Genomic DNA, 72089 nt, shown 5'->3' with positions numbered 1-72089 from the left:
TGCTTGTTTGTGCAACATCGGTTCTGCAAACATCCAGTACACCCGCCAGACACTTTTAGCCATCGGTGACCAACATCAGGTATCTGTTTCGAGTGACTTTCTCTTCATGCATAATATCCCAGATGACATAGTGAGACCGCCGGGCTCTCCATGGATTGTTGTCGGGTCTAGGAGGCGGCGCAGACGGAGGAGGGAGAGAAAGCAGAAGCGGGACCACAGGTCCAGTGCTATGCTAAGGCTAAGAAAACAACCACACAAGCCACCTCTACCGAGCCTGTATCTCTCCAATGCCAGATCCCTGGTGCATAAAACGGATGATCTGGAATTACAACTCACTGGAAATTGCTATGTTCGGGACTGCTGTGTTTTAATTATCACAGAAACCTGGCTTCATCTGGAAATACCCGATGCTAGCTTGCAGCTAGCAGGCCGCACTCTGCTCCGCTAGGATAGGAATGAGAACTCCGGTAAGAGTAGAGGGGGAGGGCTCTGTATTTATGTGCATGATAATTGGTGTAACAACGGAACAATTATAGATAAACACTGTTCCCCGGACCTCGAGTACATGTCTGTAAGATGCCGGCCTTTTTTTCTACTGAGAGAGCTAACTGTAGTGATTGTCACAGCTGTGTATATTCCACCTGATGCCAGTGTAAACACAGCACTCTCTCTCCTGCTGAACACCGTTAACAAACAAGGAGCAGGCCCACTCTGACAGTGTTCACATAATCGCAGGAGACTTTAATAAGGCCAACTTGAAGACTGTACTGCCGAAGTTTTACCAATATGTTAAGTGTTCTACTAGAGGGGAGAACACTCTGGATCATGTTTACTCCAACATCAAGCACGCGTACAGAGCCATACCCTTCCCCCACCTCGGCCAGTCAGACCATCTTTCCCTCCTGCTGTCCCCAACCTACACCCCCCTCAGATGCAAAGCCAGGCCCACCACAAGGACCATCACAACCTGGCCTGACAACGCACTCTCCAAACTACAGGACTGCTTTAATTGGACAGATTGGGACTTATTTGAACACCAGGAGCTGGAGACATTCACAGGATCAGTACTGGACTTTATCAAGTTCTGTATCGGAAATGTGACAGTGAATAAAAACATCCGGGTCTTCCCAAACCAGAAACCCTGGATGACCAGCCAGGTCCGCTCACTCCTCAGGGCTCGTGATGCTGCCTTCAGGTCAGATGACAGAGCTCTGTACAGTGCCGCTCGAGCTGATCTGAAAAGAGAAATTTAAAAAGCCAAGGCGGACCATACAGTCCCACCTATCCAGCAACAACATACGGGAGGTGTGGCAGGGCATACAAGACATCACGAACTTCAGGGACTGTGATGCGTCAACAGGAGACTGGAGTGTGCCGCTGGCAGAGGAGGTAAATTGCTTATTTGCTCGCTTTGAAACATCTCAGCAGCACTCATCTGCTCCAGCCCTGCCCCCACCACCACACAGTTCGTACATCACCCCATTCACTGTACAGGAGCATGATGTCAGATGGGTGCTCCTGGCAGTGAACCCCAAGAAAGCTGCCGGCCCAGATGGAGTACCTGGTAAGGTGCTCAGAGCATGTGCCCACCAGCTCACCCCTACCTTCACCAGGATCTTTAACCTCTCCCTGGCTCAGGCAGTCATCCCGCCCTGCCTAAAATCAGCTACAATAATCCCGGTGCCGAAGAAGTCTCCTGTCACCAGCCTGAATGACTACCGTCCTGTGGCCCTCACTCCGGTAATCATGAAGTGCTTCAAGAGACTAGTTCTTTAGCACATCAAGGACCACCTTCCCCCAGACTTCGACCCCTACCAGTTCGCATATCGTGTGAACAGATCCACAGAGGACGCCATCGCCGTAGCTCTACATTCTGTACTGAACCACCTGGAGCAGCAGCAGAGCTACGTCCACATACTCTTTGTGGATTACAGTTCTGCTTTCAACACAATAATCCCGGACATCCTTATCAGTAAACTGGACACTCTCGGCCTCCCCCTCTCACATGTGCCTGGATAAAGGACTTTCTAACTAACCGGCCCCAGACTGTGAGACTTGGCCTCCACTTCTCCTCCACCCGTACGTTGAGCACCGGCTCTCCAAAGGGCTGTGTGCTGAGCCCCCTCCTGTACACCCACGACTGTACACCCACGACTGTAGTCCGACCCACAACAACAACCTTATCGTCAAGTTTGCTGACGACACCACAGTGGTCGGACTCATCTCAAAGGGAGACAAGGCAGCCTACAGAGAGGAGGTCCTGAAGTTGGCAGCCTGGTGTTCAGAAAATAACCTCGCTCTGAACACCAAGAAAACCAAAGAGCTCATTGTTGACTTCAGGAAGCACAGCACTGACCTAGCCCCCCTCTACATCAACAACATGTATGTGGAGAGGGTCCACACCTTCCGGTTTCTCGGCGTCCTCATCTCCACCGACATCTTCTGGTCAGCAAACATTACAGCAGTCATTAAGAAGGCTCAGCAGCGGCTACACTTCCTGAGAGTCCTCAGGAAGTACAACCTAAACTCCAACCTGCTGCTGACCTTCTACCGCTCATCCATCGAGAGCCTGCTGACGTACTGTATTACAGTATGGTATGGCAGCTGCACTGCTGTAGACAGGGAGAGGCTCCAGAGGGTAGTTAAGGCAGCACAGAAGATCATTGGCTGCCCTCTCCCCTCCCTGATGGACATTTACACCTCCCGCTGCCTTAGCAGAGCTAAGAATATTATCAAGGACAGCTCCCACCATGGCTTTGATCTGTTCAACCTGTTGCCCTCAGGTTGAACAGATCAAAATGCTCTAACTTTATAGTATATTTATTTTACTATTTTACTATTTACTAATTTATAATCTGCAGTACTTTATAAGGTGACTCTCTCTATGCAATACTTTTATAATGTGCAATACCTCACTCCATAATGTGAAAAGCAACACATTCACTTCAGGACTGTGTACCTTACACACAACACATACACCTCAGGACTGTGCACCTTACACACAGCACATACACCTCAAGACTGTGCACCTTACACACAACACATTCATCTCAGGACTGTGCACCTTACACACAGCACATACACCTCAAGTCTGTGCACCTTACCTTACCTTGCAATACTTCATAATGTGTAATATTTTATCTTATAATGTGACTCTCTCATGCAATAATTTATAATGTGACTGTCTCTGTGCAATACTTTATATGTGCAATACGTCACTCCATAATGTGTAACACAACACATGCACCTCAGACTGTGCACCTTACCCCCCTTACCCCCTTCCTCTCTCTCTCTCTCTCTCTCTCCACGCTGTTTGCACTGTTATTGGAGATGCTTTAATCTCATTGTACATCAAGGGCGCAGATGGCACTGGGGACGGGGGGGGGGGACATGTCCCCCCCATATTTATAGTGACCCCTATCTGTCCCCCCCACCCACCGTCCCTACATAAGGCACCAAACATAGGTAGAAAAAGTGAGGATTAATGTTCCGTTAGTTAGGCTAACTTACACTGCAGCACAAAGTTGAAATGGCAGCAGCAGTAGCCTTGTCAGTGATCAATCCACATTACACCGATTCAAGAAGGGGAAAGGCTGGAGCAGATCCTTGCAGAGTTGGGAAAGCAAGGTGTTCAATTTTCCATGTAATTCTCAGTTAATAACACTGCACAGTTCATCCATTTGATAGCAACGGTGTTTCAGCTACGACTAATGGTGCGTTCAGTTGTACTCGTAAGTTGGAAGTTTGAAGTCGGAAAAGCATTGAAATCCAGTATCTACCAACATAAACGTTGGGGTTTTCGTTTCATTTCATTAACTGTCCATTTTTTTCGAATTCCATGTTCCATGATGTCCCAGTTTTTAAACTGGGAAGTGGCGGAGAGATGTTTTTAGGACCTATTGACAGTCCCCCCCAAGATTTCACGGGCCTTTTTTGTGATTGTTGCGGGCTAAAATGTCTGATGTTGCGGGGGGGGGTTCCAAAAAATTGCGATGAAAGTTGCGGTGTTTTTTAGGTTTTTGTTGCGATTACATTGCGGGAGGAAGTGAAAGTTGCGAGAAATTGCTGCGATTTTCTCTTTTTGTGATTAAAATTGAGTGATATGTTAAATACTAAGTTATTACTGAAAACTATTGATTAAAAAACAAAGACACTGAGAAATGGTCCTATAAACAACTTTACCAATATAAAAGATTACCAGGACTACAAAAATGCAGAAAAATAGGCTTTACTTATCCAAATGCACCTGTTGGTTCAAAAGTTAAAGTGCAGAGAACCTCACAGCACAACATGAAGTTACCTTCAAATATAATATAAATGCCTCAGCTTTCATGTAAGAAAAAAAAATATTAATACTAGTACTGTGTGCAGGCAGTCTCTCCTGAAGACTAAATTAAACAATAATTATAAACTAATAAAATAAATGGCTCAGGCTTCATAGAAGAAAAAAAACAATTTGAACAGAATCTCACAGTATGATGCTGAAGCTGCCTAAACAATGGAAAATAAAATACCATTTTGGCAAAAATGTTGGCATCCATGAATTTCTTGTATTAAGTAAAAAAATAATGTAAAGCGCACACAATGTTGCCAGATACTGCTGACGTTTTCCAGCCCAAAATATGTTCAAAACCTGCCAAATGCACTCAAAACTGCCCATTTGGGAGGTAAACCGCCCAATCTGGCAACACTGCTCGCTAGTTTGTCGACGTCACCTCAAGACGACGCCAACGATTGGTCAAATTTGCGGGAAAGTTGCGGTGATTGGATATAATTGCAACACCACCCTGAATTCGCGGGGATTGGTTGAATTTGCGTTGAAGTTGCAAATCGCAACATCACGAAATCCTGGAGGGTCTGATTGAATCTGCTTCTAGATGGTATATTTGTTTGGCTGCAGAGGGAAATTTGTTTTCTATCTATTTTGTTTATTGGAAAAAAAACTTTTTATTTTTATTTGTGTGAATCTGTTGTTCAAGTGTTTATACTTCTGTTTTCATACACATTTTCTGTTTCTAATCATTTACATGAAGGCACGAGTGTGAATCATTTCAATTTTTTGTTATTAATTTTTGGACATTCCCTTTTTGTTAGAAGTTACAGTTAAAGTTTCTGTGATGAGATTCTTCATCCTGCTGAGATCAGCAAATGTTTGAATAAAACATGCAGAAGACATGAAGTTTTGGAGCGTGATTAACATATCAGACAAATAACAATTTGATCATGTATGGCTAGTGTTGACCAGGTAGGCCTTTGTCTACCAATGTTCATTCAGTTAGAAAACTTACAATTAATTCTAATGTATATTGAAGCTTCAGTACATACATACATGGAATCATTTGCTGACAGCTCAGTCCCCCCCAGTTCAAAAATCCTATCTGCGCCCCTGTTGTACATGTGTATAGTGACAATAAAGGCATTCTATTCTATTCTATTCTATTCTATTACTATAGTTGTGGAATTGTCCACCTCTCGACCAGGAGACTGAGTTCTACTCAGGTCAGGTCATTTTGATCCTTATCAAAATGGTACCTACTACCATCTGGTAAGGCGCCACAATACAGATGCGAGAAGGGAGTCAAACTCTCGCAGTTACCAGAAAACTGGCCCCCACTGCAACCCTGCCTGTATAACAGGCGAGAGGCCGAGGGCTAATTAAATGGAAATCGGTGCTGCTCAATGTGCCTCAAGGGCCTGGTTAGTACTGGGACAGGAGACTGCCTGGGAAGATCAGGTCCTGGCATGGGAAGGGACTTGAACAGTTGTGGAATAGGACTATTTACTGTATTTGTATTATTTACTATTTACTGTTTGATGGTCTCAAATGCATCAAAAAGGCAAGAAATTCCACTAATTAACTTTGACAAGGCATCTTCACCGTTAAACTTACATGTGTTACATTTGTTAGGGCTTATATTTGTTAGGATTGACTCCTTGAAGCGATTTCATACAAAAAAAAAATCAGTATATAACTTTACAATTACATTATTCTAGACAAATGTAGTGCCGTTGTGTATGAAAATGTAGAAATTGTGAACACCAGTGAAAACTATTCATTCCATTATTTAAATGAATTTATGTGTTATATAAAGTACAGGGTCCCTCCTGGAAATGTGTTATTAATTTGTCAGTGATTGAGGTATATTTTAATCATAAAATATAGCATAATATAATGAAATGGAGTCAAGGTAATGTTTTTGCAGTAGTTATTTAAATAAAGAAGGTATTTCAGTCTAGCTGAGTGGAACAATGGTTTTTGTGCTAACCTGTGGTTTAGATAGACGTGTTGTGTTTCAGAACGTCTTTACAGGATGTGGTGAGAATCAGGGTGGAAGCTACAGGAAAGAATAAAGACCAAGTGATTTGGCACTTTTATTATTCTACTGTCAACTTTTAAATGTGGAGAGATGACTCTGCTTGTTTTGGTATTGTTTTCACTCAAGCCATTCATATGCTGATCAGTTACATTGATCAGACCGGACACTGTATGTGTGTTAAGTGTGTTAAGTTGTGGAAATAAACTTGTGTGTAATAACTGTAGATTTGTAAAAGCATTTATTTGCAATTCCATGCTGTACATGCTATACCTGCTCTGTGTGTGTGTGTGTGTGTGTGTGTATACAGCAGGGGTGTCAAACCTGATCCATAAAGGGCCATGTGGCTGCAGGTTTTCATTCCAGCCATGCAGCAGCACCCTGATTTGGCTTATTCAATCAACTGACACACCCACCCTTTAATCAAGGGTGGGTGTGGCTGCAAGTATTTGACTGTGTGAAGACAGTTCAGTTGATTGAATGAGCCAAGTCAGGTGTGCTGCTGCATGGCTGGAATGAAAACCTGCAGCCACAAGGCCCTTTATGGATCAGGTTTGACACCCCTGGTATACAGTATATTGGTCTGTCCAAGACTCTGATACTGCATTTCAAATGGCAAATATTATACATTTATAATAAAAAAAAATTATCAAAATAATTGTGCTTGCAACAAAAAGAAGAAAAAACTTATGGTGTAATGTTGGCTATGGACTACAAATATGAGTAAGAAGTTCAGAAAATTATTTTCAGGACTTGTATATTATATTTATTTGCTTAAACAATGAACATGAACCACTACGGCGTTGGAAGTGTAAATTTACTGGGTTTCAAGTCACTTGTAGATGTATATACAGTGGTAAATAAATAAATAAATAAATAAATAAATCCACGGTCATGTGGTTATGGATTCGAACTTTAAGCCTTTTCAGAAAAATGATTATTATTTTATAATAAGTATAACTACTTAACAACAGCAGGCCTTTCTTTATATCTTTAAATAATACAATAAAAATTGTAATATTGTATATTTAAAGCACATTTTACACCACTAAGTGAGTTTACTCATGCCTATTGCAATATTCATTATACATACAGTATAAACAATAATAAAGGCCATCTGCTGTTGCACTCCATACAATATACCATAATCCATTATCACATCTTACCTGTCATTCAGTTTTCTGTTCTTTATTCTGCACTGATCCCATCACTCTGGCAGCTCCAGTCAGTTATGAGCGCTGTGCTGTCACCTCACCAATCAGGAAACTTATAAGCGCACATATGAAGTGTCCTTGGTTTTTCACACCCACTAACAGACAGAACTTATTTTACTGAAGCCCCGTTAAACTTTTTCAAATGAATTAAACATTCGAAGAAGCACCCTGTAAAAGCAAAGGCGCTGAAATGGACACAGGTTGTTTGGTTAGAAGATGGGAGTCTGTGTTGCCTCATATGTCTCCCGCCCAAAAGGGCCCAAAGCAAAAGTTTGGGCACCCTGCATGGTTAGTACCTAGTAACACCCCCTTTGGCAAGTATCACAGCTTGTAAACACTTTTTGTAGCCAGCTAATAATCTTTCAGTTGTTACCTGGGGGATTTTCACACATTCGTCCTTGCAAAAGGCTTCCAGTTCGACAAGTTTCTTGGGCTGTCTTGCATGCACTGCTCTTTTGAGATCTATCTACAGATTTTCAATGATGTTTAGGTCAGGGGACTGTGAGGGCCAGGGCAAAACCTTCAGCTTGTGCCTCTTGAGGTATTCCATTGTAGATTTTGAGGTGTGTTTTGAATCTTATTGTAGGACCCATCTAGCCTGGCTAACGCGACTTCAAAGCTCTCCGAGCTATTGGTCTGGCCAAGATATTAAGCCCAACCGTTTCCCAGAGCCCGTGGTTGACCCGCCTCCCTGAAATGCCTCAGTTTGCTACTGGTCGAAGCCAGAAAGGGCTGTGACAAAGCTTAAACCAATCACATCACTCCTCTGACGTATGCGACGTGACGGGGCTAACTGGTAGATTAAACTCTTACCGAAGCCGGTCGGGAGCAAGGCGAAAACGTCCTTCCTTTCAATAAATACCTCCATGGCTGCTCTTTGCTCCATTTTCAATGAGAACTTCCCGTTGAATGCTTTCAATACAGCATCTATGCGTAATAGATGCGGAAGCGTGAATGAAGCGCTTCCAGCATAGATTCTGTAAACAATCTATGGCTTTCGGTCGCAGTTCTACTACGTCAGTGCCTTGAACACGCCTCTACCCAGGGCCATTGGAGATGCTCAAAGTTGATTGGTTCCCGATTTTTCGGGAGCTTGGAAGAGCTGTAGATAGCTTGCCTGGCCAGACTAAGCTCGCAACAGGCCCTCGTGTTGCGTCATGCTTAGGATGGGCGGGCCCAGGCTAGGACCCATCCTCTTTTTAACTTCAACTTTTTTACAGATGGTGTGATGTTTGCTTCCAGAATTTGCTGGTATTTATTTGAATCCTCCTTCAACCAGTGAAATGTGCCCTGTGCCACTGGCTGCAACACAACCCCAAAGCATGATCGATCCACACCCATGCTTCAGAGTTGGAGAGGTGTTCTTTTCCTGGAATTTGGCACCCTTTTTTCTCCAAACATACCTTTGCACATTGTGGCCAAAAAGTTCTATTTTGATTTCATCAGTCCAAAGGACTTGTTTCCAAAATGTATCAGGCTTATTTATATGTTCATTTGCAAACTTCAGACGCTGAATTTTGTGGCTAGGATGCAGGAAAGATTTTCTTCTGATGACTCTTCCATGAAGGTCATATTTGTTCAGGTGTCGCTGCATAGTAGAACAGTGCACCACCACTCCAGGGTCTGCTAAATCTTTCTGAAGGTCTTTTGCAGTCAAACAGGGTTTTTTATTTGCCTTTCTAGCAATCCAATGAGCAGTTCTTTCAGAAAGTTTTCTTCATCTTCCAGACCTCACCTTGATCTCCACTGTTTCTGTTAACTGCCATTTCTTAATAACATTACAATCTGAAGAAACAGCTACCTGAAAACACTTTACTACATTCTTGTAGCCTTCTCCTGCTTTGTGAGCATCAATTATTTTGTTATTCAGAATGCGACGGAGTTGCTTAGAGGAGCCCATGGCTGTTGATTTTAGGGACAAGTTTGAGGAGTCAGAGAATGTATACAGCTTTGAAATCTGCATCATCTGACCTTTCCTAACGAAGAATTTGAACAAGCCACAGCTCAATAAGCTAATTAAGGTCTGGAACCTTGGTAAAAGTTACCTGAGAACTCAAATGTATTGGGGTGCCCAAACTTTCGCATGGTGTTCCTTTTCTTTTTTCACTCTCCAATTGTACAAAACAAAAATAATACACAAATCTTGCAGAAGACACTGAAAAGAAATGTGTCGTCTTTACCTTTATGCCTTTTGGTGATCAGTTCATCTTCTGCTCACTGAACTATTCACAGTAACAGACATTTTCAGTAAGGGTGCCCAAACTTTTGCATGCCACTGTATATGTGAAACTCGGGCCCACTCCACCCCTCCAGCCTTTCAATCTCTTCTTTTGCTTCTGTAGCAAAAAGACACAATGATGACTCCTTCATTCAGATGTTTTAGGAGAAAAATGTAAAACTTGCACTCCAACCCAGTTTTTGGCATTAGAAATAGGTAGAGTTCTGTTATAGGTGTGTTTGTGAAATGGTAAATTCTTTTGATAAATATGCGGTTCTGTTTGGGCTTCACTTTTTGAGTTGTGCTGCTATTGTCGGTTTGTTTATTAAATTTGAGTCATTAAAAACACTGTCTGATTAAAAGTGTGTGTGTGTGTGTGTGTGTGTGTGTGTGTGTGTGTGTGTGTGTGTGTGGGAGTATGAGGTATTATGTAAGCTTTAGTGCAGGAATAGAGTTAATGAGACAGTGGGATGGCAGAATAAAGCAGACACTCAAATAGGTTTCCATGACCAAACTGTATAAGAAATATTTATTTCTTGCACCAGAAGATTATTTTATACTTTGTGTTATTTTTAGCAATTATATTTGAGGAGAAATGGACAATCCTTATATGAGATAAATACTAAGAGGATAAACATTGTTATTATTATTATCATCATCCATCCATCCATTATCCGTAACCGCTTATACTGTTCAGGGTTGCAGGCAAGCTGGAGCCTACCCCAGCTGACTATGGGTGAGAGGCAGGGTACACCCTGGACAAGTTGCCAGGTCATCACAGGGCTGACACATAGGCCAAGTTTACATTATACCGTATCTGTCTCGTTTTCTTCGCGGATGCACTGTCCGTTTACATTAAACCGCCTGGAAACGCCGGGAAACGGGAATCCGCCAGGGTCCACGTATTCAATCTAGATCGTGTCTGGTCCGGTGCTGTGTAAACATTGAGAATACGCGGATACGCTGTGCTGAGCTCTAGCTGGCGTCGTCATTGGACAACGTCACTGTGACATCCACCTTCCTGATTCGCTGGCGTTGGTCATGTGACGCGACTGCTGAAAAACGGCGCGGACTTCCGCCTTGTATCACCTTTCATTAAAGAGTATAAAAGTATGAAAATACTGCAAATACTGATGCAAATACTGCCCATTGTGTAGTTATGATTGTCTTTAGGCTTGCCATCCTTCCACTTGCAAGTGGTAAGTGATATGCGCTGGGATCACACACACAGCGGCTCAGTCCCGAATCGTGGCTCGTGCACTTCACTCGCGCGCTCTGTGAGCTGCACAGGGCCGGAGTGCGCACCCTCCAGAGGGCACTCGCTGTTCAGGGCGGAGTGATTTGGAGCGCAGGATGCCTGCGGAGCCGAGCGTATCCATGTATTGGTGTTGCTGTGTGCACGCGAATCATGTATTGGTGTTGCTGTGTGCACACTAATCGTTTTAAAAACGTTAATCTGATGATCCGCTGATACGGTCTAATGTAAACCCCACCATAGAGACAAACAACCATTCACACTCACATTCACACCTACGGTCAATTTAGGGCCATCAATTAGCCTAACCTGCATGTCTTTGGACTGTGGGGGAAACCAGACACAGGGAGAACATGCAAACTCCACACAGAAAGGCCCTTGTCAGCCACTGAGCTCAAACCCAGAACCTTTTTGCTGTGAGGCGGCAGTGCTAACCACTACACCACTGTGCCACCTCAGATCTTAGCAACGTCCCATAAAATATTTAGTAAAATGAAATTCTGTCCACGTTCCAGTTTACCCCTCTAAATATTAAATTGCCTTAATTTAATTCTGTTCCATGCAAAAGAACAAAATTATTCCATATATATTGTTATTCACCTATAGTCATCTAAATAAAACGTTTAACATATCACAAGTTGGGGGATTGCGCAGCATGGTGGTGCAGTGATTAGAACTTTCACTTCATAGCAAAAAGGATTTGGGTTCAAACCCGGGGCCTTTCTGTGTGGAATTTGTATGTTCTCACTGTGTCTGTGTGGGTTTCCTCCAGGTGCTCTGGTTTCCTCTCACAGTCCAAAGACATGAGGATTACATTAATTGGCTACTCTAAATTGGTCTTCGCAAACCACTTTGTGCCTGCCGAAATGAAATTTGTCCAAAGTATGACCAGTGCTGAAGAAATGCAGCCATTTCACCACTTGCTCCTTCAAAGTAATATCCTATACAGGCCTCAACAATAACTTTTGACACCTTTTGCCCTGCAGGGTAAATGCCCTCAAAAAATTTTTGCCCCCCTTGAATTTCCTTTTGCCCTAAAATTTTGCGGTATTTCGGCAAGTTTTCAAGTACACGGTTCAAGGCAATACTGATATGTTTTCTAGGGGTATAATTGCGTTATTTAGACAAAAGTGCATGTTTTTTAAAAGGCTGTTGACTTTTCTGTCAATGCACCCCGCTTACTAGGGCCTGGTTTGGGAGATGACTTTGGAGGAGGTTCATCTTGGGGTGGCTTGGATTTTGATTTCATATAATTGAATATTGACACCTGCTTTGACATCTCAACACTGAAAAAAAATGATGATGATGATGATGATGATGATGATGATACTAATTTCCATCCATCAATCCACCCATTCCCTCCCCTGCCATCATCCCTCCCTCATTATCCCTCCCTCATTATCCCTCCCTCCTCCCATCATCCCTCCATCCATTATTCCCCTGTAATTTGAGCAGTCTGACTTTTCTCCCTTCTTCTTGTACAGGGTGATGATGACCGCATAGCGCAGTTCATGGAGGAGTTTGCCCTACTCCCAACAGGAGGTGAGGAAGGAGTGGAGGCTAGAGTGGAGAGATGGCCCTCCATACTTCCAGATCTCTGGTGGGATGCCATCTAACCCAGCTGCCTTTCCTGTCTTCAACTGCTCTATGGCCTTCACTATCTCTTTCAGTGTGGGTGGTACGTCTAGCTCTACTTTGGTGGGTTGCTGGGGGATGCAGTCAATTGCTGATGCCTGGACTGTGCGATTGGCGCTGAAGAGGTCCTTGTAATGCTTGGACCAGCAGTTCAGAATGGATTTCCTGTTTGTGAGGAGAGAACTGCCATCTGCGCTGCGTAGTGGGCTCTGGACTTGATAAGTGGGGCCATAGACTGCCTTCAGTGATTCATAAAATCCCTTGTAGTCCCCCATGTCAGCACACTGCTGAGTCTTCTCTGCAAGGGTTGTCCACCACTTGTTCTTGATCTCACGAAGGGTGCGCTGGAGATTGCCGCATGAGAGATGGAAGGCTGCCTTCCTCGACGGACAGGTTGGCTGAGCTAGATGGGCTTGGTGAGCTGACCTCTTTGCCAGTAATTCCTGGATCTCTTGGTTATTTTCATTGAACCAGTCCTGCTTCTTTCTGGAGGTGTAACCAAGTGTTTCTTTGGAAACTTGTAGGATGGAGGTCTTCAGATGTTCCCAAAGTTACTCAGGGTCTGTGTCCTCCAGACAGCTACCTTCTTCAAGCTTGGTCTGCAAGCATGTCTGGAAGTTTGTTTTCACTTCAGTTGACTGGTGGAAGCAGACTTTGAGTTTTTTCTGGGGTACATTCCTTTTCCTTGGCTTTGGCTTAAATTGTAGGTTCAGCCTGCATCGAACTAGACAGTGGTCTATGTGGCACTCAGCACCGGGCATCACTCTGGTCTGTAAGACATCTTTCTGGTTTCGCTGACACACCAGGAGGTAGTCTATGAGGTGCCAGTGTCTGGAACGAGGATGCATCCATGTTGTTTTGAGACTGTTCTTTTGCTGGAAGATGGTGTTGGTGATGACAAGCTGCTGCTCTGCACAGAACTCCAGCAGGAGACAACCATTGTCATTGCAGTTCCCAACACCATGTTTGCCTAGCACTCTCTTCCAGGATTCTGTATCTCAGCCTATACGGGCATTGAAGTCACCAAGAATGATGATTTTCTCATCTGCAGGCACCTGCAGCAGGATGCTGCGCAGATCAGAATAGAACTTGTCCTTGTCTGCTGAGTCTGCTTGGAGGGTCAGAGCGTAAATGCTGATTAATGAGATGTTGATGTTACCTTGGAGAGGGACTTAGACTTAGACAAAACTTTATTTATCCCCGAAGGGCAATTAGAAGGGCAAAGAGCGGTACATTAAAAGAGCAAGAAAATAAAATCACAAAAAGAATAAAATCACAAAAATGGGTGGGAAAAAACAGCGTATTATGTACAATGTACAATGGCAGGCCTGTTGCCAGTAACAAAGTAAAAAAAAAAGCAGCAGATAAAATATGGCAAATAAATAAAATGACGCGTGGATAAAATTAGAATGACAATATGATTAGAGGCGCATGGAGATGATGCGGTCTGAGTGACCTCTGGGCAGATCAGTTAGTTTGGAGGCAATGGAGTCTCTGATCATGAAACCAATGCCTGAAAGGCATTTCTCTGTCTGTGTTTTGCCAGACCAGTACAGGGTGTAACCAGCGCCATGTTCCTTCAGGCTACCTTCTTCGGCAAAACGGATTTTACTGACTGCAGCGATGTCGATGTCGAGCCGTTTAAGTTCATGTGCAACAAGAGCGGATCTGCATTCTGGGCATTTGTTGTCGGCTGTGTCTAGCATGGTTCGGATATTCCAGCATGCAAGTTTCAATCCCACTTTTATCGGTGAGTGAGGGACACCTTTTAACTGTTGTTGTTTGACCGCATTTGAAGATGCCCGTTGACCACGGTAAGCCAACTGGGTTTGAGAGAGATGATCTTTGGTTAGGCTACCTTTTCTAGGCCCCTCCCTGTGTGGGGCAAGCAGTGCTGTCCCTGAAAAGGGATGCTTGGTCATTCAAGGGTGCTGTTGGGAGACGTTTTCATCCCCAGTTCAACGTCAGACAACCCCTGACCCATGAGCCGCCTGCATGCAGGATTGGGACTGTGGCTTCCGGTGGCATCTTCCACCTGCTGTTTCGCACCTTTCCCATCACTACAGGGGTTGAAAGCGTTGGTGAAGGTGAGAGTGACGTGATTTGTTTTGGACTTCATTCCTTCAGGCCTGAGCAATGGAGCTTTAAGGTGGAGTGCAGTGTGCGCAGTACTGGCCCCACCCTTTACACCCGGGTTTGTCTGACATGGTCCAGCAAGCTGGGATGATGACATTGAGGTCCATGGGTCATAGGTTTTACAGAGTTTCCTTCTCCTTGCTGTCATCACCTTTGTGTCCATTGGGCTGATCTAGCAGCCTCCTCCGCACACTCAGCTGAAGCCAGTCTTCACTATTTTACCCATAGCTGGGGGTCTGTTCGTGGGCATCAGGGCATGTCCACACACCAGTGGGCCTGGCATGCCGCACGTCTGGGGGCAGACCACCTCCAAGTCCCCTGCAGTTTAGCCTGAGGCCACAAGGTGCTCAGTATCCATGTGTCGCCATGAGGAGGCACTGCATAGGGCTTGCTCACTGAAAGGCTATGTACTGGCAGGAGAGACTTATGCACTCGGCTCTCTTTTTGCAGGGCTAGCCAGCGGTAGGGGCTGAAAGCGGAAGGCAACAAGCACACATCACACCCGCACACCACATTAGACGCATCAGTGAACCATCTGACACACAATATTGAACCTAGGACAATATTAAACCTGTACACCAAATTTCATCAAAATCTGTTCACTACTTTTTGAGTTACGTTGGGAACAGACAAAAAAAAATATCCCAGATCTGCATACGTATCTCAATTTGCATCAAAATCTAATCAATTGTTACTTGACCCAGGGCGCACCTATCCTCAAAAAATTATCAAAATTTGTTCACTACTTTTTTGTGTTATGTTGGGAACAAACAAACAAATGGAGGCGAAAACATAACCTCCTCCAAGAAAGTTGACAGAAGTAATACTGTAAAAATGTTCAAAATTGTAATCATGGCAAAATTGCTGTGGTATGAGAGGAATAAAACACAATGTGGTGTGCTGTTACAGAGACCCAGTCAAGGACAGGCATAGGGTTATGACAACCCAAGCATTTTTGCTCTTTGAGACTTGTACATTTCTGGGTTTCCCAGAAGCCTCTTAACACTAAGATCATCTTAACTAGGAGAGAGAGTGTTCATTGTGATGCTCGCTCTACTATTTAACGATGATCTTTGTGCTACGATGCTTTTGGGAAACCCACCCCAGATCATTAACATTTGTTGTATTTGGAAACAATATATAAAGCCATTCCCACAATTTGATGTTGGCCTGCTCGGAGTTAGTTAGTGAGCTGAAGATATTAAAACTAAAGAGTTGATCAAGCGAGCAATCTCATTTAAAAAAAATTGCTGATGTTAGTGAATGCTAAAACCAAGATAGTAATGTGTTCAAATTTTACTGAGTGCCAAATTTCAGTGGAAGTTTTTTTAACAGGTTTCATAATAGAATGCCTTTATTGTCACTGCACAAATATACAACGAAATTTAGTTCATCATAGGAGAGCAAATCCGCTGCATACATGTGCGCCGCCGCTCTTGGGCACTTCAGCCCAAGGCCGTCCCATGTTAACCTAACTGCATGTCTTTGGACTGTGAGGGAAACCTGAGCACCTGGAGGAAACCCACGCAGACACGGGGAGAACATGCAAACTCCAGACAGAAAGGCACCCATCAGCCACTGGGCTCAAACCCAGAACCTTCCTGCTGTGAGGTGACAGTGCTAACCACTACACCACCGTGCCGCTATAAACAGGAAGGATGCAAAGTATATGTGATGTACTTGTTTTAGCTTGCTGTGGTGCCTTTTGCCCAAACGAATAAAGCAAATCTATTTAAACACACTAGTTGTTTTTAAAAGTAACACATAATTAGTTAACTTGATACACAGATGTGCTTAAAAAAACGACTGTGTTGTTTTTAGACATCTGTTTGAGAATGTTGGATTACGCTGAAGAAACTGCCATCTTGGAACACGAAATAAATTTCTCTGTAAAATTTAACAACTGTGGGTTTGTTATGTTAAATGCTGTCTGTGTGTCACGAGTGTGAGTGTGTACTGTTGTTGTTATTGTTGCTGCTTTGCACTGTACAACATCCAATTTATTACACAAGGGGGAGACAAAACTCCAGACTGAAGGAGAATTTCAGTGACTGGATGCTGAGATCATCCTGGTATTTGTGTATCCTGTTCACAAACTGTCATGGAGATTGATCAGGTTTCATTACAGTACATTACAGGCCGATGCGCTTATCCAGAGCAATGTACAACATACATAGAACAGCCTGGGGAGCAGTTGGGGGTTAGGTGCCTTGCTCATGGGCACTTCAGCCATTCCTGCTGGTCCAGGGAATTGAACCAGTAACCTTTTGGTCCCAAAGCTGCCTCTCGAACCATTGTAGGCTACACTCTGACCAAAACTCTTGTGTTTATTGATTAGGTCCAGTGTGGCTATTTTAGATGTACACTCAATGCACCTGTACAGGCTTGTCTAACAATCTTCTTCAGTGCTCTGCCTGATGGCAGGCAAGTCCATCAGAGCTTCTAGGGAATAATAATAATAATAATAATAATAATCTCATCTCATTATCTGTAGCCGCTTTATCCTTCTACAGGGTCGCAGGCAAGCTGGAGCCTATCCCAGCTGACTACGGGCGAAAGGCGGGGTACACCCTGGACAAGTCGCCAGGTCATCACAGGGCTGACACATAGACACAGACAACCATTCACACTCACACCTACGGTCAATTTAGAGTCACCAGTTAACCTAACCTGCATGTCTTTGGACTGTGGGGGAAACCGGAGCACCCAGAGGAAACCCACGCGGACACGGAGAGAACATGCAAACTCCACACAGAAAGGCCCTCGCCGGCCCCGGGGCTCGAACCCAGGACCTTCTTGCTGTGAGGCAACAGCGCTAACCACTACACCACCGTGCCGCCTAATAATAATATAAAATTTATTTAGTGCCTATACAAATATGCTCTAAGCACTTTACAATCACAAACTAGTAAATAATAATTCAATAACTAATTAAAAGACTTAAAAAAAAACTATAGATTAAAAGCAAGCCTTAAAAAAATGCGTCTTAAGTCTGGCTTTGAAAACATTAATGTTCTCGGAAATACGCACATGGTCAGGCAATTTATTCCAAAGAAATGGAGCATGTGAAGAAAAAGACCTAAAACCAGAATTGTTCAGTCTGTAGGAGACTGGGACAAGCCGGACAGAAGAAGAAGAGGAACGTAAGTTTCTACTAGGTTTATACACTGTCAAAAGTTCTTGTAGGTAGGAAGGCACATGACCATTCAGACCATTAAAAGTAAGTAGATTAATCTTGAACAAAATTCTAAATTCAACTGGCAGCCAGTGCAGCTCCTGTAAGACAGGCGTTATATGATCGTATTTGCCTTTCATGTAAATAACCCGGGCTGCAGCGTTCTGGACAGTCTGAAGTTTCTTGACTAAACATTTAGGAAAAAGCAGAGCATTACAGCTATCTATCTTAGAGCACACAAAAGCATGAACTAAAATCTTGGTAGTCTCTAAAGATAAGTGCTGTCTTATTTTAGTAACATTCCTTAGCTGGTAGAAGGCAGATTTAACAACAGAATTGATGTAATTAGATTAGATTAGATTAGATTAGATTAGATTAGATTAGATTAGATTCACTTTATTCATCCCACATCGGGGAAATTCACGTGTTACAGTAGCAAGAAAATGTCAAACAGATAACAAATAAAACTGAAATAAAAATTAGACAAACGAAGCATTAAATACAAAGGGCTATTTGCATTATCTACCGTGAAAAAGTATAGAAAAATTGCCTTATTGAGAGGCTCGGAAAAATTATTAGTTGTTACAGTAGTAGTTTCCCGTTGCCTTCTACTGGATTATTATTGGGGTTTTCTCCTCTCAACCATTCACACACATGGACAATTTAGAATAGCCAGTTAACCTAACCGCATGTCTTTGGACTGTGGGGGAAACCCACACAGACACAGGGAGAACATGCAAACTCCACACAGAAAGCCCCCCCATCATCAGCTCGAACACAAAACCACTGGACTCAAACCCAGAACCTTATTGCTGTTAGGCGACAGTGCTAACCACTGCACCGCCGTGCTGCCCACTTGTCCAACAATACAGACGTGCATTCTCAAATTTATTAGGAAATTTGAGAAAGGAACCTCACATCTAAACCGTTATAGAATGGACAGGGGTGGGTTTCCCAAAAGCCTCTTAATGCTAATAACATCTTAACTAGAAGAGAGAGCATTCATTGTGCTGCTCGCTCTACTATTTAACAATGATCTTTGTGCTACGATGCTTTTGGGAAACTCAGGCCAGATCATGATAGATAGATAGATAGATAGATAGATAGATAGATAGATAGATAGATAGATGCTTGAAAGTTTGTGAACCCTTTAGAATTTTCTATATTTCTGCATAAATATGACCTAAAACATCATCAGATTTTCACACAAGTCCTAAAAGTAGATAAATAGAACCCAGTTAAACAAATGAGACAAAAATATTATACTTGGTCATTTATTTATTGAGGAAAATGAGCCAATTTTACATATCTGTGAGTGGCAAAAGTATGTGAACCTCTAGGATTAGTAGTTAATTTGAAGGTGAAATTAGAGTCAGGTGTTTTCAATCAATGGGATGACAATCAGGTGTGAGTGGGCACCCTGTTTTATTTAAAGAACAGGGATCTATCAAAGTCTGATCTTCAGAACACATGTTTGTGGAAGTGTATCATGGCACGAACAAAGGAGTTTTCTGAGGACCTCAGAAATTGCGTTGTTGATGCTCATCAGGCTGGAAAAGGTTACAAAACCATCTCTAAAGAGTTTGGACTCCACCAATCCACAGTCAGACAGATTGTGTATAAATGGAGGAAATTCAAGACCATTGTTACCCTCCCCAGGAGTGGTCGACTAACAAAGATCACTCCAAGAGCAAGGCGTGTAATAGTCGGCAAGGTCCCAAAGGACCCCAGGGTAACTTCTAAGCAACTGAAGGCCCCTCTCACATTGGCTAATGTTAATGTTCATAAGTCCACCATCAGGAGAACACTGAAGAACAATGGTGTGCATGGCAGGGTTGCAAGGAGAAAGCCACTGCTCTCCAAAAAGAATATTGCTGCTCATCTGTAGTTTGCTAAAGATCATGTGAACAAGCCAGAAGGCTATTGGAAAAATGTTTTATAGACGGATGGGACCAAAATAGAACTTTTTGGTTTCAATGAGAAGCGTTATGTTTGGAGAAAGGAAAACACTGCATTCCAGCATAAAAACTTTATCCCATCTATGAAACATGGTGGTGGTAGTATCATGGTTTGGGCCTGTTTTGCTGCATCTGGGCCAGGATGGCTTGCCATCATTGATGGAACAATGAATTCTGAATTATACCAGCGAATTCTAAAGGAAAATGTCAGAACATCTGTCCATGAACTGAATCCCAACAGAAGGTGGGTCATGCAGCAAGACAACGACCCTCACCACACAAGTCGTTCTACCAAAGAATGGTTAAAGAAGAATAAAGTTAATGTTTTGGAATGGCCAAGTCAAAGTCCTGACCTTAATCCAATCGAGATGTTGTGGAAGCGACCAATTCATGTCAAGAAACCCACCAACATCCCAGAGTTGAAGCTGTTCTGTACGGACGAATGGGCTAAAATTCCTCCAAGCCGTTGTGCAGGACTGATCAACACTTACTGGAAACGTTTAGTTGCAATTATTGCTGCACAAGGGGGTCACACCAGATACTGAAAGCAAAGGTTTACATACTTTTACCACTCACACATATGTAATATTGGATCATTTTCCTGAGTAAATAAATGACCAAGTATAAGAAAGAAATAAAGCACAACTTTATTCATCACACACTTGTGAAATTTCCTCTCTGCATTTAACCCCTCTGAAGCAGCAAACACACACATGCACAATGAGCACACACACATACCCAGAGCAGTGGGCAGCCATGCTAACAGCACTCGGGGAGCAGTTGGGAGTTAGGTGCCTCGCTCAAGGGCACCTCAACCCAAGGCCGTCCCATATTAACCTAACCTGCATGTCTTTGGATTGTGGGGGAAACCAGAGCACCCGGAGGAAACCCACACAGACAACATGCAAACTCAACACAGAAAGACCCTTGCTGGCTACTGGGTTCAAACCCAGAACCTTCTTGCTGTGAGGTGACCGTGCTAACCACTACACCACCGTGCCGCCCATAATATATGTTTGGTCTTATTTGTTTAACTGGGTTCTTTTTATCTATTTTTAGGACTCGGGTGAAAACCTGATAATGCTTTAGGTCATATGGTGGTGTAGTGGTTAGCACGGTCGCCTCACAGCAAGAGGGTTCCGGGTTCGCGGCCGGCGAGGGCCTTTCTGTGTTCTCCCCGTGTCTGTGGGGGTTTCCTCCGGGTGCTCCGGTTTTCCCCCACAGTCCAAAGACATGCAGCTAGGTTAACGTGGGGCGGCTTTGGGCTGAAGTGCCCTTGAGCAAGATACCTAACCCCTGGGTGCTGTAGTGTGGCTGCCCACCGCCCCAGATGGTTTAAATGCAAAGGTTGAATTTCACTGTGCTTGAAGTGTGCACACTCACAGAAATATTTAACCCTAACTTTTAAGATTTATGTAATTTTATTAAATGACAAATTCCCATTCACTTTTTTTTTTAGATAATTTTAACACAAACCCAGCAAATAAACCTTACATGATTCATATTCATTAGTGTAATAAAGATGATATATTTTGAATGCATAATCCTCGGATTTACGTATTTAATATTAATAAAGTATATTGTTTGAATTGCATAATACAATTCAAACAATATGCTTTATGCATTTTAAATAACTACTCTCATTATTATTCATTTAGAGTAGTTATACTTTATTAATATTAAATACGTAAACCTGAGGATTATGCATTCAAAATATATAATCTTTATTACACTAATGAATATGAATCATGTAAGGTTTATTTGGTAGGTTTGTGTTAAAATTATCTAAAAAAAAGTGAATGGGAATTTGTCATTTAATAAAATTACATAAATCTTAAAAGTTAAGTCATTAAATCAAATGACTTAAAAAAAAAGTGCACAAGTATCTGCGTCAGACATTTCGTCAGAAAGTCCACAGGGGGAGTGGGCGTGGCGACAAGGGCTGAGATACAAATCTCTTCCTACTTCCTATATATGTGCACTATTCTTATTAGGAAACATTGGTTGGCACAGACAGCCTACTTAGTGCACTATGTGGCTAACAAGCAGCCATTTTGTATTCAGTCAGGGTTAAAGGCATTGGCTGATTGATCGGTACGGCAGGCAGGATGGGTCAGTCTCTGTGCGCGTTGTCATACTCGACAGCGCCTTCAGTCAAGCGGAACGGAAACGTTGCCCGAGTTGCGGGTGGAACATTACAAGTTTGCGGAATTGCGTGTTTAGAAAGCAGGAGCCACCGGTTGGACGACAATCCGATGAAAAATAAGCAATCATACCGGCGCCACGCGTTTGAAGTCGTAGATGTAGTGTTGGAGGAGCGCCGAGAGAGAGACGGACAGAGGAAGTCGTACGACGGTGCTCGAGACTCGGAAACGGATCGGACCGGCGCTCGCGGTGACGCACGCGCTTCCGCCGCTCGCTCCGAAGGAGTTTCGAAGGACGGACCCAGTGTCGCCTTCGATGCGGACCGGTTCGGTGTGCTCGAGTGGGCTGATCTTAACGATTCACGATGTGACCAGCGAGCAGCTACAGAGAAGAAGAAGAAGGAGGAGGAGACGCCTGAGTGGAGCAGCTCACCGCCGAGGAGCATGGAGGAACCCCGAGACCGAGACATCAATCTGACTGCTCTGGGATTCGATGGCGCAACAGCACTCAGGCTGTTCACACCGATCCACTCTTCCTTTAAAAAAGAAAACAAATCAGCTCCAGAGCCGCACAACAGGCTTCTTGTTCCAACTCCACCAACTGGAGAGCTTTCTGCACTGCGTCCTGATTTTACGCACAGAACCAAGGACGCCCCTGTGTCTCCTGAAGAAGAGTACGTGCACGGACAGGGTTTCATCGGGTACCACGGTTTCCCAGGGACGATCCCGAGACTGATCGTGACCCATGACTCGAGTCCCAGCCACGCCGAGGACGCAGAGGTCGCAGAGTTCCCGCTGCGCTTCGGCGCTTTGTCTCTGGACGTGCAGCCCGGTCACGAGTCTCCGTACTCGGACAGCGGCTGTGGGGGCTCCCCGATCCCCCGCGTGTCCCTGCGCAAGCTGTCCAGCTCGTCCTCGGCTGGGCTCTCATCCGCGTCCTCATTCGAGGAGTCAGAGGATGACATCACCGCGAGTGACGTCGAACCCGCCGGCTTGTTCCCGAGCACGCGCGTCCCGTGCGGCAGTCCAGAAGAGCTGTCCCGGGTGAGTGAGTGCGCGCGCGCGCCTTTTTCCGGGTGTAATTACCGTCATGCTGCTTATCATCACATGAGTCACGAGAGCATTATAACCTCATTTCACCATAGGGTGACCATTTCCATAACACCAAAAAGGAGGACATTATTTGGACGGGGGGTCTGGGGGCCCTCCCCCAGAAAATGTTGTATTTCTTAGATGCAATTTCCTGCATTCTAATCAATTTTAGGGTGAATAATGGCAAATCCCATCTGATTCATAGCCCTCAAATTTTTATCTAAACCACAGTGGCAAGATTGAGAATGGATTATCTCATCTCATCTCATTATCTCTAGCCGCTTTATCCTTCTACAGGGTCGCAGGCAAGCTGGAGCCTATCCCAGCTGACTACGGGCGAAAGGCGGGGTACACCCTGGACAAGTCGCCAGGTCATCACAGGGCTGACACATAGACACAGACAACCATTCACACTCACATTCACACCTACGGTCAATTTAGAGTCACCAGTTAACCTAACCTGCATGTCTTTGGACTGTGGGGGAAACCGGAGCACCCGGAGGAAACCCACGCGGACACGGGGAGAACATGCAAACTCCGCACAGAAAGGCCCTCGCCGGCCACGGGGCTCGAACCCGGACCTTCCTGCTGTGAGGCAACAGCGCTAACCACTACACCACCATGCCGCCCGCACAGTATTTATATTTATTAAAAACATTGTGGAGTTAACAAACCACTGAAATTAAACTTAAGGTGCTGAGTACCAAAAAGCACAACATTTGTAGATTCTCAAAGAACAAACAGGCAACATAACCAGCAACATTATAAAACGTTTTAAAGCATTCATAGTATTTATTATAATTCATGTATTAGCTCTTAATTGGCTAGAACACCATATTTGTATTTATTAAAAACATTGTGGAGTAACAAACCACTGAAATTAAACTTAAGGTAGATATAGTAGATGTGCATTTGCACTGTCATCCATATCCTAACAAGTTAAGTTGTGAGCAGCTGGTCTACCGGACAGACTCGTGCTTCCAAGTCCCAGCCAGGGCCAGGGGGGCAGGGCACTAGGCACGCGCCAGGAAGATCATCAAAGCATAGAGCGCAACGCGTTCTAGAACACAACGCCTCGTGGTGCGGAGTTCGCATTGCATGCCAAAAAACATCGAGCCATAGATTCTTTATTGTAGATTACTAGTGTGCAGCACAGATCTGCAGTTTCCCTACAAAACGTTATTCTAGAACTCTGCTCTTCCAGTCTGGCAAGTCGATATTATATAATTCCGCTCATTGTCTCTAAAAGGAGGACAAATGTGCGTCCGGCTTGATGCTGCGCCGGACGCCGGACAAGACATTGAAAAGACGGACGGTCCGGCCTAAAGCCGGACGTCTGGCCACCCTATTTCACCACCCCACATTTTTCTCATCTCATTATCTCTAGCTGCTTTATCCTTCTACAGGGTCGCAGGCAAGCTGGAGTCTATCCCAGCTGACTACGGGCGAAAGGCGGGGTACACCCTGGACAAGTCGCCAGGTCATCACAGGGCTGACACATAGACACAGACAACCATTCACACTCACGTTCACACCTACGGTCAATTTAGAGTCACCAGTTAACCTAACCTGCATGTCTTTGGACTGTGGGGGAAACCGGAGCACCCGGAGGAAACCAACACGGACAACATGCAAACTCCGCACAGAAAGGCCCTCGCCGGCCCCGGGGCTCGAACCCAGGACCTTCTTGCTGTGAGGCGACAGCGCTAACCACTACACCACTATGCCGCCCTGGTTACAAAATTAAAATTACAATTTACAGGAGTCTGATTAAAAGGGAAAAAAATCATTTAAAACAGTTACAAATCAGGGACGCCGTCTCAAGTGCTCTCAGTCTGGAGTTAAAATCGCTCAATGGAATAAGTTCTTTTATTTTTAGGTCCTTTTGCAGCTTATTCCAGGTGGTGGGGGCAGAGAAAACAAAAGCTCTTTTTCCCTGCTCTGTGCGGACGGATGGGACAGAGAGCAGCAAATGATCATTGGCGCGCAGGCCATAAGAGTCAAGGTTCCTCAGTGTGATTAGGTTACTGATGTAGGGTGGCAGTAGTCCAAGTATTGCCTTGTATATAAAGGTATACATACCAGTGAGTCAGCTTCCTGGTAGACAGTGACGGCCATCCGACTCAGGAATATAGTTCGCAGTGATGGGTCAAGGCCCTACAATTAGTGATGAACTTCAGGGCAGCGTGATACACAGAGTCAGTCTTACTCAGGCATTGAGCTGAAGCGTTCATGTACAACAAGTCTCCATAGTCTAAAATAGATAAACAGGTTGCAGCGACAAGGCGCTTCTTAACATCAAAAGAAAAACAAAATTTATTTCTAAATAAAAAACCCAGCTTCAGTTTAAGTTTCTTAACAAGATTTTTCAGTAAAACATAATTGGTGGGGGGGATCACACAAGATTAGATTAGATAGAACTTTATTGATCCCTTTGTCCGGGTTCCCTCAGGGAAATTAAGATTCCAGCAGCATCATTACAGGATAAACAGAGAATAGAAATTAGAGAAAAAACATCTAGATACATTAAATTAAGCATTTACATATACAAATATAAAAAGAATGGGGAAAAGAGGAAGGGGCCAGCAGGAGAGATATTGCACATTATATTGCACATTGTCCAGTATTGCTTATTGTCAGGCTAGTCTACTGTTCCTTCCCGTCCTCTGTCCTCCCTCCCAGAGAGGAGTTGTACAGTCTGATGGCATGAGGGACAAAATTCTACATTTGCTGTATTTTCTTCATAGGTCCAACAGATTCTGATTTTTTTAGTTTTAATACTGTACTTCGTTCCCTTGTTCCTGGGGTGGGCCCTTATCTTTGAACAGGTTCCTTGATTCAGTAATAACTTTGCTGTCAGATGTGTCTTCAGATGTTCCTCTTCGTTTTCATACACCGTCAGAAATAAGTGTACAGTAGGAGTCTACTGTATTTCTGTTCCCAAAGACACAACCTACGCCTCATGTACCCCCTTAGGGCTCATTATTGGTTTGTCCCTGAGCACGCACGTCCCGGGTGAGTGAGTGCGTGTGCCTTTTCCGGGTGTAATTACAATCATGCTGCTTATCATCACATGAATCACGGGGAAGCACGAGCGCTTTATTTATTTCTTTATTTATTTATATACTGTACTTCCTTCCCTTGTTCCTGGGGTGGGCCCTTATCTTCTGAACAAGTTCCTTGATTCACTAATAACTTTGCTGTCAGATGTGTCTTCAGATGTTCCTCTTCGTTTTCATACACCGTCAGAAATAAGTGTACAGTAGGAGTCTATTTCTGTTCACAAAGGTACAACCTACGCCTCATGTACCCCCTTAGGGCTCATTATTGGTTTGTCCCCGAGCACGCACGTCCCGTTCGGCTGTCCCGGGTGAGTGAGTAAGTGAGTGAGTGCGCCTTTTCCGGGTGTAATTGCAATCATGCTGCTTATCATCACATGAATCACGAGCGCATTATAACCTCATTTCACCACCCCACATAATTGGGAGGGGGTTTTACAAAATTCCACATTTGCTGTATTTTCTTCATAGATGCAACAGATTCTGATTTTTTTTTTTTAAATACTGTACTTCCTTCCCTTGTTCCTGGGGTGGGCCCTTATCTTCTGAACAAGTTCCTTGATTCACTAATAACTTTGCTGTCATATGTGTCTTCAAATGTTCTTCTTCATTTTCATACACCGTCAGAAATAAGGGTACAGTAGGAGTCTATTTCTGTTCCCAAAGGCACAACCTACACCTCATGTACCCCCTTAGGGCTCATTATTGGTCCTCAAGGTAACAGTGTGCCTTTGTTTGGCCACAACTGGACATTATGTTAATGACATTTAGTAGACGCTCTTATCCAGAGCGATGTCCGGCATACCAAGCCCGACCTGGGGAGCAGTTGGGGGTTCAGTGCCTTGCTCCAGGGCACTTCAGCCATTCCTGCTGAATCCATCCATCCATGCATTATCTCTAGCCGCTTTATCCTGTTCTACAGGGTCGCAGGCAAGCTGGAGCCTATCCCAGCTGACTATGGGCGAAAGGCGGGGTACACCCTGGACAAGTCGCCAGGTCATCACAGGGCTGACACATAGACACAGACAACCATTCACACTCACATTCACACCTACGGTCAATTTAGAGTCACCAGTTAACCTAACCTGCATGTCTTTGGACTGTGGGGGAAACCGGAGCACCCGGAGGAAACCCACGCGGACACGGGGAGAACATGCAAACTCCGCACAGAAAGGCCCTCGCCGGCCACGGGGCTCGAACCCGGACCTTCTTGCTGTGAGGCGACAGCGCTAACCACTACACCACCGTGCCGCCAGAAGATGTAAATGATCGCATTAATTTTTACAAAGGTTGTGTATTCAGGTGGCGTTATGGCATTACTGTCTCGTGTCTCCAGGCTGTTGATCCTGAACTCCACTATCCGCTTGGGATTCCTTCAGGTTCTCCACACACACACACCCCCCGTTAACCTCCTATTAACATACTAGTAGGTGGATGGGGTATGTTAAATTCCCCTTAAGTGTGTGTGTGCATGATGCTTTAGATAAACTGAGCATCGATGTAGGTGGATTTTCACCTCAGCATTCCTGGGGTAGACTGAATCATCACACCCATAATCAGTATCAAGTCATTTGTGAAGATGAAGCCAAAATAACACATGGCTTATCCGTCTTACTTCAAAGATTTAACAAAACAGTTTAATTAGTCACAATATACGGAAGTTGAATCGTAATATGTTTGTTTATATAGTGTGTCTGTGTCATCCCTTCATCATCAGTAGATGAAATACATGGCACTCCTAATTGCTGTGTCTCTGCGGGCTGACACTCATGCCCAGCATGCGTGCGCGCACACACACACAGAGTGTAATCTGTCTGTCAACAGGCTGAGGAGTTGATTAGCCAATGCAGAATCCCTAACTGTACACACGGGCTGATTCAGAGCACAATAACCATTAGCATAAAAACACACAGCAGCCTTCACTTTGCTGTTTTGTGGCCAGATGGGAGAGATATTGTGGGATTCATTGGCCTTGTACTTCCCACTTGTGTGCATACAGAAACTGAGGCTTTGTTATGACTGCTGCTTAGAAAGAGGGAGTTTCATTTTCCTAAAAATACCCTTTTGTAGTAAATGTTTCCAGTCAAGCATTGCAAGGCAAAGGCCTTTTCAAGGCAAGGCCTTTTAGGCAGTTTAAACTGTTCTAAACAGTCGGGCTGTAACCCAATGCCACAGTCTGTATCTGTTAAATGCTCCAAATATCTGTACTCGGATTTGTACTGGAAGTCGGTGTGGCTGTACGCGCTTTGCTACAGCTCCTGAATTTCTGCAGTTCTTCAACCTCAGCTACATCACACAGGTCCATTTTTGGTCTCGACCAGACATCTTGTGGATCTTTCTGGAAAGCCTTCTGTCTAATGTGATGGAGTAAACTGGATTAAGCTGTAGATAAATAAAAGCTATCTAAATAAAGGTTTAATTTTTGTGAGTATTGGACCAGTTTGTATAGAAATATCATTGTAGAAGTAGGGTTCTGCTTTGGAGTTCAGGAAGGCAGTGTTTAGGTTGGGGGGGGGAGAGACATAGTGCCTCTGATTCATATCTGTTTATTGTGATTTATTTATTTTCCACATTCAGTTACATCAAAACTCCAAGAACTGCAGTGCACACTTTTGGCACTTGATGCAATACAGGGCTCGACATTAACGGTAGTCCGACTGTCCGGGACAACCAAACGTTTAGTCCAGACAAGTCAAATCCACATCTGCATCAACTTGTCTGACGGGATAAGTTGGATATTTGTTGAAAATCACCATTTTTATAGTAATTATTCAAGAGTTAGATCAATAACGTTCCAACAAAACTAGCTCAATCCCCTCCGTGATCCAGCCGTGCTATTGTTTACGAAATTCCGGGGAAGCCGAGTACAGCAGGTGTGTGTGTGTGTGTGTGTGTGTGTGTAAAAATAACCATGTTGTAATATCTAATTATAGACTTTGAATTTCTTGAAATCTGAGAAATGGTGATCAAATACCTCCATAAAATAAATATCTGTGGTGAATCTTCATTTCATTCAGACATTTCATTGTATTTTTCTTTTGTACGGTCCACGTTAACCATCGCATGTCGTAAAATATTTCGCAGGAATTTTACGACAGTGCTGAACTCACTTACGGTTTGTTTTCATTCACAACGTGATTCGGTCACCCTTATCACGTCCGACTTGTTTTCTTTGAGTTTTGTTTCTTTAAATTAATTTTATACTTCAGGTTTTACTGGATTAGTCAAGATTTAACTTTATTTCCTTCAGAAGCTTTGAATTTGGTTGAGTGACTTTTAAAACTGCAGATCAGGTTATGGGTTAGAACAACACACACACACACACACACACACACACACACACACACACACACACACACACACACACCGTAATGGCGTATTCGATAGTTTTTGTTTATTGTTGCAATTAAAGTTTGAGTTTTATTGAAAAATTATAAATCATTAAAGCATAATGATGATCATGACTATACCTGCTTTTTGATAAACTTTGTTAATCACTTTCATTTCATTAAACAAGTAAATACATAGTAATAAAAGGTTCTGGTCAAGACAAGTGAAAACTCTTGCTGTTTGTCTGACTGGAAAAGTGGATTAAAAGTGAGTGTCGAACCCTGTGATGATCTTGAAATGGGAATGGAATGCTACATTCAGCTGAATTATGAGTGACTCATGGCCGAAACACCAAACTGGTGACTCTTGGAACATTTCCAAGTTCTGGGCTGAGTGACAAATGGGAAAATGTCAGCTGACTCTTGAGAAATATGACATTTACGGGCAGGAGCTGAGAAGCGCGATAAAGAAGGATCTCTTTGGGAATTACAAGCTGTCTTTATAACTATGCAGTTCGGTCGTTTTGGGGTCGAAGGTCAGGGATTAGTCTCTCCCAAACAGATAGCATGCAGGGCCGGGCGTGGGTGTGCTGTGTTTACAGTGTGAGGAGTGTAATCGTAGCTCTCCCAGCTATCTCTTCACTATGAACACACGGCTGTGTTTTCTGTATCGGTCGCTGCTTCGCGTTTATTTCCAAGGCACGTGGAAGTTAAATCTGTACTGTAGAGGAAATGTAATGCTGTTCCTTTAGAGCGGAATGACTGACATGTTGTCGGTGCTGTGATTTGATTGACAGGTGATCGCTGAATGAGGGTGGTGTGTTGGATTGCCTTCGTAAGGCCATAAATGCTGGTGTTCAAGATTTACAGTGCCATAAAATGAAATGACCACAGCACTGTAATTCGGAGTGACATGTCAATCTGTGCTGATATGGTTCTAATTTTAATTATACAATAATTCAGAAATGTGGTATTTCTGAAATATATAATGGTTTGTGTGTGGGTTTTTTTTTTCTAGGTTATTACCTGTTTTTCATGTTAGTCAGTAACTTTTTCCTTCCTTCTGTGATCAACTTTCCTAAAACTCAGCAGAAGAACATGCAAATGAAACTGATGTGCGAAAACTTGAATGGTATGTAACTTTTTTTTTTTTCTTTTAGAGAGATGTGCTTAGCTATTGTTGAGCTGCGTACATACAGAAGGGAGGAGAAACAGTGCATATAGGCAAACGAGATGTTCAGACCTGACTTTAAAACTTACAAAAAGCTCTCTCACGTTCACATTTTCTGAAATGTGATCTTTATACTACTGTCAAACACCAGGTCTGATCTCTCTGGCCTGCCTGTTTACAGTCCTGTTCCTGCATGAGCTCAGATTTTCCTTTAGTGTGAAAAGCCGTCATATGCACACACAGTTCCTGTCCTCAGTAACTGGGTGATATTTCTGATCTGTACATAATGAGCAATAACAAAACGTGTTCCGTTTGCAAGGCGATTCATCAGAGATTAATTAGCAAACTAGAATCACCAAACTGATTTGTCTCTGAGGCAGCTCGTCACCAGATACATGACTTTTCTCATTTCCTGGAGCTTTTCAGTACAATTCCATAGCTATACGTATCAGGTATGTCAGGCTACGTTCACACTGCAGGCTGAAGTGACTCAAATCCGATCTTTTCGCCCATATGTGACCTGTATCCGATCTTTTATTGACAATATGAACGACACAGATCCGATTTTTTCAAATCCGACCCAGGCCGTTTGGATATGTGGTCCTAATTCCGATTCCTATCCGCTCTTTTCATATGCGACTTCAGTCTGAACCGCCAGGTCGCATTCATCCGACTTACACGTCATCAACAAGCCACAAACGTCACTATTCTGCGCTGAAGTAGGCGGCAGGTCTCTCAAAAAAAGTTACAACAACATGGCGCATAATCACGGGCGCAGATAGAGGGTGGGACTCGTCCCACCCAGATTTAAATTCACCTCGTTCGGTCCCCCCCACTTATAGGGAGGAAAAAACATCTATGCTGTCTTTCTTTGCATAAGGCAAACCTCACGGAAAAATCAAAAGACTAATTACTGTTCAGTTTATTGAGGTGCACCCACAACAAGTTTGACAGGCATATCGGGGTTGGGGTTGGTTTGCTGGCAGCTTTGTCCCCCCCAGTTTTTTGTCCCCCCCAGTTCAAAAAACGTATCTGCGCCCCTGCGCATGACATCAATGCGAGGGACGCTTCGGGCTGTGAAGGTTCTGAATCTTCTCAATGGAAGGACGCAGAGGTTAGGGAGCTGATTTCCATTTGGGGGGATGCAGCTATTCAAGCTAGATTGGATGGGTCATACCGCAACCGGGCGGTTTTACTTCCGTAAACACTGGCCATGCTCACTGCGTGTGACGTCGTCGTATCCTGCAATGCGCATCCGGAACACTTTTAGGTCGCTTTTCGTTCATACTGAGGATCACATACAAGTCGCATATATTTGTTAATGTGAACGACCTCACAAAATCGGATTTCACAAAAAAATCGGAATTGAGCATTAAGCCTTGCAGTGTGAACGTAGCGTAATAGAGCTCGAGCCACTTTTGAACGTGGCTTAGGCTTGATTTCAAAAGAACAGATTTTTAGTGCTGGAAATAATCAGATCTTTATTACATTTATGTTAAAAATGTAGGCAGAAGCCATGGTCTAATGGTTAGAGAAGCAGCTTTGGGACCGGAAGGTGGCTGGTTCGATTCCCTGGACCAGCAGGAATGGCTGAAGTGCCCTTGAGCAAGGCACTTGACCCCCAACTGTTCCCCAGGATGCTCTGGGTATGTTGTACGTCGTTGTGGATAAGAGCGTCTGCTAAATGGCATTAATGTAATGTGTGTTTAAAAAAAAAATCATGCCACTTAAGTTCTGTCATCTAACAGTGGCATCAAAATCTGATTGAGGGACAATACTGCTTTGTTGAAATATAATATTATCATGGATGTGATGCAGATAATGTAAATGCTGCTAAAATTAGGGTAATTTCAATATCAGGCACCAATATATCTATTTTTTATTTTATTTTTTTAATACACACCGTCTGAGTTTTGTTTGAATTTTTATTAATTTTTTGCAAACTTGAATTGCCCTTTTGTAATTGAATGGTTAAATTATGTTATGAATTCTTGATACTGATTGATCAGAAGGTGTTGAGCTCCTGTTCTAGAAACTTAACAATCGGAAATCACAGGTTTATATTAATGGGTTTAATACATTAGCACTTCTTCTCTTGCTTTTATGGTGGACTTGCTACATAAAGATTAAAAAAAAAAACTCGTGAAATTGATGAGGCGTTTTCTCTCAGGAAGTGTTTGGTTTGTTTGTTTATTCTGCCTTTTTTTTTTTGGAAGGAGCCTCTAGTGTCAGTGTTTTGTACCGGTCAGAGGTCAAGCTGTCCATTTACATTTGCAGACATGAAGTTTCTTGGTAATATGACAAGCTTCGTCTTATCAACTTGAAGAAAGAGAGGAAGGTGAATTACCACTGCTATAAACCGGATAACAGGAACCAGTTTGTTTTGCGGATATTACAAAATTGTAATTGGCAAGTTGCTGTGGTACAAGAAGAATAAAGTGCAACAGGGCATGCTGTTATAGGAAAATAATCAACTTTCAGGTGATAAATTACTAGTAACCCTGTCGTTATGTGATTTACACTCACCGGCCACTTTAATAGAAACTTGTTCTTGATTCTAAGATTCCTGTTCTTGGCTGGAGGAGTGGAACCCAATGTGCTCTTCTGTTCTGCTGTTGCATGCTGAGATGCTTTTCTGCTCACCATGGTTGTAAAGAGTGATTATATGAGTTGCTATATCCTTCCTGGCACTAAAGCTCGAACCAATCTGGCCATTTTCCTCTGACCTCTCTCATCAACAAGGCGTTTGTTTCCATCCACAGAACAGTCGCTCGCTCGCTCGCTCGCTCAATCAATGTTTTGTTTCTTGCACCATTCTCTCTGTGTAAAGTCTACAGACTGTTGTTTGGGTGCAAAAACCCCAGGAGGTCAGCAGTTTCTGAAATACTCAAACCAACACCCATGCCACAGTGAAAGAAAGTCACACTTTGAGATCATGTTTTTATTCCCCCATTCTGATGTTTTAAAGTGAACATTAACCGAAGCGCTTGATTTTTTTATTTTTTATTTTTTAATCTGCATGATTTGATGCATCGTGCTGCTGTCAATGGATTGGCTGATTAGAGAACTGCATCAAACAGCAGGTGGATGGGTCTTCCTAATAAAGTGGCTGGTTACAATGCTTACAAAACCTAATGCTGTTACCAAAGACAGAAATGTGAATTCACAAAATGAATGCATGCTGTGCCGTCATGGTGGTTTAACGTTAAGCTAGCTAGTCAGTGAAACTCCACCTGACATGCTAACAAACGCTTTTCAGACTCAGTCATATTGGGTAGCTAACGCTACTAGAAAAGAAAGAGTTCTACATTCTGTTTATTTGGCAAGATGATGCTAAAACATATTTCTGAAAGTACTTCAGATAAGTTAACGCTATTCATGTTAGCGTAACTCTGTTTTTACATGCTAACTGTGTCCGAGTTAACTAGCTACATGTTAATGTTAGCCGTGGACAAGGCCGCGGCAACTTGGTGGGCAAATCCATAGCAAGTCATTTGACGAACCAGACTGCACAGCTATTGCAACGTTATCGCTAGCTCTAAAAGCACAGACAGCTTCATTGCAAGCTTTCTCTTGGAATAAAACATTTATATCCCTCAATATGCTTCCGCAGGTTGGACGGCGAGTTTTTGTAGGCCGTGATGTGGTTCATTTTAGGCAAACAAAGCAAACATATTTAAAACGAAATGAATCTTTAATCCTTTCAGAAAACTGAAACATGGGTTCTCGGTAAAGCCATGCGTGCGTGCATTCCCCAGAAGAACCGTCTCCTTCCATTCTGTTATCAGTGATTTGTGTTAAATAACACTGCTGAGAAATCACTGAACTTGATTTTATCCAGTCTATGGATGTGACGTGACCCTAGTGATCATTGATAGACTGTCTCAGTGTCACCTGCGAAAAATCAATCGCATTTTAGAAAAAAAAAAAAAGAAAAAACCTCCACTTTCAAAGCTGCTTCATTGTAACGAGTAACGAGGACCTTGACAGAAATGTAGTGGAGTAAAAAGTACGATATTTGCCTTTCAAATGTAGTGAAGTTAAAGTCGTAAGTTTCCAAAAAAATAATACTCAAGTAAAGTACAGATACTGAAAAAGCATACTTAAGTACAGTACTCAAGTAAATGTACTTCGTTGCGGTCCACCTCTGGGGTTAGGTGCCTTGCTCAAGGACTCCTCAGCCATTCCTGCTGGTTCAGGTAATCAAACCGGTGACCTTTTATTCCCAGAGCTGCTTCTTTAAAGGAGAACTAAAGTAATTTTTAAACTTGCTTTATTTCTTAATTAACGTGTTATTCAATTACGTTTTCAATTTTAGTAACCTTATATCGTGACTTGTACTGGCAACTAATTGCAATTAAATATTATACTTATCGGCCTATTCGGTTTTTAGCCGTGTTGAATTGAGTTCGTTTGGTCCACGGCAGGCGTCGCTTATCCGCGCGATCTTCACGAGACTTGTGCAAGACTTCAAAACGTGAAGCGTCAGCCGGGTGTCAGTGCCGCCATTTTGAAAACAAACGAAATATTGCACAAAAACGAGTTTAAATGACGATTACTGCCTACTTTTTTTCAAACTTTCCTGATTGCTATCAAAACAAACAAAACTTCCGGCTTGATTACATCAGTGTTTGAAAGAGTGCACGCACATCTTTTGTCAACGTTGGCAGATGTTGGTGACTTTGATTTCCGCTGTACGTTTTACTTCCGTCCTTCGATGTCTCGCACAGGTCTCAATGAATCTCGTATACAGCCATCGCTTTGACATATGGACTGATATATTACATAGCATATTTCAAACACTCATAACTTGCTATAGCAGCAACAAAATAGCTATCAAAATGCATTCCTATATTTAATAAAATGAGAGAAATAGAATTTCATCTCATCTCATTATCTCTAGCCGCTTTATCCTTCTACAGGGTCGCAGGCAAGCTGGAGCCTATCCCAGCTGACTACGGGCGAAAGGCAGGGTACACCCTGGACAAGTCGCCAGGTCATCGCAGGGCTGACACATAGACACAGACAACCATTCACACCTACGGTCAATTTAGAGTCACCAGTTAACCTAACCTGCATGTCTTTGGACTGTGGGGGAAACCGGAGCACCCGGAGGAAACCCACGCGGACACGGGGAGAACATGCAAACTCCACACAGAAAGGCCCTCGCCGGCCACGGGGCTCGAACCCGGACCTTCTTGCTGTGAGGCGACAGCGCTAACCACTACACCACCGTGCCGCCCAGAAATAGAATTTTGATAAGAAAAAATTTGCTTTCAGTTCTTCTTTAACCATTTGAGCCCTGGCTTCCGTGTACACCATATATTGACCCTGTTGCTAAGAAGTAAAACCTGTAACATATTATATTTGAGCAATTGGGTGGGGTTTGTTTGGGTTTTTTTACGCACTATATAACCCTGAGATACTGTCTGTGAACCGTGGAATAGCTTTAGTAGTTGATACGTTTGCAGAATTTTTCCGAGATAACAGTCTGTGGGGTATTTTTTTTTTTCTTTTTGTGTTGTCGCTGCAGCACAAGGAGGTAGCATGAGGTACAAGTACAAGATGACATCTTTGTCAAACACACACACAGGCTAGGAAGCTCATCATAATTGTTTGCATTGTATCTTTTCAGTCCATCATAATGAGCTAATTACCCTCTGGCCCTTTTAGTGGTTTTGTGACTGCTCGATGTTGACACCGAGAGACGTCGACCAACCTGACCAGCCTTTCGGATATCAGCTACTGACGCCTGCAGGCTTGCTTACACACGCTGATGGCACTTTAGTCAAAGAGCGTGTCATGGAAAATTGAATTGTGGGTGGTTCCTTTTGTCACTCGCCTTCTCTGAAGCCATATATGGTGTGACTTTGTTCCCCCATTCTCTCTTTCTATTTTTTCTCTTTGTTATGAATGTGTCTCCAAAATTCCCCATGCCCTACCCCATATTATTAATATCTGTCTCCTCCTTCATCTTCTTCCACTCCTTCAGCTTTGATAGAAAAGTTTCTTCAGAGCGAGGGGAAAGTTCTGCTCACGTTGCATGTGTTTCTGCTTTCTGCTCGCTTCTCCCCCCCCCCCCCCCCCCCCCCCCGTGGTGCATGCTCACACAAACACACAACCAAGCGTGCACACACGCTCACTTTGATGCATGAGAATGTGAGTGTATGATGTGGGTTCAGATATTATCAAGTTCCTAGGCACTGTAATTCAACTAGAGCAAAAGCTCTGCCTCATTCCTCCAGCAAATACAGTAGAGGAAATCTTACAAAAGCAAGTGGTGGAATAGGACGATCGCGCCCTCTCTTTCGCTCACTCGGACTTCATTTTCTCTCTAAAGATGAACGCAGTAGTTGACAGGTTCGCCTCCTGTGAAGCGTTCTTGTTTTAGGAGGACGAAAAAGACAAAACATTTCGGATGTGGGGTGGATGAGGGTGGAGAGTGGGAGGAGTGGAAAAAGGGTAGAGTAAGTGAACATGCAAGGATTTGGCAGTGGGTGGGGATGAACCCAACCTCGGTACGACGAAAGAAACCTCAGCAAAGACGACCCCAAAACTGAAAACGTTGGGACGGGATAGAAAATGCAACTTAGAAAAATCATTGCGTTTCTTTTTTTTTTATTTACTTTGACTTATATTTCAGTTCAGATGGTATGAACCCAAGATAATTCATGTTTTGTCCAGTCAACTTCATTTCATTTGTTAATATACATACGTACGTTCATTGCTGTGTTTAGGGCGGCACGGTGGTGTAGTAGTGAGCACTGTCGCCTCACAACAAGAAGGTCCTGGGTTCGAGCCCAGTATCCGATGAGGGCCTTTCTGTGTGGAGTTTGTACGTTCTCCCCGTGTCTGTCTGTGCGGGTTTCCTCCGGGTGCTCCGGTTTCCCACACAGTCCAAAGGCTAATTGGTGGCTCTAAATTGCCCATAGGTGTGAAATGAGTGTGAATGGTTGTTTCCCAGACCCAGAAATGGGAGGGTTGCGGTAGGAAGGGCATCCGACATAAAACTATGCTCCAATTAATATGACATGGGTCAGTAGGGTCCACATGGACCCCAACCTGGCAACAGTGCCGGACAAGGAAGAAGAAGAAGATTCAGCAAGATGCAGCAAGATTCCTGCAGCACTTTCCTAAAAAGTTGGAACAGGGCAATTTAGGGCTAGTAATGAGGTAAAATAATTAAATAACGATGTGATTTGAAACAAGTGATTTATAATCATGATTTGGTACAAAATCAGTATCCAGGAAAGGCCTAGTCTTTGAGGAGAAACGGTGGGGTGAGGATCTCTAGTTTTGTCGTGAAAAAAAGTATTGAAGTGTTTTAAAACATCTCAGTATGTTCCTCAAAGAAAGAAGGATGAATTTTTCCTTATGAAATTCTCCAAACCCTCAGACGGCACTGCACCAAGAACCGTCATTCATCTATAGCTGATAGAACCACATGGGCTCGGGATTACTTTGGTAAACCTTTGTCAAGCTCTAGAGTACAGAGTTACATCCGCAAACACCAGTTAAAACTTTGCTGTGCCAAAAGGAGGCTTTATGCTAAGTGTCTGGGAGTGATGTCAACGACTTCTCTGGACTCGGACACATCTGGAATGGACCATCATACAGTGGAAACGTGTATTGTGATCAGACGAACCAGTATTCCAGGTCTTCTTTCTTGGAAGAAATGGACACCGTGTGCTCTGGACCAAAGAAAAAAGGACCATCCAGACTGTTACCAGGAACAAGTCCAAAAGCCAGGGTGTGTCACGGTATGGGGTTGTGTCAGTGCCCTTGGTAATGGTAACGTACAGTTCCGTGATGGAGCATTCAATGCAGAAAAGTACAGATTTTGGAGCAGCATATTCTGCCTTCGAGACGACAACTTTTTCAGGGAGATTTCAACAAGAAAAGATGGAGTAAATAACGTTCACGTTCATTACACCTGCGACTGAGTCTGTAACACGCCTACTGGTGATGTATTATGGAAACGTCACCAGGATGGGGTCGAATATCCATCCATGCATTATCTGTAGCCGCTTATCCTGTGCAGGGTCGCGGGCAAGCCGGAGCCTATCCCAGCTGACTATGGACGAGAGGTGGGGTACACCCTGGACAAGTTGCCAGATCATCGCAGGGCTGGTTTTGAATATATTAATCCATTCAGGCTCAAAACTAGACGGACATGTTGCGCTGTGTAATCGTGTGACCCGACTGTTGCCGATTGGCTGCATGACCCAATAGGAGAGCCTACAGCACTGGGCTTGTTTCATATCTTTCTGTGTTTTATTTTTTTATTTTTTTGCATGATCACTGGTTATGTCACATTTCAGTTTAAAAAAAAAAAAAAAAAGACCAATCCTTTTTTTTTTAATGTTTTAACTGGGTGGCACGGTGGTGTAGTGGTTAGCGCTGTCGCCTCACAGCAAGAAGGTCTGGGTTCAAGCCCCGTGGCCGGCGAGGGCCTTTCTGTGCGGAGTTTGCATGTTCTCCCCGTGTCCGCATGGGTTTCCTCCGGGTGCTCCGGTTTCCCCCACAGTCCAAAGACATGCAGGTTAGGTTAACTGGTGACTCTAAATTGACCGTAGGTGTGAATGTGAGTTTGAATGGTTGTCTGTGTCTATGTGTCAGCCCTGTGATGACCTGGCGACCTGTCCAGGGTGTACCCCGCCTTTCGCCCGTAGTCAGCTGGGATAGGCTCCAGCTTGCCTGCGACCCTGTAGAACAGGATAAAGCGGCTAGAGATAATGAGATGAGATGTTTTAACTGCAGATAAGATGATTTGAAATCTTATATTGATTTTTCTTATCTCTTTGAAAGACATGTAGGGCTTTAACCCTGCTAGCCCACTGACGTGAGCCGCGCCTGTTAATAATGCTGTAATTGTTCGAACTGCTGTGCTGTAAGAGGATTAAAGACTTCAGGAGATGCTCCTGTTGGAATATCAAAACCACCAACTTTGCAGTAAATCTGTTGTGTGTCCCGTCTCCTCTCCCCTGTCACTGTAAAATCAATCAATAATTCGTAATTAGATTTGAATGACATAGGTCAAAGGTCACAGGAGGTTAAATAAGCGAGAAAGAGAATATACAAATAAGAGCTCAGACATGAAGTGTGAACTTGGCTATTGTTTTATTTCTAAAGCAGGCTCCGATTCTTGAATAATATCCTCTTTTACGGGATTATGTACAGGGTAATGTGAGTATGTCGTAATGGTACAATTAGTCACAGATACCAAACTAATTTGTCATAAATTTGTGTGTGTTGTGTAAGAGGTTGTACAGGAGCATGTGACGGGTGCGAAAAGGAAAAATCAGACAATCACGTGGAAGAATTCAAAAGTGTGTAGGTGTGTCCACAAGCACATTGTTTTTATGTAATGTGTGTGTGTGTGTGTGTGTGTGTGTGTGTGTGTGTGTGTGTGGTTTTATTATGCCTACATACAGTAGGTGGAAGAGGCTCTGCAAGTGTGCAGTGTGTGTAGGAGCAGTGTGTTGCTATACTTTTGACCTATTGTTCTTAATGCTATAATAATCTGTGTATGTCGAGGAGGATCGTGTGTACATAAGAATCGGCTTGTTTTGTTCAATCCGTCCAAGTCAATGCAATAAATCACACACACTGGATTTACAGCAATGAGAAGTATAGTGCTTTCACTTTCACTGATGTTTTGTGTTCTGTCACAAAAAGGTATCCAGATATTGGAGCAAGTTTGCTTGCTCCAATGTGATCTAAATAATTAAAGGAGAACTGAAGGCAAATTTTTTATTATCAAAATTCTATTAATCTCATTTTATTAAATATAGGAATGCGTTTTTGATCGCTATTTTGTCACTGCTATAGCAAGTTATGAGTGTTTGAAATGTGCTACAGTACGTAATACATCAGTCCGCATGTCAAAGCGATGGCCGTAAACGAGATTCGTCGAGACCTGTGCGAGACATCGTAGGACGGAAGTAAAACGTACAGCGGAAATCAAAGTCACCAACATCTGCCAACGTTGTCAAAAGACGCGCGCGCACTCTTTCAAACGCTGATGTAATCAAGCCGGAAGTTTGGTTTGTTTTGATAGCAATCAGGAAAGTTTGAAAAAAGTAGGCAGTAATCATCATTTAAACTCATTTTTGTGCAATATTTCGTTTGGAAAACAGTTTTCAAAATGGCGGCGCTGACACCCGGCTGACGCTTCACGTTTTGAAGCCTCGCACAAGTCTGGTGAAGATCGCGCGGATAAGCAACGCCTGCCGTGGACCAAACGAACTCAATTCAACATGGCTAAAAACCGAATCGGCCGATAAGTCTCATCTCATTATCTGTAGCCGCTTTATCCTTCTACAGGGTCGCAGGCAAGCTGGAGCCTATCCCAGCTGACTACGGGCGAAAGGCGGGGTACACCCTGGACAAGTCGCCAGGTCATCACAGGGCCGACACATAGACACAGACAACCATTCACACTCACATTCACACCTACGGTCAATTTAGAGTCACCAGTTAACCTAACCTGCATGTCTTTGGACTGTGGGGGAAACCGGAGCACCCGGAGGAAACCCACGCGGACATGGGGAGAACATGCAAACTCCACACAGAAAGGCCCTTGCCGGCCCCGGGGCTCGAACCCAGGACCTTCTTGCTGTGAGGCGACAGCGCTAACCACTACACCACCGTGCCGCCCCGAATCGGCCGATAAGTATCATATTTAATTGCAATTAGTTGCCAATACGAGTCACGATATAAGGTTACTAAAACCGAAAACGTAATTGAATAACGCGTTAATTAAGAAATAAAGCGAGTTTAAACATGACTTCAGTTCTCCTTTAAGTTATTCCATGAAATCAAGTCGAACATGAGCTGATAGCCAACGAGGCACGTAGCATCGAGTTGGCTATAAGCCATGTACGACGAGAGTGAGTGGAATAACTGTTTTATTTGATCCACATTTGCTGGATTTTGAGAAACAGAGCATTTTTATTTTTTGCAAATTCGGTAAATAAAAACTTTATACAAAACGTCCGACAAAATAATTTCCGCTGAGAATGTAAACAAACTGGCGAAATGACAGGAGCAATTTGTGAAAAATGCTCATAATTATTATCATCTCATTATCTGTAGCCGCTTTATCCTGTTCTACAGGGTCGCAGGCAAGCTGGAGCCTATCCCAGCTGACTACGGGCGAAAGGCGGGGTACACCCTGGACAAGTCGCCAGGGCATCGCAGGGCTGACACATAGACACAGACAACCATTCACACTCACATTCACACCTACGGTCAATTTAGAGTCACCAGTTAACCTAACCTGCATGTCTTTGGACTGTGGGGGAAACCGGAGCACCCGGAGGAAACCCACGCGGACAACATGCAAACTCTGCACAGCAAGGGGCTCGAACCCAGGACCTTCTTGCTGTGAGGCGACAGCGCTAACCACTACAACATCGTGCCACCCTATTATTATTATGGGAAAAGAGACGTTCTTACCATCAAATACTTTTATTCCATATTTTGTTGCTTTTTTGGGGGGGTTTTGTTTTCATGTAGTTTTTATTTCATCCTTGGTTGGTTCAGCAACACGTGCCGCCATTTTCTTTTTCGCTACTCACGGTATACGAGCTGATCTCCTAGTAGTAAAGTAGCCAATCGGAGCGCACGATTGCTCATATCCAGTGAATGTGGATAAAATAATCTCTAATATTCAAATACGATCTGCTTAACCTATACTGTTATGCGTTTCTGTATTTTTATCTGTTGATTTTAACTTGGGTGGCACGGTGGTGTAGTGGTTAGCGCTGTCGCCTCACAGCAAGAAGGTCCGGGTTCGAGCCCCTTGCTGTGCAGAGTTTGCATGTTCTCCCCGTGTCCGCGTGGGTTTCCTCCGGGTGCTCCGGTTTCCCCCACAGTCCAAAGACATGCAGGTTAGGTTAACTGGTGACTCTAAATTGACCGTAGGTGTGAATGTGAGTGTGAATGGTTGTCTGTGTCTATGTGTTAGCCCTGTGATGACCTGGCGACTTGTCCAGGGTGTACCCCGCCTTTCACCCGTAGTCAGCTGGGATAGGCTCCAGCTTGCCTGCGGCCCTGTAGAACAGGATAAAGCGGCTACAGATAATGAGATGAGATTTTAACTTGTGTTTTGGATCCAGGATGTGTGCACATATTTTAAGATGGAAATATGAAAGAGTTTTATTTGTTGCATGCATGTGCCAAAAAAAACCCAGTAGTAGAGGTGTGAGAAGGTTTTTTTTTTTGTTTGTTTGTTTATTTAAAGTGTGAATTTCATGTGTTAAACGTTGGTTTGGTTGTTGTGTGTTTGTTTGACGCAAACTGTGCAGAGGACAATGAATTGCATCACAAAATTGCAGAAGGTCCGTAATCTCTTTTCCACTTGCGTTCGTACTCAACACTTGTGGCCTTTGTGTTGCAATTGAAGTGAACTGGTTGGGTCACTAAAGCATAATTGAATTTGTTCAGAAGTTTTAAAATGATCTGTGCAACTTAATACTTGAACATGGACACAGCATTTGTTTCCTTCCTTCAGCTCTTACACACACACACACACACACACACACACACACACACACACACACACACACACATACACACAGTGGTTGTTATTTCCCCATACGTCATCTCAGCCCAAAGTAATCATTTTCCTGTAATCGATACCTTGGTGTCCGGAAACGTTTCGCACCTTTTTCTCTTTTGTCGTCATATAAGAGATAAAACCTCTCCCCCTCCCTGAGTGTGAGGACAGACCCTTTTGTTCCCAGCCCTGGGAACACCACTTACAAGGCTGTGCTGCGTACAAAAACCCACACTGGCTGGTCAATATTTGATCTGATACACAGTAGTGATGTGTATAACCGTAAGAGCTCCAGCTGCGTTTACTGTGAGAGCGCTCACGTACATCAGCATCCTTTTTCACGCAGATAAATCCACACCTGTTCCATGTTCCTTCACTGCAATTACTGCTTCCTGCAGGACAGAAGACTCCACATACACACAGCAGAATATTTTGTCATAACAGTGTGTCTCTATTTATTTCTGGTTTCTTTTTTTGTTTTTTTCAGCCAAGATCATGGAGGAAGTTAAAAAGCATGGTGCATATCACACCCTTCATGGTGTCCTATAAGAAGCACTACCCGTGGGTGCAGTTAGCCGGCCACGCAGGTATGACCTCACCACCATGTCCTCTCTCTCTCTCTCTCTCTCTCTCTCTCTCTCTCTCTCTAACGTGTATTCTCTCTCGCTTTTCCTTCAGCACCCCCTCTTTTACACTTCTCCTTCTGGATAAGCTGTAAGTAATGGCACCTCGTATATAACGTAAGAACTTCAGTTAATATTGGAGACGGTCCTTTGCACTAAAAATATCTTCTCCCTGGTTAACTGTTTTTTAGTTCGTTTTTAATTAGCTGATTAGTTCGGGGTGTTCGAGATAGATAGATACTACAAGGAGTAAAAGGAAAATAATTACTTTTAAGGAAATGCTATGAATAATAATAATAGTAGGGCTGCGGCTACAATTATCGACAGTCCATAATTATCGACACCTTTTCAGATTTACCAATAAAAAAACAATTTTACAAAGGTGAGTTTCAGTTACAACAGTTATTATTGGTTAATTAATCAACCGGAAGACCCGTCCTCGCCCTTTGATCTTGTCTGATGACACAACTCGTTACCTGAGATGGAATTTATTTATTTATTTATTTATTTTAGCACGATTAGCAATTTAAGGAAAACCCGGACGTTATCATCGCAGGTAAGCATGGTGGAAAGATCACGGACGCAGACTGATCAAATTCACTGATATTTCATGATCTCCTTGTTGAAACCTACTTTGTTTCTTACTCTTTCATTTGACACTCGCTGTTTTGTATCTAAACACACATTTGAGAAGTCACGTGAGGTGTCGATAATGGTGATCACGTTCACCGGTGTCTGCCATTGTCGACACCCTGGGGAGTTAAGTGACCGTTCCGAGTGTTCTGGATCGATGGGAGGAGAACGCCATTCACCAACAATCTGTCAGGTAAAGAATGGTTTTACTCATTTCGCAAGAGGCTTCCAGAGATAGCAGAACGGGTTCCGCAACTTCTTGGGAGAGAACGAGCCTCCATCAGTTTTGAATTGCTTCAGGGTTGGTACAAGGGCCTTGATTCATTTTTGGAGGAGGAGGCACCGGGTTTTCAGAATCTTATTAACAATCCCAGGCGCATTTTCAACGCAGATGAGAGTGGATTTCCTCTTTTGCGTTACAAGTAACCGGGTGTTAACATCTGTCTCCTCACGACGTGTGTACCAAGTTGTTTCCAACACAGTGTCAAATCACAGTGATGGCACGCTTCAACGCCTTAGGGGATTACACACCTCCTTTAATCGTCTTCCCTGGCCAGAGATTCAGGAATATGGGTTTGTCGGATTTCCCAGAAGCCATTTACAGTCATACTGATGATGACCGGATGGACAGTGATTTGTTCTTTGCATCAAAGTCTCTTTTCAATGCAAACAATCCTCACTTGGTGATTTTATGTCCTTTGAACACTTATGCGCACTTGTTACATGCTCTCCTAACATATTATTATTATTATTATTATTATTATTATTATTATTAACTATTTATAGGCCTCCGAGACATTCAGCCAAAGTCTTTCTTGAAGAGTTTGGTGAACTGTTATCACTCTTGACCTCGTTATCACAAAGGGTCTTACTGTTTCTAATACTGTTGTTGACCTGGCCTTATCCGATCATTTCTGTGTTTTCTTTGATGTTTCTATGTCTCCTCACATTCAGAATAGCTCAATGACTATAGGTAGGAGAGTTATAAAAGACAACACGTGCTCTCTTTGAGCAAGCTCTCTCGCAGAAATCAACCAAAATGTCAGACTCTGTAGATGATTTACTGGAATTTTTTAATTTAAATATGACCCAAATTATGGATGATATTGCTCCATTCAAAATCAAAAGAGTCAGTGATAAGCAGAAAGCACCATGGAAGCAGTACCTGGCTGTTAAACTGCTAAAGAGAGAATGTAGAAAGACTGAAAGAAAATGGCGCAAATCTAAACTTCACATTCATTATCAAATCCATAAGGAGATGCTTTGTAATTATAATTATGAAATTCGTAAAGCAAGACAGTCTTTCTTCTCCAACATCATCAGCAGGAATATGAACAATGCCCGTGTGCTATTTTCAACAGTAGAGAAGCTAACTAATCCCCCTCCACAATTAGCACCTGAACTTCTCTCAGTTAATAAATGCAATGAGTTTGCATCCTTTTTCAAAGGTAAAATTGATAAAATACGGCAGAATATTCCTCATAATATATCTCAGTTGCAAAAAATTGAAAAACTGCAATCACCAATGACACAGATAGATAGATAACTTCAACACAATGTTAGAATTTTGTTTAATTGATTGAGACTCTTGAAAAAACTGTACAAAATCTCAGTTCCTCAACATCTGAATTGGACATTCTGCCCACCAACTTTTTTAAGTCTGTTCTTCATCTTATAATTACAGATGTGCTTCAAATTATAAATACATCCCTGGAGACTGGCGTTGTTCCTGTGTCCCTAAAAAAAGCCGTTGTAAAGCCCCTTCTTAAAAAAAATAATCTGGATCCTTCAGTATTAAATAACTACAGGCCAATATCAAATTTACCATTCATTGGGAAAATCCTTGAAAAAATTGTCTTCAATCAATTAACTGCCTTGATAGCAAACAGCCGTTTTGATAATTTTCAGTCAGGATTTCGTGCCAATCATAGCACTGAAACAGCGCTGATTAAAGTTATAAATGACATGCGTCTTAATACTGATGCAGGCAAAACATCGGTCCTGGTATTACTGGACCTCAGTGCAGCTTTTGATACTGTTGATCACAACATACTGCTATATTGACTTGAACACTGGGTTGGATTGACTGGTAAAGTTATAAATTGGTTAAATTCATACTTAAAAGATAGAAGCTTCTCTGTTACCCTGGGAAATTGTTCCTCAACATCAATGTCCTTGACCTTTGGTGTCCCCCAGGGGTCGATTCTTGGACCATTACTTTTCAACCTTTATATGCTCCCACTTGGGTAAATTATCAATAAAAATTCAATTTTGTATCACTGCTATGCAGATGACGCCCAAATTTATTTCGCTCTATCACCTAATGATTATGCCCCCCTTGAATGTCTCTACCAGTGTATCGACCAAATCAATAGCTGGATGTCACAAAATTTTCTTCAGCTGAACACAGATAAAACAGAAGTAATTCTATTTGGAAAAAAGATGAAAGACTCAAGATTACCACTATTCTTGACACAAAAGGGATGAAAACTAAAGAAATGGTTAAAAATCTTGGTGTTTTCATTGACAGCGAGCTAAACTTTGATAGTCACATGAAAGCAATCACTAAAACGGCATTTTATCACCTAAACATTTCCAAACTAAGAGGACTTATGTCAAAAAATGATCTGGAAAAACTAATACATGCCTTCATCTCTAGTAGGGTTGATTACTGCAATGGCCTTTTCACAGGCCTGCCAAAAAAGACCATCAAACGACTTCAGCTGGTTCAAAATGCAGCGGCTAGGGTTCTCACATGAACAAAAAGAACAGAGCACATTACTCCAATTCTAAGGTCCCTTCACTGGCTTCCAGTAAGCTACAGAATTGACTTTAAAGTATTGCTGCTGGTGTACAAATCTCTAAATGGTACAGGGCCCAATTACCTCTCTATGTTGCAGCGGCCTAACCTAATCAGATCTACCAGATCAAAACAGAAAAATTTACTATTAAAACCAGTTGTTAAAACAAAGTATGGTGAAGCAGCTTTTAGCTACTATGCAGTACAGCTATGGAACCAACTGCCAGAGGACATTAAAAATGCTCCTGCTGTTGGCAGTTTTAAATCTAGGTTAAAGACCAAGCTGTTTTCAGATGCTTTCTGTTAAATAATTAATATTGTCTTTTTTTTTTTTTTTTATTTATAATTTTTACTTTCTCTGCATGTTTTAAATTTACTTTAATTTTAACTCTATTTTATTCTTTATTCTATTCTGCTGGTTTCCTTTTTTTTCTCCTCCTATTTCTACTTTATTTTATTATTTTATTTCTACTATTGTTTAATTCTTATTATTTTCTTTTAATTCTTAATTCTTTTAATTAATTGTTTTAGAATAAAAATAAAATTATTTTATGTAATTTTATTTCTCCATTGTATACTGTTTTTGCTTTTACTTCTGTAAAGCACATTGAACTGCCATTGTGTATGAAATGTGCTATATAAATAAACTTGCCTTGCATTTCTGAAACATTTTGTAATGTTTGTGAAAGAGAAACACATTCAGTTTCCTGTCATTCTTTGTTAATGGACATTCCACCCACATCTCCCTTGCGACAGCAAAATTTTGCGCTGCAAATGGAGTCATCCTCCATTCTCCATTACTGTCTCCTTCCCAACGCCACTCACAGCTTGCAGGCTTGAGCTATTGGATTATTTATTAAAAAAACAATCATGTGGATGTCGATAATTGTGGAACGGTGTCACGTGATCTGATACACTAAGTAATCAGAAATCAACTAATTTTTTTTCCAGTGGAAGTTTGATTAATTATTCATGCACAATTTACGTATTGAAAGTCTTTTTTTCTACTTTTGCATCAGCCAAAAGATTCTTAAGGTGTCAATAATTGTAGCTGCCGCTCTTGTAGTATACTTATTTATCGTAAATTGCATTTATGTAGCCCGTTTCATAAAAAAGTACTAGAATAGGCATATCAGACACTCGCTGGCCATGCTGTGAAAACTGTGCATGCAGACGCTCGTCTAAGTTTCCAAACCTGTCATTGCTTAACTCTTGAATATTTTCTATCGTGTATACTATCATTAAAAAGCTTACAACCTCTGCTTCCCAAAGAAATGTATCTGGTTAAGATCTGTTCGGTACTTTGGGAATAACAGCAGGTTGAAGTTGGTACAACAGAGTTCACACTCTGCTCGCGGGACGTCGGGAAACTGCCGGTGCTTTTTGAGTCACAGGAAAGCGCTCAGGCTCTGTCTGTCTCTCTCTCTCTCTCTCTCTCTCTCTCTCTCTCTCTCTCTCTCTCTTCTGATCGGTTTCTGACTGGATTGCTCGTGAATATCAATCAGATAACTTCTATAGAGATGTTCTCTCGCTCTCACTGTTTCTGATGAAATATTCAGGAAAAACTTCCGTCAGCTAGTTTTGATGTTATGATTCACGAGAGACTTTGAAGTGAGTTTTCATAGCTTTACCTACTTATTTTTTTTCAAATCTAACTGATATTCATATAAATAAATAACTGTTTTAGAATATAACTGGAGTTGTTTTGATGAAAAATATTGAGAGCTTAGTGGTCGGAATTAGATTTTAAAAAACCGGAAGTCAGAAACGCGAGATTCAATTAATTGGAATTGTTAACTGGATGTGGATCACACAGTTTTTCGACGTTCGCCTTGAAAGCTGTGAATATTAATCGAAATAATCATTTATATTCTTTCATATAAACGCTAGCGGGCCCTACTTTTGAGAAATACAAAGGCCTACAGAGCACAAAGAGGGGATTATAAATAATCTTTCATTACTTTTTTTTATTTTGATAGAGAATGGTAGATGTGAAACGTTCAGTCTTCAGTCAAATTTATGCATATTTTATAATTAATATTGATTTTTTTCCTTCTTTTGTGATGTATAAATGAGAATTAAGATCAGCTTTATATTGCAGAAATAAAGGCATTTGGTGAAACTTTGAAGAAGAGTGTACCGATTTAAAGTTTTTACCTAATTAGCATAATTAATACTAATTAAATACTAACTTGCATAATTTGTTTTTGCTATTTATTTATTTATTTATTTACATTTTGTAAAAAATGTACAACCATCTATGTGCCTGCCAATTTTTATGTAAATATCTTGGGGGGAGTTATTAAGGAAAAACATTTTATGTCATTAGTTAATGAGGCCCATTTTGGACCATGTGATCCTCATATAGAATATTACGGCAATTTTCTAAAAATTAAGCCTTTTTTTTTTCCAATCTTTGATTTGTAATATCTCAAGAACAGATAAGCATTTTAATTCTGTAAAAAGTATGTTGTTCAGCATTCAGTTCTGAATTCAACGAGACCAGTTTCAAGCAATTTGGATTGAATTAGAATTTTCCCCTGATATTAGTACAAGAAATTGTAAGAATAAATACTTCAAAAATGAATAATGAAGTAACCGTACAATCAATCAATAAATAAATAAGATAAAATGGCAGTAATGTAAATTAAGTAAAACAGGTGATTGTAGCTTAAAAAAAAAATCAGTATGTAATACAAATGAAGACGGATGGATAGATGAGTACGAATCTGTTTAGCATTTAAAATAAAATAAAAAAACTTCACTTTAAATTCCGTTCGATATATTGAACGGAAAACCAATTAGTGCTGGATAATACGTTCAGCTTCCTCAGAAAATAAGTGTTCCTAAGAATCGGAACCCGGCTTTATAAGCATAAACATTTTCCTTGCCTTAGGGTTGAAATGATCATGAATATCACGTGCTGCACCAGAAGCAAAATAGGCGGGTGCCTTCAACAAACATCACATACTTTCTCCAAAATGACAATGCAGAACCAGCTGAAAAGGAATGAAGGTGAAACTCAAACACGGCTTTTTTTAAGACCGATAAGTAGGAAATGAAATCTAGTCGATTTAGATAATTGAACAAAGGGTACTGTAGTTGAAATGGTTTGAGAAGAGGGTGGGGAAAAAACACCATTAGCACTTTATTTCACAGTGTGGAAACAAACTAGTATTTAATGGGCAAGAATGTGGTCAGTACTTTGTAATTAATAGTGAAATTTGTTGGAAGTCGCTGCTATTTAATGGGTAAGAATGTAGCAATCACAAGTATTTTCCAATACATACAAAATAGTACTTTATTGGATATTCAAGTACATGGTAACTAATATGTAATATTAGTTCTTGGTAATATTACTACCCAGGATATTCAAGAGAATAGGTTCCCTTTACATACCACGTAAATGTTAATACGTAATACATGTAGGATAAGTGACATGCTAACAATATTGCATGCTATGAAACCCTCTAGAAGGGAATAGAACACGTTTTTATTCCATTGATAAAGTGTCCTGATGTATAATAATTGCACACGTTTCCCCATACATACCAAACAGCACTTGATTGGGCATTCAATAAATAATAACTTGTGTGAAAAGTATTTTAAATAATATTGGCTGGCATTGAGCGGCATATCGGATTTATTCCATTCAGCTACTCGTCTTTGACTCGTTCAATATGATGTTAGCTGAATGGAATATATCTGATATCACTCAGTGCCAGCCAGTATTATTTAAATAGTTCTTGGTAATGTTACTACCCATAATGTTCAAGATAATGGTTTCCCTTGACATACCATGTATAAAATGTACGGTATTTTCCATTTCCATTCCCACTGTATTGGAAAAGGAGTTACTCGGAAATGTGCCACCTGATGTCTTGCGTTTAAATAGTTGTTTAATTACTATATACAAAAGCCACTTTCTTTTACACTCCTATTTTGTTGCATTACAAAGGAGTTATTTTATGTACTTAGTCGTAACTTAGTTTCTACTATAGAAAGTTCTACTCGTAATACTTTTCACACAAGTTATTTATTTATTGAATGCCCAATCAAGTGCTGTTTTGGTATGTTTAGGGAAATGTGTGTAATTATTATACATCAGGACACTTTATCAATGGAATAAAAATGTGTGTTCTATTCCCTTCTAGAGGGTTTCATTCATTTGGTTCGATAGCATGCAGTATTGTTAGCATATCGCTTATCCTTCATGTATTACACCACTCTACCCAATGGAGAATGAGCGTTGAATATGGTTTACGATATTGCATGGTTGTCAAGACAACATGATGTAAAACTTCCGTGCTTGCGAGCGACTGGGACAATTTGTAAACAAACATGGCCGCCAGGTTTGCTTTGTTAAATACGGAAGATTTTGAGAGAATTTTGAAAGGCGCGTTGAACACCTGAAAGGAGTGTGTATGAATAATATTGGCTGGCTTTTTTTCGTGGTATACTCGTCTTCGACTCGTTCAATATCATGCTCGCTGAATGGAATATATCTGAGATACCACGGAAAAAAGCCAGCCAAAATTATTTAAATAGTTCTTGGTAATATTACTAACAAAATATTCAAGAGAATAGTTTCCCTTTGCATGCCATGTACAAAATGTACGTTGTTTGTTTTCCATTTCCACTGTATTGGAAAAGAAGTTACAAGGAAATGTGCCGCCTGATGTTTTATTTTTAAATAGTTGTTTAATTAGTGTGTACAAAATCTGCGTTCTTTTACACTCCTACTTTGTTGTATTGTAAAGGAGTCAGTTTTTGTACTTGGTACTAATTTGGTTTCTTCTATACTTACTTACTTAAACCCAGCATGCACGGACGATTTTCCGTTGCAAACGTATTGCGAATTTTGGACGCAAGTTTCCCCTCTCGGGTAGCTGTGTGCGCACATTATCTGCGATTTTGGGGAGGGGGATGCAAGTCATGTGGAAATCATATGACTACTTCACAGGCAGGGATTGGCTTAGCCTTTGGAGGTGATCGCTTCATTATCGCAAAGACATGCACACGCAGCGATATCTCTGCAACAAGTCAGCATCTGGCCTATTATTTTTTTTTTATTTAAATTTTTTTTCAGAATATCAAGCATGTTTTGATATCTGCGATCTGTCGCAAGCAACAAAAAAATCGCCATCACAAATATCTGCACACAAACCAATTTTTCGCTTGCGTCAAAAAGTTGCACGACCAAGTGACAGAAAATCGCCTGTGTGCGCTGGGCTTTACTTACTTATACTTGGTTCTGCTAGTAATAGTTTTCACACAAGTCATTATTTATTGAATTCCCATTGAATGTAACCCCTTCAATACCCTCGGACGAGTCACGTATGTCATGAAATCTTTTACCGCTGTGCCTTATGATGTACGCTACTCATCATAAACACCTCCTTTTATGTACACTACCATTCAAAAGTTTGGGGTCACCCAGACAATTTTGTGTTTTCCATGAAAAGTCACACTTTTATTTACCACCATAAGTTGTAAAATGAATAGAAAATATAGTCAAGACATTTTTTTCTGGTCATTTTGAGCATTTAATCGACCCCACAAATGTGATGCTCCAGAAACTCAATCTGCTCAAAGGAAGGTCAGTTTTATAGCTTCTCTAAAGAGCTCAACTGTTTTTCAGCTGTGCTAACATGATTGAACAAGGGTTTTCTAATCATCCATTAGCCTTCTGAGGCAATGAGCAAACACATTGTACCATTAGAACACTGGAGTGAGAGTTGCTGGAAATGGGCCTCTATACACCTATGGAGATATTGCACCAAAACCCAGACATTTGCAGCTAGAATAGTCATTTACCACATTAGCAATGTATAGAGTGGATTTCTGATTAGTTTAAAGTGATCTTCATTGAAAAGAACAGTGCTTTTCTTTCAAAAATAAGGACATTTCAAAGTGACCCCAAACTTTTGAACGGTAGTGTACCTTACATGGCACATTACTTTTACTTCACAGTGGCACATTACCGCGAATTGTCCTAGTGGTTAGCGTGTCCGCCTCTCAATCAGGAGATCGCGAGTTCTGTTCACGGTCGGGTCATACCAAAGACCATCATAAAAATGGTACCCAGTTACTTGGAATACATGGACCCTTGGTGTACATTGTGTTTTCAAGTACTAGTAATTCATGTTTATGGACAGGTTCTCCTTGACAATACCCGTTGTCTTGGATGTTTTTGAAGTTGTTTTTGATTACTAAAGTTACTTTTACTCTACAACAGTGTTTTTTCTGATTTTTCTGATTTTTCTATACAAATATTAAAAATATAAAGTTCTGAACAAGTTAAAGAAAGGTTTTCAAAATATCCCAGTTTTGATCTATTTTTGTCCTATATGCCTGACACATTACAATTAATTATGTGTGGCAGCCAAGGGGTTAATTGCTGTTTGGTTTGTACAGGGAAATGTGTGTAATTATCACAGACTTGGCTGTTTCAAAAAACTTTAATATTTGAGATGTACTACATAGTCTAGGCAGATGAAACTGAACAGGCTTAATGTTGAGCAATATAAGATTTATTCCTCAAAATTTGAATGAGAAATTCAAAGGTATGTGGATTCCATGAACGATTTCACAAATTTTCAATCTTCGCGAACCCGCTCGCTCGACCGTCTCTTCCGATGCTGCTGGTCGTCCAGATCCTTTTGTCCTGCTGCACAGACAGCCTTCCTCTTTGGACTTTTTGTGCCGTGTCCAAATCTGCATTGCAGTTGGTGCATTTTTAGAGAATTCTCTCATAAACGCACACTGCACAGTCTTGTTTGGGTGTACAACACACAAAACGCCTTTTCTTTTCCAGTCAATGGCATTTCTATACCTAAAAAGATAAAGACAAAAAATTTTGACCTGTTTCCACACATGCTGTTCAAATTTGAGGTCAATTGAACGAGAATTGGCAAAGTTATTAGACTACGTTCAGACTGCAACCTGAAACGACCCATATCCGATTTGTTGTGAAATCCGATTTTTTTGTTAGGCCGTTCACATTACCAATTATATGAGACTTGTATGCGATCTCCAATATGAACGGAAAACGACCCAAAAGTGTCCCGCATGCGCAAATTGACACGTAATAAGCACATCTACGTAACACGTAAACAAAAAAAAGCGCACTCTTCATGTTTAATGATTTCTTGTTTGTTTGTTTAATTATCTGGTTAGTGTTAAAGTGTGAGGTCTCGTGTGTGTTTTTGTTTCTGAACTGAAATGAAAACGTGTAGCCTGGTAACGAGGGTTGACTCCTAAATGTCTCTCTAATTTCTATATAAGTGCACTACATGTTACTAGGAAGTAATGGATTTTTAAACTCTATATAGTGCACTCGAGCTTCAGTAGGCAGTCATTTGGGATACGGCCGCTGTATTACCAAACTCTTAATTCAGGCTTAATAATTTGCACATATTTATTTCGTCATATTAATAAACTTTTTTCTAAATTTTTATAAATATTTATTTAGTTTGTTTGTTTATAGCCAGCTGAATTCTGCAACTTCTCTCAGCGCTGGCTCAAGGTGCAGAAACACCAGTGCAGTTTGCTATGGAGATGAGGCGAGACCTGGCGATGTGGTTTTTGTGGCGGCGGCGGAACTCGTACAATAATCTGATTAATGTGGGCAGCAGACTAATGAGACCGAAGGTGTCAAATTACTGGAAATTTCCAGAACAATCTTATAATCTTGTAATACAGGATGGTTTAACCCTTTGGTGACTGACCCCTTGAAAATGGTTCCTCCAGGAACTATGACTTTTCAGTTGTCAAGACAACAGAAGAACTAAAATACAAAAACAGAAAGATACGTCACAATGCTCTTGTGCACAAAACAAAATGCTCTTGTATTTTAGTTTTTCCGTTGTCTTGACGACTGAAACGTCATCGTTCCTGGAGGAACCATGTTCAAGGGGTCAGTCACCAAAGGGTTAAGTTATAAATCAATTATAGAAACTGGTTTATTTAATCAGGCTAACAGATAAACATCCAGGTCCCTACCAAATCCACCATTAGCTTGATCAATTCTATAAAAGTCTATTTAAATTCTGAAAACTGTATAAATGTTGTTGTTTTCCACCAAAGAGGCGGGATTAGCCAACGCAGAATAGTGACGTTTGTCTCTTGTTGATGACGTGTAGGTCGCATGAATGCGACCTGTCCGGTCAGACTGCAGTCGCATGTGAAAATAACGGATATGCATCGGAATTAGGACCACATATCCAAGCGGCCTGGGTCGCATGTGAAAAAATCGGATCTGTGTCGTTCAGATTGTCAATAACAAATCGGATACAGGTCGCATATGGGCAAAAAAATCGGATATGGGTCGTTTCAGGGTGCAGTCTGAACGTAGTCTTAGATTGTGAAATATCAAATTTTTTGAAACACCCTGTATAACACTCACTTCCTGCAAATTTTCCTTTAAAGTATCAGCTACTTGCCACATTCTTACATAATACATACTGGTTACTTACAGTACTGTAATATAAGGTGCAACCAAACAATGCCAAAATATATATTCAGAATAGTAATTAAGTAGAATCTCATTTGGTCACTTCATTTTTTTTTTTTTAAGCTTCCTATGAGCTCTGGTATACGAACTACCCCTCTCTGCAATTTGTATAATGGGTTGTGTGGTTTGTTTTTTTTTTTATACGAAACGATTGCGTTGATGATTAATATGTGTGAAAGAGGAAGAACGTCCTTGGTTACATTATGCAAGATGGCTACATATGTGGAAAATAAACTGCTGTAGGCATGAGATGTAATTCTCGTCAGATGTGGTTTTTGCTGGACTCTTTGCGAAAGTGCAGATGGATATGGGATTTAAAAAAAATCAATCCTATGCAGTCCTTTCCAGGGAAACTCATTCTAGGTCATTATTAAGCATGGTGTGTGTGTGTGTGTGTGTGTGTGTGTGTGTAGGTAATTTCCAGGCAGGGGAATATGGTAGGCTGTTGAAGAAGTACTGTGCATGTGAGCAGCAGTGCCTACAGGAGCTGATGTCTGACTCACTCAGGCCATACGTGCCAGGTTACTACGGCGTCGTGCGGCAAGACGATCAGGACTATAACCTGATGGACGACCTGCTGGCTGACTTCAACTCTCCATCCATCATGGACTGCAAGATGGGTAGCAGGTGAGAGGAAACAGGATCAAAATATGCTGCCAGTCCAAAGTTTGGGATTTTCTTTTGTTTTATTACCGTACCACAAAAAAAGGCAGGGATTCAGTTCACGATTAGATGATGTTATATAAAAAATAATCAATGACTAGAATGGTGTGTGTGTGTGTGTGTGTGTGTGTGTGTGTGTGCAGCCTAACATACCATGAGATGATTTAATTCCTGTTATTGCTTACATTACAGCAGATCGAAATAGTCTTTCCTTCACCAGCCTCTATTTTTTCCCTCTAAAAGTTAATAATAAAAATTTTCTTTTTTAAATGCACCTGTTACCAAGAAGCCATAAAGCCATCTGTCTGGAACACTTTCTCACGCCTGACAGCTTAAAGCTAGACGGCCTTTCGATTTCATAAAACCGGTGAAATTTAGTTCCCTCTGAAATTTGGTCATTGTGATATATGTTTATTTCTGTAATATCTAAAAAAAAAAAAAAACAGGCCATTCTGTGGCTGGGAAGTTATTTAATTTGAAGGGATTAAAGCAAATAATGTGCATGAAATCGCTCGCTTTGCGCAGTCAAGCAGACAGAGGAAGTCCGTGTGTGCGCATGCACAGGTTTACCTTTGACTGCGCACTGACAGTTTCATCGTTCTGTTGCTAAACGAACAGCTGATCACACCGAGGTGCTCGCTGACCGCCGATTACTCATTAGTTTGGTCCTGCATTTCCTTTCCTTCGTGTATAGCATAACGTCTTCTCGCTTTTTGTTACTGTAGTCAGTCTTTCACATTTCCTTCGCACACTCATTCACGTCCAACATTTCCCTCGCCTGTTTCAAATTTGTATCCCACAATGCCTTGCGCGAACAGGGAAAGCCCACCACGTGTTGCATGACGTAGTATCTTGTATTGCGTCACGGTCAAGCAAGAAATAATAGCGGAGAATTTAAGGCCAAAATTCATTAATTGTTCTATTTAAAAAAAAAACTAATAAAATTGGGAGTCTGATTTGCTTTCAGTCCACTAAACAAAAATAGTTGGGTTTCGGGAAAATTCTTTTCATGACCTAAACCTGAAAAATCTGAAAGGTGGCCTAGCTTTAATGCTGAAAACATTACATCCGATTCTTGCAAACGGCCGACTCTTGAGATTCCTTCCAAAATACCAGATTACAGAAAACTCCACCACGTCAACAATCGATTCGGTCAAAAAGCCTTAAGTACGTCAGTGTCATCAGTGTATAATCTGTTCTTTTCCTCTCTCCGTCTCGTACCTAGAACGTATCTGGAGGAGGAACTGGTGAAAGCTCGTGAGCGGCCCAAGTTAAGGAAGGACATGTATGAGAAGATGGTGGCGGTGGACCCGGACGCCCCGAGCCCAGAAGAGAAGGCTCAGCAGGCCGTCCTGAAACCACGCTACATGCAATGGAGAGAAACTCTCAGCTCCACGGCCACACTCGGCTTCCGTATCGAGGGCATCAAGGTGGGTGTGGTGGGGGAGGGGACACTGTTTTACACTTACACACAGCTTGAGCTGACCTTTCATTGAACCAGTGGCTAGAGTTTAGGATATTCATATCTCTTTATTATTATTAATTTTTTCCTCCCCAGATGGTTTTGTTTTGTTTGTTTTTGGAAAGTGTTGATCATGGTTACACGGTTTTCCTTGGCCCGTGTCCAACTGCCTTACTTATTATATGGAAGTCTTTCATCAAACCGTATCACATATCTGGAGACATTTTTCTGGCTTTGGATGTGATGACTGCCTTCACTGAGGCTTTAATTACTTGAAACTGTCAAAGTGACAATATATTAACTTGCTTTGTTTTCTCCATCTATAGTCCTGTTTAATGCAGTGGAGCATTCACAAAACGAGTTGGTTCCTGTTATCACTTACACTTTCATCAGCTGGCAGTCTTTCCATTACCACCCTGCTTTTTTTTTCCTTCCCCCACTCCTCTCCGAAAGTTAACAAAACAACAAATATCATCTTGTGTTCGTGTGAGAACCTCAAACTCCTCCTCCGTTTTGGTGGAGTTTGCAGCTTTACCTCTGATTATTATGACACTGGAGACGACTTTCGAAGTAATAAACAAACACCACCTCACAGAAAACCGCGCCATATCAACAGTTAGACATTTTTAATGCGTCCGTGTTGAGCGTCCTACTTACAAGAGCATGCCAATGAGCAGTTTCTATAGAAACAATGTATTAAAGCACGTGCATTAATACAAATCCTGTGATTTGATTTGAGAAATCAACACTTGAAGCTAGACGGCCGTTCGATTTCATAAAATCGGTGAAATTTAGTTCCTTCTGAAATTTGGTCGTTGTGATATAACTCAAAAAATCTCAGGCCATTCTGTGGCTGGGAAGTCATTTAATTTCCCGAGCAAACGACGTGCATGAAATTGCTCGCTTCGCGCAGTCAAGCAGACAGAGGAAGTCCATCCGTGTGTGTGTGTGTGTGTGTGTGCGCATGCACAGGTTTACCTTGACCGTGCACTGACCGTTCCATCATTCTATCGCTAAACGAACAGCTGATCACACCGAAGTGTTCGCTGACTGCCAATATCTATTAGTTTGGTCCTGCGTTTCCTTTCCTTCGTGTACATCATGACGTCTTTTCTTCTCGCTTTCCGTTACTGTAGTCGGTCTTTCACGTTTCATTCGCACCCTCACTCACGTCCTCCATTTTTCTCTCCCATTTCAAATTTGTATCCCACAATGCCTTGCACGAACAGGGAAAGCCCACCACGTAATGCATGACATAGTATCTTGTATTGCGTCATGGTGAAGCAGGAAAAAATAGCGGAGAATTTAGGGCCACGTGGCTTTAAATTAATTAATTGTTCTGTTTAAAAAAAAAAAAAACAATAACATTTGGAAGTCTGTGATTCGAATTCAGTAGCTTTTGTTCCACTAAACAAAAATAATTGTGTGTCAGGGAAAATTCTTTTTATGACCTACACTTAAAATCTGAAAGGCAGTCTAGCTTTAATAATTAAATTCTCGAGTCTGATTGGTCAGAAGGCGTGGATTCGTTTTCTGCAGCAGCACCTCACAGTAATCCTGACTGCAAGGCAAATCACAGGATTTGTATTAATGCATCAAATTTAAAACATTGGTGCTAGTTTACCAGGCTGTCAAGGGGTTAGGGCCGGCATACCTCCAGAGTCTGATTCACCCCTACACTCGGCTTCTACTGGTCACCTGGTCCCGCCTCCTGCCCAGCCCGCTCAAGACTGCTGTCTGTCCTGGACCCTGTTGGTGGAATGACCTTCTCATTGAGGTCAGAACTGACGAACTTCAAGCGTGGACTGAAGGCTCACCTCTTCACACTGCACCTCTCCCCTTCCTCCCTGCCCACTATGCAACTGTGTTTCAGTCTAGACCAACCCAAACTGTGTACCCTTCAGCCTGGGGTTAGCCGTTCAAGTTCTGTATTTAGTTGTACGTTATATGGTTGGTTTGTTTCCTTGGCTGTTTGAGTATTGATACTCCAACAGAATATTACACGAAGTATTGTTGTCACTTGTTCATTTTGCACTAGAACTTTCTTGTCTAGAAGTTCAGCACTTCCGCTGTATGTTGCTCTGGAGAAGAGCGTCTGCTCAATACCTGTAATGTAATGTAAAAATTCATCACTGTAGACTGTTCGAACTAAAAATCTCATTGATCTGTTTACGGAGTCAAAACAGGAACAAAAAAATGATGACATAAATAGTGCAAGTGGAATAGGCAAATGATTCTCCTTGGTCTCGATTCTTCTGAATGCATGTGTGCACTCACTCATCTGTAAACGGAAAGTGGCTGATGGTACATTTGCAAATGGTCATAATGCGTTTTTTGCCTGTCACTCTGCTTTTGTGGTCAGTGTAATCTAATGAGCTCATTTTCCATCGCAAACAACAAAGCATGTGAAACTGTCTCACTTAGTTTCAATCTCTCTCTCTCTCTCGTTTGTGCAGAAAGCAGATGGCACATGCAACACCAACTTTAAAAGGACTAAGCACAGAGAGCAGGTCATGAAAGCCTTGGAGGACTTTGTGGATGGAAACGTGCAGATCTTGGTATGTCTGCTTCAGTAAGATGGATATGTTTCAGACTTCTTATGACCATCTCTGAGATTAACGCCATACAAGTCCATGATTTTGTCAAATCTATAAAAGTTGAATGTCCATACTTCAGCTCGGAGTCTAAATCCGAGAAATGAGAAATCTTCTTTAGCTATTTATTTATTTATTTATGTTTGTTTGTTTGTTTGTTCTGCTATGGCAGAGGAGTTATTTACTGAGGTTAGAGGAACTGCGAGGGGTGCTAGAGATGTCCGAGTTCTTCCGAACACATGAGGTGAGTCATCGTGACATGTGCACACGCACGCATGCTGGTCTTACTATACTAATGAGGAACTTCGTTGATATTCGCTATATATAGCCAAAAGTACTCATTCATTGGTGGGGTTTTTTTCTGTATTTTTGACTATTGTAGAACAATAGTTTTTGACGATTGTAGAACGAAGTGACTTTTTTTTTTTTTTTTAATGAATAAAAATAAAGAAAAGAGTGAATTAGAAGGTGTACAAACTTTTGACCGGTACTGTATATGAGCATTGACCATCACACCTATACAAGCTGGAGCATTAACTTTACCCTTCACTGGAATTGGAACAAGGGTCCCAGTTCAAACCCAAAAAAAACAGCTCCAAACAATAAAACAGTTATTCCACGAAATCGAGTCGTACATGAGCTGATAGCCGATGAGGCACGTAGTGCAAAATTTGCAAAAAATAGAAATGCTCAATTTCTCAAAATCCAGTGAATGTGGATAGAATAAAACAGTTATTCCATGAAATCGAGTTGTACATCAGCTCATGTACGACTTGATTTCATGGAATAACTGTTTTGTTCTATCCACATTCACTGGATTTTGAAAAACGGACCATTTTTATTTTTGGCAAATTCGACAAATAAAAACTTTTATACAAAACGTCCAACAAAATAATTTCCGCTTAGAAAATAAACAAACCAGCGAAATGATGGGAGCAATTTGTGAAAAATGCTATAATAATAATAATAATAATAATACTTAAAGAAAAAAAAGCATAGGGGAGAGCGGGGTAAGATGAGCCAGAGGGTAAGATGAGCCACCCCCTGTTTCTAAGAAACAGTAAACAAATGTGATCATGTGACCACATTCAAAGGGGGGCGGGACCATTTACTTACACTTGTGGAGAGGAGCACCACATGTCAAACTAGGTGAGGGAGATATTTATAAAAATGTGTTTTTGTGCTTTCTAAGTCAATTCCATGTTTGTCCACAGTGAAGATGATTTAGAGAAGACAAAAGTAGAATAATATTTAGACACATTAGGGTTAAGTTAGTGGCTTTCTAAGCTATGATATGAATGCTAATAAAAATAATTTTGATTAGCCTAATCCCCTTTATTAGCATTTTTCTACAAAATGGTGGCCACGGGGTAAGACGAGCCATTAGATGTGGGGCAAGTTGAGCCACTGGCTCAACTTACCCCATTGGTGGCTGAGCTTACCCAATATGGATGACACTTAAGTTTTCACATTTACTGGTCATATATGACAACAACATTATTATATATATATATATATATATATATATATATATATATATATATAATATGACATCAGATGAGGAAGACCAGTTGTTAGATGTGGGGGATTATGTTGTGGCAAAATTCACGGGGAAGAAGAAAGTGCATTTCTTCATTGGCCAGATAATCAAATTGGATGTCTTCGAAATAGAGGCAAGATTTGTCAAAAGAAGCCGGTCATGCCATGGCTCTGCAAGAAAGCCGACCTTTGTCTTCAAAGAGAAAGATAAGGCTGTCCTGTCAAGACAGGATATTGTGAAAAAATTGCCCCACCCCTTTACTGTTGGGGGGACAGCACGGAGGGAGAGGCAAATGGTGTTCCCTTGCAATTTGAAGGCTTGGAACATTGAATAATGATGAAATGATTGATGGAATGATTGCTGCATGTTTTAGCAATGTTTTAACCTACTGAAAGAAATAAGATTTTTTGGCACTGTTCTACTGTTTTAGTAATTTCTATAATATAGTATATCTCTCATTCCCTCTCTAACCATCCCTCTTTCTATCTATCTATGCATATCTCTCTCTCTATCCATCTATCTATCCCTCCCTATCCCATCTCGTTCTATCACCTCTCTCTTCATCTCCCCTTCTCTATGCAACGGCCCTATCCCCCACTTGATTGACTTGACTTGATTCACTGATTGCATTTCTAATAATAAAAGTTGTTTACTTTGTTAACCTAACATGTTTTGTGTTGGCTCAATTTACCCCACACAGTGGCTCATCTTACCCCGTGCATGGGGTAAGTTGAGCCACTTGACATTTTTTTTTCAAGAGGTAATATCACTCTAACCATAAGAGCTTATCAATTATTTTTTGCTCAGATAGTAACAGTACACTTTGAAATTTGGTATGGTGTGTAGACTGGAAGCAAAAATGGCTTTAACATGTAGTTATGATGAAAAATGTAAAAAGTGGCTCATCTTACCCCGCTCTCCCCTATGTTCTTGCCATCAAATACTTTCATTCCATATTTTGGGGTTTTGTTTTCGAGTAGAGTTTTTATTCCGTCCTCGGTTGGTTCAGCAACACGCTCCACCATTTTTTTTCTTCTTCTTCTTCCAAGTTTTGTGGTGGTTGGCAAACCAACTTAAAGGTGCTAGCTACTTGTGGGGGAGAATTATATTCTTTTAGCCATTTCTGTTTCTTTTTAATACTTGATAACAAAGTGATCTATCTGACTTGATGTGTGCCGCCATTTTGTTTTTCTCCACTCACGGTATATGAACCGATATCCTAGTAGTAGAGTAGCCAATCAGAGCACGCGATTGCTCATATCCAGTGAATGTGGATAGAATAATATTCATGCAAACCAAATTTTACTCTTGGCACTCGGCGTTGTGGTGGGTAGTGCTCTCAGGGCATCCTGCAAACCCAGAGTCATCCATCAGACTGGCTGAGAGTGATTCGTTACTCCAGAGAATGTTTGGACTGCTCCAGAGTTCAGTGACCGTGTCACTTTACACCCCTCCAGCCCCCACTTGGCATTGCGCATAGTGATCTTCAGCTCGTGTGCAGCGCAACTGCTCAGCCATGGAAACCCGTTTCCCAAAGCTCCTGATGTAGTTCTTGTACCGACGTTGCTTTGAGGTAGTTTGGAACTTCATAGTGAGCAATTCGACGCAAGATGGCCGTTTTTTTTTTTTTTTTTTTTTACACACCACATGCTGTAGCCCTGTTCTGTTCTGTAAGGTTGCGTGATCAGTTTCTTCATGACGGAGTTACTGTTGCCCCTAGTTGCACAATAAGAGCACTTGCAAATGACTGGGGCAGATCTGTATGAGTAGACATGTCTCAAACTGTCTTGTGACATCCAGCAACCATGCTGTGTTTAAAGTCACTGGGCGTTTAAATACAACCCATTCTACTGCCAACATTTTGGTCTTTTAAAAGGGATTACATGCCTGTATCTTTCTTTTGTTTTTGTACCTGTGTAATAACCAGGTGTGGCTTTGGCTGAAATGCCTGGAATCAAACAAATGTAGCTAATTAATGCTATGCTACATCTAAATCTAATCTTAACCTCAGTAACCAAATGGAAACCTTTTGTGTCTAAGTGATTGCTTACTTTTGTAATAAAGCAGTTTTCCTCATGGGGACCAGTCAGATATATTTTTGGCCATTTGGTCCCCTCGAGGTATAAAACATGCCCGCCCACAAACACACACACACCTACACATACATAAATTGCATCAAATAACTTCTCTTTTTTACTTTTATTAGTGGTATGTTTTCCATCCACCTGTTGCATATGCAAATTTAGACTACAGTGGTGCTTGAAAGTTTGTGAACCCTTTAGAATTTTCTATATTTCTGCATAAATGACCTAAAACATCATCAGATTTTCACACAAGTCCTAAAAGTAGATAAAGAGAACCCAGTTAAACAAATGAGACAAAAATATTATACTTGGTCATTTATATATTGAGGAAAATGATCCAATATTACATATCTGTGAGTGGCAAAAGTATGTGAACCTTTGCTTTCAGTATCTGGTGTGACCCCTTTGTGCAGCAATAACTGCAACTAAACGTTTGCGGTAACTGTTGATCAGTCCTGCACACCGGCTTGGAGGAATTTTAGCCCATTCCTCCGTACAGAACAGCTTCAACTCTGGGATGTTGGTGGGTTTCCTCACATGAACTACTCGCTTCAGGTCCTTCCACAACATTTCCATTGGATTAAGGTCAGGACTTTGACTTGGCCATTCCAAAACATTCACTTTATTCTTCTTTAACCATTCTTTGGTAGAATGACTTGTGTGCTTAGGATCGTTGTCTTGCTGCATGACCCACCTTCTGTTGGGATTCAGTTCATGGACAGATGTCCTGACATTTTCCTTTAGAATTCGCTGGTATAATTCAGAATTTATTGTTCTATCAATGATGGCAAGCCGTCCTGGCCCAGATGCAGCAAAACAGGCCCAAACCATGATACTACCACCACCATGTTTCACAGATGGGATAAGGTTCTTATGCTGGAATGCAGTGTTTTCCTTTCTCCAAACATAACGCTTCTCATTGAAACCAAAATGTTCTATTTTGGTCTCATCCGTCCACAAAACATTTTTCCAACAGCCTTCTGGCTTGTCCACGTGATCTTTAGCAAACTGCAGACGAACAGCAATATTCTTTTTGGAGAGCGGTGGCTTTCTCCTTGCAACCCTGCCATGCACACCATTGTTGTTCAGTGTTCTCCTGATGGTGGACTCATGAACATTAACATTAGCCAATGTGAGAGAGGCCTTCACAGTTGCTTAGAAGTTACCCTGGGGTCCTTTGTGACCTCGCTGACTATTACATGCCTTGCTCTTGGAGTGATCTTTGTTGGTCGACCACTCCTGGGGAGGGTAACAATGGTCTTAAATTTCCTCCATTTGTACACAATCTGTCTGACTGTGGATTGGTGGAGTCCAAACTCTTTAGAGATGCTTTTGTAACCTTTTCCAGCCTGATGAGCATCAACAACGCTTTTTCTGAGGTCCTCAGAAATCTCCTTTGTTCGTCCCATGATACACTTCCACAAACATGTGTTGTGAAGATCAGACTTTGATAGATCCCTGTTCTTTAAATAAAACAGGGTGCCCACTCACACCTGATTGTCATCCCATTGATTGAAAACACCTGACTCTAATTTCACCTTCAAATTAACTACTAATCCGAGAGGTTCACATACTTTTGCCACTCACAGACATGTAAGATTGGATCATTTTCCTCAATAAATAAATGACCAAGTATAATATTTTTATCTCATTTGTTTAACTGGGTTCTCTTTATCTACTTTTAGGACTTATGTGAAAATCTGATGATGTTTTAGGTCATATTTATGCAGAAATATAGAAAATTCTAAAGGGTTCACACACTTTCAAGCACCACTGCAGATAGAGACTGTGATTAAAGTCGCAGTAATTTGCACTAGCTGTTACAAACCAGGACATCCAGTCACCGTACCCTATAGATCCGGAACGGTAAGAGATACAGAATGACACTGAGTGAGGGAAAGTTGCGCCCTGCCACCCTGAACAAAATAAAAAAATGATTTTTTCAATCATGAAAATTCACAGTTATAAGTGATTGAAAAAAATCCCAGCTTTCATGGATCATTCCGGATCAGCGATCCAGATCAACACCAAAAGTCATAGCAATGTAATTTAGCCCAGAGGTATTCAAGTGAAATTTGGTGGTGATTGGTTGAAAACTGAGGGAGAAATAGCATCGTAAAAAACGTTAGGCGGATAATAATAATAATAAAATAGAAAGATTGAGCGAGAGTAGCAATTTGTGCTAGCCCAAATTAATTAATAAAAATATGTACATCAAACCCGAACGGAAATTTTAAGAAGAAACTACTTCTTTCCAATGGGTTTCTAAAAACCGCTACACATTTTTACATCCAGTTGTAAAGTTTGCCTTCACTTAGGACAAATGTATACCAACACATCCGATCTTATTGCATTTCAAAGGGTATGTTTTATAATTATATTTTATTAAATCGTGAAGAAAACAATATATTGACTATAACTGGCTGATATCAGCTAACGCGAGATGGTTGTTTGTTTCTGCAGGTGGTAGGCAGCTCTTTGCTGTTTGTCCACGACACTTCAGGCCTGGCACGAGTATGGATGATCGACTTCGGAAAGACGGTGCCTCTTCCTCCACACCAGAGCCTGGACCATCGTACTCCATGGAGCGAGGGTAACCGTGAGGACGGCTACCTGTGGGGCCTGGACAACCTCATTGAGATCCTGAGCTCCATGAGTCAGAACAAATCATATCCCGAGCCTTGACAGAAGCGCTCGCTGTACAGTGAAGCAGGGACAGAGGACACATTAGGACCAGAGAGCTGTTGCTAATGGCTTCGTGCTTGGAGAAGGAAAGAAGGGACAAACAAAGCATGTGGAAAAGGAGGAGAGGAGAAGAAATGTCGGAGTGCCTTAGTAGACTAATCAGCAGGATGCATGTGCCATGAATGCAAAATCCATACACTCTTGGACCAAAAGAACAGACAGACATTTTTTTTTTTTAAGTGGGTTTGTACATTTATAAGGCAAAGAATTTAAGATTTTTCGATCTTTTTTTTTTTTTAAATGTAATGAAAATACCGATAACACTAGAACACTGGAAACATATCCATCTGTGTATCCTCTTAATATTTTTATAGTGGTGTAAATAGACTAATTTAATTTTATTCTTAACACTTTCTTTCTTTCCTGTGATAAATCTTTTTACTGCCTCTTCTTTAGCCATGATGACACCTTTTTCTATTCACCCTTTAATCAGGCTTACATTTTAAAAGTTGCTAAATATTGACTCCTTAATGTTTTTATTTTATTATTATTTTTTAAACTCCTGAAGGTTAACGTCTAGAGCTAATGGCAGACAGGTTCGTTTGAAAGATTTAACTCTTTAACGCGACACGTCCTGCAGGATGCTTTTGGTTTGAAGGCTTTAATGAGCGAATCTGAAGTCTGATTACCGAAAGCCGTATTAGGCGTTCCATAAAACGTTCCCGTTTTGAAATTTTCCTTAAAGGCACGTGGAAATTTTGAAACATTTCTGAGTTTTCAAAACGGAGCTCCTTTGTAAGCTGTAGGATTCAGTCAGGGAGCTGGTTTTCTTAAGGCTCAAATCTCATGGGATTGAAATGGAAGAACGTTTGGAAAGTTGGTGAGGTGTTGGGGGGGGGGAGCCTAATGGTTGGAGAAGCAGATTTGGGACCAAAAGGTTGTGGGTTCGATTCCCTGGACCAGCAGGAATGGCTGAAGTGCCCTTGAGCAAGGCACGTGCTCCCCAGTCTGCTGTATATAACTCTGGATAACAGCGTCTGCTAAAAGCCATTAATGTATTTTTGAGAGCTATATTTTGCTCCCTTAAAGGATTCCAAAAACTGGATTTATACCAAACAAATCGTTTGAGCCAGAGAACAAGGTCTTGTGTGTCCGAATTATAGAACACATTAAACAACTGGAGCCAAGAACACAGATTAGTCACTTCCTGAGGCACTGCATGTTATATTTTGTGTATATTTATGTTCTCTATATCTGCTGTAGTTCTCTCTCTTTTTTTTTTTTTTTCGTTTAACATCGTTATCTGATGTTGCGACATACTATCTCGCAATTAATCAAAAAACTTTTTTTTCAAGTGGCGCGAATAGGCTTCCATATAACTGGAATGTTCGGTTGAATATTTTAAACTTCTGACTGATCCCCACCCACCCCCCACTAAGAAGCTACAATCTGAAATCTAATCCAAGCCAGCAAGGAATATTTCAAACATCGCAGATTGGTGAAGAGCATTGTTTGGGTTTTTTGGTTTTGTTTTTGAGCGGATTGTGTTACAAGGGTTTACACATCACGCTCCAAGAAGAATATTGTGACTGAAGATGTCACTCAGCCTGTGGGCTTTTCCATATCCCTCAGTGCTCGTATACCATAGTGCCAAATCTGAACTCATCTCAGTGTTGTTTCAACTTGTCAACTGGAAATTTGTGTGTGTGTGTGTATATATATATATATCTCCATGGAAAGATTGGATTGGTTTGCTTTGAAACTGGAACTTGATTTTCTGGGGATGATTTTCCCATCAGGTACATACTGCTTTGGGATATTGTGACAGAGTTCATTTTAAAGGCGCAGTTTGTTATTTTTAAACCTGTTTTGCTTCCCATCATGCAAAGTGAAAGTGCAGGTAAATCGTCCTTCCCGTGCACAGTCGCACCCACTTTACTGAATTGCCTTTTAAGGAGAAGATAGATAGATAGATAGATAGATAGATAGATAGATAGATAGATAGATAGATAGATAGATATGAGGCCTTATTAGATTTGTTGTTTTATAACTGTCCATTTGTATTGTACTGTATCTATTTGTTCTGTAATTACAGAATTGTTAGAGATCTAGAAAGGCTTTAAAATGGTCAAACTGTACCTTTTAAGGAACGTATTAAAAGGTTTGACGGCTTGTCTGAGATAGCCTAGTCGGCACTCAGTCAGAACACGGTGCTTATTGTTAAACTGGATTTTTGCAGTGACCGATTTAATTAGGTCAGCTGAGTTTGTCGGCGTTTTCCTCTTTGAATGCATTTTGAAGCTCACAAAGATCGCATTATCGGGAATGGATCCTCAAACATACATCGAGGACGTTTGCACACTTCGGGCTAAAATAGCCTGTAGCTGTTTTTAGAATAGAAGCTCCTTTTAAATTTAACTCTGCAGCTCTTTGGGGAGATTTTATTACGAAGTGGATTGTAAGTGTTTGAAAATTCATGCCTGTTAAGGTGTGTAAATCAGTTTCAGATCGCTGTTTAAAAAAAAATATATATATATATATATATATATATATATATATATATATATAAGCAGCACTGCACATTGATCACACTGTTGAGTGAGTTAGTAGGTCAAAGTTGCTGTTTTGAGGGCAATAAATAAGTTTCTACAAACTTTTTTTTAAGAAAGGTTACTAAAAAAACAACAACTTTGTACACGTTCTTAGTGTCTTCAAACTACAGCCAGGGAGTTAAACAGTCAGTGCGTTTACATGCACATCCAAATCGAGCTACTGTTGGTAATCGAGCTAAGGGTCCCAGCAGGGCTGCCAGAGAAATCCAATCCTACATGCACACAAGGAAATCGGGCTATTGTGTGAGGTACATTGTGCACCCGAGCCACAGGTGGCGCTACACGCCCCATCGTGTTGGTACACTTCCGGTTGTCGTCATGAAGAAGTGCTATTCAAGAGTATAAACAAAGTTATCAGTTCCGTGTTCACAAGAAGAACGATGACGAGGACAGCAACATCGAGATATATATTATATATTCAACTCCTTAAGCTGAATGAGCATGAACTCTATCTCCTCATTGCTCCAGAAGTGCACGTTTCTACTACTGTTGTCATGCCGACCGAGGCTGTTGCGTTTCCCGCTTGTGGTCTCGTCCCTCGTCACTTCTGGAAGGGGCAGTGCTGAAGTAAGTAGCTCGACTATGTAGCTCGATAGGGTTTACATGCACTAAGTAGCTCGGCTACAATCGCATAATCTAGGTCGTGTAGCTCGATTACGAGAAATCCAGTTCGGTTCGATTTCAGCCGAGCTAAGGTGTTTCCATGGCATTTAGAACTTCAATTTCAGTCGAGCTACGGCAGAAATTTGATTTTCTCTATGTGCATGTAAACGCACTGAGTGATGGATTAACTTTAGATTAACAATTGACTGGATTTTTGGGTAAGTGGCAAAATATAAAGGTGCGACTTCATCTGAACGTACGATTGTGTACAGAGGAAAAGCCGTAGTTCTACCTGACTTGTTCTGTATTACGTGCCTTTCATTCAGCGTGTCAGGACCATTACAGTATGTTTTCAAGTGCAATCATTCATCTATTCCATGAAATTCTTTGCAAGTGCAAACCAGACCTTTTCCAAAGAAATGATGTGTTAAAAGCCACTCTTCTTTTTGCAAATGTTTTCACTCATTTCCTTTATCTTTAATACCAAACCAATAAAATGGAAGTATGACTGTTGGAAAAACTTGGTCATCATTGCATTGGAATGGTAGTACACTAAGCATATTTTATCATCTTTTATTATTTTTTGTGCAAGCTGTTGTGGGGTTTGTTTGTTTGTTTGTTTGTTTGTTTGTTTGTTTTTTAAAGTCATGCCTACCAGGAGTCCAGCGATATTTATCAATGATCCGCCTCAGGCTCAGTGATTTTTTTTTTATTATACATACAGGACACTTTTTCGATGGGATAAAAACGTGTTCTATTCCCTTCTAGCAGGTTTCGTTCATTTGGTTTGATAGCATGCAATATTGTTAGCATATCGCTTATCCTACATCACTCTACCCAATGGAGAATGAGCGTTGAATATGGTTTACGATATTGCACGGTTGTCAAGACAACATGACGTCACACATCGGAGATGTAAAACTTCTGCACTCGTGAGCGACTGGGACAATTCGTAAGCAAACATGGCCGTCAGGTTTGCTTCATTAAATGCGTTAGATTTTGAGAGAATTTTAAAAAAGAAAGATGCGTTGAACACCCGAAAGGAATGTGTATGAAAAATAATAATCTGGCGTTCAGCTAGCATGCTATTCAACTCTTCTTCGACTCATTCAGTGTCATGCTAGCTGAATGGAATATATCTGATATATCATGAAAAAAAAGCCAGCCGATATCGCAGGGTTAGTCAAAATTATGTTAACACTAGTGGATTATTTTTCTCCTGCAGATAGACATGCGCCATGGGTGACAGATTAAATGGTACTATTGCTTGCTGGTTTTTGTGTGTCTTGAACATGATGGCGAACAGGTTGAGACCGTCCTGTAAATCATTTTGCACATATGATGTATGTTTTGTGAATTGTGCACATAATTTTGACTAACCCTGTATTTAAATAATAACCGAGATGAAGTCAAGGTTATTATTCGCAGATATTCACCGAGCCTGAGGTGTTTTGTATAAATACACGGGTGATTTATTAAACTAAAATTAGATTTTAAAAAATGTATTTCAAACTTCAAAAGTGGCATGTAAATGTAATAAAGCCACGCACAGACTTGTTACTTATCTACGCCGACTCACCTAAACTACTTTTCTTTTGAAATTGATACAATAAATCCCAATCCCACCTTACCTTTGAATAGTTTTAGACCAAACTTCATAACATCTTTAGTGCTTTTAGGAACAGCATTTTCTTTCATTTGTAATCCTTCCTCACTTACGGTGACGAAGCGATTGGCCGCCATTTTGCCGAGTCACTCGAGGTGATTGGTTGAGAAATTCGGACTATTTCTCAATAATCAGCACGTGCAATTTCACCTCTATAATCACCTCTGTATTTGTACTAATACTTAAATTTTTTTTCATAAAGTCCACCTGATTTTTAAATAACTAAAATTTTTTCCTTTAAGATGTAGATCATGCAGCGAACAGTTCACTAAAAATGACCAATGATAACATCTGTTCCATGTGCCTGCTTTCATCATTTCCTCCAACAGAAATAACAACTATTGAAC

At 41.5% G+C, this 72089-nt stretch overlaps 1 protein-coding gene across 1 annotated transcript; it reads left to right on the top strand.

Moving 5' to 3' along the window:
* The first annotated feature begins 21963 nt into the window (after nt 1-21963).
* On the top strand, nt 21964-70596 carry itpkcb (inositol-trisphosphate 3-kinase Cb). Its single transcript, XM_060924086.1, has 7 exons — nt 21964-23093; nt 43750-43849; nt 56247-56460; nt 57722-57926; nt 60415-60516; nt 60725-60796; nt 66640-70596. The coding sequence occupies exons 1-7, from the start codon at nt 22014-22016 to the stop codon at nt 66859-66861; spliced, it is 1995 nt and encodes a 664-aa protein (XP_060780069.1). The 5' UTR covers nt 21964-22013; the 3' UTR covers nt 66862-70596.
* The last annotated feature ends 1493 nt before the right edge of the window (nt 70597-72089 follow it).

Source organism: Neoarius graeffei, chromosome 6 (genome assembly GCF_027579695.1).
Source record: "Neoarius graeffei isolate fNeoGra1 chromosome 6, fNeoGra1.pri, whole genome shotgun sequence".
NCBI lineage: Eukaryota > Metazoa > Chordata > Actinopteri > Siluriformes > Ariidae > Neoarius > Neoarius graeffei.
Note: the sequence above shows the minus strand (reverse complement) of the source record. Positions and strands in the feature narration are given on the sequence as shown.

Bases quoted from the DNA above. Each gene is read 5' to 3' on its own strand.
- itpkcb (XM_060924086.1), top strand. From the start codon at position 22,014: ATGGGTCAGTCTCTGTGCGCGTTGTCATACTCGACAGCGCCTTCAGTC. The intron at 23,094-43,749 runs GTGAGTGAGTGC...TGTTTTTTTCAG, and splicing joins GTCCAGAAGAGCTGTCCCGG to CCAAGATCATGGAGGAAGTT. The intron at 57,927-60,414 runs GTGGGTGTGGTG...TCGTTTGTGCAG, and splicing joins TCCGTATCGAGGGCATCAAG to AAAGCAGATGGCACATGCAA.